The 60470-nt window shown below is 40.5% G+C and overlaps 1 protein-coding gene across 1 annotated transcript; it reads left to right on the top strand.

The window, feature by feature from the left end:
* The first annotated feature begins 15723 nt into the window (after positions 1-15723).
* TGS1 (trimethylguanosine synthase 1) lies at positions 15724-41094 on the top strand. Its single transcript, XM_018080186.2, has 13 exons — positions 15724-15789; positions 16540-16604; positions 18369-18541; positions 20433-21285; positions 22716-22833; positions 23767-23853; positions 26171-26342; positions 27695-28049; positions 28917-29090; positions 30033-30176; positions 31439-31655; positions 32739-32817; positions 40809-41094. The coding sequence occupies exons 3-13, from the start codon at positions 18482-18484 to the stop codon at positions 40923-40925; spliced, it is 2376 nt and encodes a 791-aa protein (XP_017935675.2). The 5' UTR covers positions 15724-15789; positions 16540-16604; positions 18369-18481; the 3' UTR covers positions 40926-41094.
* The last annotated feature ends 19376 nt before the right edge of the window (positions 41095-60470 follow it).

Raw genomic sequence — 60470 nt, 5'->3', positions numbered from 1 at the left:
TGATCCCTTCCCAGCAACTTTTCCACTCATACCTGCTACTATTTGCCAGTGGTGTGTTCTACTCTCTCTCTCCCTGTTTTCTCTTCTTCAGTCTGTTTTACTCCTGCTAAAACCCTTGTAAGACTTAATTAGTATCTAAATTAGTATCTAAAAGAACTGTGAACCTAGTTATGCTAAGTACCACATAAACACAAAAAGGTCTGCACCTGATGCAGACAGTGAGTGGAAGAAATTATCGGAGAAAGCAGCAGGGGAAGTAATAACAGAAATAGACATTTTAGTAGGGCAAATTACACATTATATATTGTTTCTACCTAAGAGAGACCATAAGGCAATGTTAAAGTATGGTGGACTTTTCACCTCTGGCAGACTTTAGGCTGGTTTATATAGCACAGCATAACAAAATAAAGTTAGACCCAATTGCCAAGAAAGAATACAACCAGTTATGCATATCTGTTATGCCTATCTACTGCCTCTACTCTTAATGCAGTTTCATCTTAGTAGTAAAATTATAAGGGAAGGGCTTATCTTTAAGGTACAGCTCTCTGATCCTGTGTTTATCCTGGTACTCCCACCTGGAGGTGCAATGAGACCTTCACTCCTCACCCTATTATCTTGAAGTTTAGGCAATATATTATCTTGAAGTTTAGGCAATATATTATCTTGAAGTTTAGGCAATATTTATCCCTAAGAGACCAGCCTCCTGTATACGTTTCTTAACAACTTAGAATGCATAAATTTCAAGTATTAGGATTCCTATATGTCAATTAAATTTTGAAATGTTATTAGGGAGGTACTTTTCTTTCCTGCAACATTTGTACTCTTTTATTCTATTCCCTGTATTAAGCGATCAATATTTTCAAAATTTTTGAACAAAGCAGTTCTAGAGAAAGTTCCTTGAATAATTCACAGAAACTGAGTAACAACATGGTTCATTTTACTAATAAATTACAACAATTGAAAGTTGTTTATGATCAGTTGCAAAGTACTTTTTGAAGGAAGTTACGTTTGAGTCATAATTCATTGGCATTATCCTTGATGGTTGTTAGCAATCATTAGCTGAATGTTTACTGGCAATCAAAAAACCAGGCAGATGATGTCACTTTGTGATGGTACAAAAATATGGTTCACCCAAGTCTTGAGTAATTTGTGTAACTCGGGTGGTAATATTTCATAAGGGCATAGTCAAGTTAGAAAGCGTATAGGGAAAGGCAACTAAAATGATGAAAAGAATGAAACATCTGTCTTTTGAGAAGACAAAAAAAACCCCTCTGAGAGTCCTTGGTTGCCAGAGGAGAAGGCAGAGAGGAATGTGTTTGGGCTTATCGTGCCATAAAGGCAGCAGGAAAGGTCAACAGAGAACTTTTCATCAACTCCCACAGCACTGGAACTAAGGCAAGATCAGTGAAACTAATAGGACATTTGTTTAAACAAAGATAATAGGACATAATTGATTACATAGCAGATAGTGGACTTCTGGAATTCACTGCCAAAGAAGCTCATAAAAGCAGAGGTTATCAATAGGTTCAAAAAGGGACTAGGCAAAGTCATGAATAACTGATCCTTAAACAGGCATGAAACACGACAGGCAGAAATGTACACTCTAACACTCCTGATACATTTCTGCATGCAGCAGAAATACACGGGAAAAAAAATGCAGAAAATGGCCAGGCTCACGTGGTCTTACTGAATAGCATCTCCTATTGCCTTTCTCAGAGCATATTGTGCTAACTGGAGTCACTGTAGTGATTGTAGTATGGTATGTCTTATGTTCTTAAGAAAAAACATTTGTTTGTGCCCTGTTCTAGAACACCTGCTAATAAATACAATTTCCCTTCCTGATATTAAAGAACATCTTTTTGTATAAGGTAATATAAATCCATTGGTCTAATTTTTTCATGATAAATATTGACTGAAATTGAGTGAAGCTATTATATAATATTATATAAGTAAATGTCCTATACTTGATAACTATATATTACAAGCATAATATACTGAATTACTTAAGATATATTCATAGAAGAATGGATAAAGAAGGGATAAAGGCTCAAACAAAAACAGGTCCTAGGGCAGAACTGTAGAAATAATGGACATGTCGGTTGTAATAATCTGAGATAAAGATGTATATGAAATTAATTATTACTACATTATCTATGTCTTATCCTGAAATAGCAATACAATCACATATCTGATAAGCAAGCTGATAAAAGAATCAAACATACAAAATACATGCAGATTAGTGGCACAGTGTCAAATATGTGCAGCGTGAACTTGGTTTGTTGCAAAAATAAAAAAGTCCCTATAATTCTACAAAAAAGTAGGATCACAGTATCTTAAACCCACAGGTTATTTCATGGAGAGGCATGGCATGGTTCTAAGCTGGCATCTGTTTACAAAGGGCAAATACATATGTCATGCTGTAAAAGAGGAGTCTGCTTTGCTCTCTTGAGGAATCACAGGGCAGAAGGCAGAATCCATGCAGCTTTGTAACAGTCCAGCCTTGGGTGTTCTACAGACTGTCTTGTATACATACAGCAGATTATAGAAAGACCCTCAGTAACTCTCGCTCTTCAGGTTTGGTCATATTCCATCATTCACCAAGAGATTTTATGAGCAGTAAATACACAGCTCAAGATTACCCAGCAATTATTTATTGGCTAACACAAAAGATGAATAGCTGGGACTACCATGCAACAAAGATAAGCACTACTATGCTCACCATCGTCTTCCAATTCTCTAATTTTCTTCTTGCTATTTTCTGTCCATCAGTTACTATAAATTACCACCTCAATAGTTATACTTTACCTGTCTTATTACTTTTCTTATCTTACATGCTATAGCTCAAGTACTGTCTCACAGCTCAAAATAATCTTCTTGAAGCTCTAAGCCACGAATATAATTCACAAAACTGGACTCTAGGTCATGGAGAGCTGAACTTGAATCCTTGGGCTGAATTGCATCCTCTGTCTGGGTCATTCCTTGAATAAGTTGTCTCTGCACTCCTCTTGCTTCTGCCATAGCTATGCTGTCCCCTTTTTCTTTGCACAGTTCTTAAAACCTGTATTTGCCTTTTCTGCTTGTACACAGCAGTATAGCATGATTTAATTACTGCATATAAAATCCATTTATTATGATGATGTAGAAGGTTATTTAAAATGGTGCACACCTTTGCTTGCAAATCTGACATCAAATGATTGTAAAAATAATTAAGTTATTCATTCTTCCAGCTGACAAGTCTGTGTCTGAACAGAGCATAAATGAAATACTGAGCAGAAAACCAGAAAATCCTTCCTGTATATTGTGCTGTGAAAGCTGACATCCGAATTTAGATTACAAATTTAGGCTCTAAACATCTTACCACAGAAGTATTTACCTAATATCCTGCTGATAAAGTGATTAGTTCTGAGTGGCAGAGTGAGGCTGTGTTAATGCAGAAATCAACCGTAATCTATAAGAACAGCATCATGGTAATAAGCAATAAGCAAAAGTCCTTCCAGTGTGGTTTCTGCATCACGCTGTTCATAAATGGTCAGGTGCTCAGAATGCAAAACTTCCAATAATAGCTTCAGGCAAGGCATCCTACGGCGTAACTCCTTACAACATGCTGAGGACACAGTAAATGAAAGAACACATTAGTCAAGATTCAGTGGGCAGTCAAGAATCAAATGTTTTCACAATTATCACTGAGTCTTGGCACTCAAATATTTAGGTCAAAATTCTGTGAAGACAAACCAAGAGCATAGCATATGGCATGCTTTGCTTGTGTAGTGTTCATTTTATTGCAGAGGCCTAAAATTTGTTGATTATGGTGCTTCTGTGACACTTGTGAAGTTATTACAAGCTAATTCAATAACAGCTTTTTCAGCAACAGTTTGTATAACTTATGAATATATGTACCATGTTATCATTTGGAATTTAAATTCACACTTCAAAATAACACCAAAATAAATGAGCACATGAAGCAAGTAAGAACACTTCAGAAGTTAGAAAACTGAGAAAATGAATCTGAAATTGTCACAGGCTGAGTACCAGAGATTATCCTAGTGATAGAATCACCCATTTTTGTGATCAAACTTTTCATTACACTTTCCAAAGAAGCTGCTTAAGAAATCTGCACCTGAGACTTTATTTCTTTCTTGATCTACGCACAACATGGTATTTGTACATACAATACAACCAAGTGCAAGGAACAACTTCCTATTAGAGGATTAAAATTCATGTTTTTCTTCTCTGGTTGTCATTATTAAAAAGAAGGATGCACTGCACATGCAAATACTCAGAGGAAGGTGACCAAAAAAATTTACACTTAATTCAAAAATGTGGAACCAAAAAAAGACTCCTAATAAAAGGGCAGTTCTAAAAGCAAAACACACACACAATTTCGACATTCTTTATTGAAAAAAATGGCAAAAAAGGCAATTTACCTATGACAGTCCTTTTGTTTGTTTTCTTGGTAGCATCATGACTGAAAGCCTTGTGAGAGATTGCACTTCCATTTTCAGCTCAAAAATTCAAGAATTTGCAGAGACTTCTGCAGCATCTTCTGAAGTTTACAAAGTCTGAACAGTTACAGACTGTCTTGTATTGTTACATTGCCTTGGATTTGGTGACATTTTAGCAACATTCCACAGATGCAGAGGCTTCTGCCAGCTAGAATAATTTTCCCAGAAGAATACCTAGTATACATTTCCCTTGGAAGGAGTTATAATAACTAGATGATACTGGACAGTCCCTTTCCTTTTGTACAAAAGAATCTATTACCAGAGAACATCTCTTCATATTTAATTCCTAATAAAAACCAATCATAAAAATCAGGAATTATTTTTATTCTTAAACAGCAAAGCTAGTTTCAAACAAGCTGTAGTCACTCATTACATATTGCTTAACAGTTTAAATAGCAGTGATTTAAAAGAACATTTCCAATGTTGTTCTTTGGAAAATGAAAGTCTATTTTCTGACCAGCTGTCATTTAAAACAAGTATCAAAATATATTTCCCTATAAACCTGAACTAATACTAATTTGGAAATTTCAAATCAAAATTACTTTAAAAACACTCTACTAACAAAGCCAAAAGGCTATTCTGAAGTTTTTCGTGACATCAGGTTACATCCCAGTGCACTGTAAGCTTTCTTTGTTTTCAACTTCTGAACACCAAGTTCAAAATGCACAGTTCTGCTGTAAGTGCTTTTTCAAAATGAATGAAGCCAAAAGTAGCCTGGGAAGGAGCCCAGAACTGCTAACAGAGATTACAACTAAGAATGCCATTAATAAATAGTAGGATTTACTGTGCTAAGGCACAGGTATGAAGAAGTGTTAGCGGAAAAAAAGAAAGTGAGAGGTAATGAAAGAACATGGCTAAGGCTTCAACAAATAAAAGGAGCTGGGGGAAATGAATCCTACTGGTAACAGATAAGCAGAAGAAACAATGATCATTTCCCTGCAGTCACTGTAGTAACACTCAATATTATACCGCTATCAGGAAAAACCTTTGAAATCCATTGGGAAAACCCTCCTGCTTGCAGATACTCACAAGCTACCAGTGCTGTGGTACAGACAGGCCTAATCTGACTGACAACAGCAAGGGAGTTGAGTGAACTCCACAGTGAAAAATCACTTACTAGGATTTTTCTTTAAGTGCCGAAAGTGAAGCACCTATATGCACAGAACTGCTTTGAAAGGAAAATTCATGAACTGCTATTTTGTGCATCTGGTGTCTTGGCTTTAGGTCTCCTCTTGTTCTGGCCTTAGCAGTACAAGACTTATTGCAAAATCTATTGAAATGTTTTAAGGATGGTGTTTCCAGAGGAGTCTGCTCATGTCTGATTTATTTTCATTTTAAAAATGAGTTTGGTGGTCTAATCTCTCATCACTTACACAGGAATCCCTGAAGATTAGCTGGATGTCACTTTCAGGCTTTTATATCAGCTATTGCTCTTCCCTGATTCATAAAGATGTCACTTGCTTTATCTGATACCATAGATTCAAATGATACCTTGCCCAGAGCATCCCATGATACTTTACATGGTGTGAAAGACCCTGCTTTCATCTCAGACCTTTCCTCTCTTTTAAAGTCCTTTTTTTTATGCATTTAAAGATGTCTGTTGTGTGTCCAGCTGCCGTGGGCACTTGGAAATGTTTTTTTCCAGAAATCCTTGTGTTTTCCAGAAATCCTCCTGCGCTCATCACTGTATCAGAGCTCTCTTGCACCCTCAAGCTGAGCCTCAGAAGAGGGGGAGAGGCCAGCTCTTGGGCAGGAGAAGCCCCCTTGGAGGCTGGTAATACCCTGCACTGAGGGTGCTTCTGTTCAGATCCTTCCAGCCTCCACTCTGGCTTCTTCCACCATCTGTCCCAAAGCTCAGGGGAGCAGCATCACATGAAGCAGTGCCAGGGAACCTAATGAGACCTCCTTGCTCAGCCTGTCTCCTTGGTGTTGGCCTGGTTTCAGCTTTAGCACAGACACATCTCTCCTGGCCCCAGGGTTCACACTATTGTCCTTCCTCTCCCAGGAGCAGACCTGCAAACCAGCATCTAATGCCACCCTGAATGGGTGTCATCAGCAGCCTTACTGTGGTCAGAAGGGCTCTAAGGAGAGGCAAAAGGGAGTAAGGTCTGGGCAGCTGGCTGTGCCCATCTTCATATCCAACTCTGGTTTGTTATCTTCCCTCTCTCTGTACTAACGGTTCTTCCTTGTCAGCACTACCCTATTGCACTTCCACTTGGTTCCTTCAGCTTCTGCTCCTAAACCAGAGGGCTGAAGAAGTGGTAAGGGGAGCTACTGAGCAATCTAGACCATCCTTTTAATGGTCCTGCAGAAAGCCATCCTTTTTTTTAAATTATTAGAAAGCCACTGCACAGGTCATTCGCAGGGATTCCTGCAAAGTACTTCTGTAGAACTTACAGGGCCATCAAAAATCACCAACCCTTGATGCTACTAGACTCACATTCAAAGTGTGAACTCAGTGACCTTCTAAGTCCCAGCCAATATTCCTTCCTCAAACATGATGCCTGCCCTGAAGACTCCAGACACTTCACATGGTGGTAGTTGTTATCTTACTGTTCACTGCTCCCTCCCAGTATTAATCCTCATATTGTAGCAACACGAAGGATAATTTCTCTACGTGTTACTTTATCATATAGGTACCTTTTGCTAAAACCACAGCTAAAAACAAGCATATTAAGAAATATAGATTCACACTAAGGTAAAAATGTTGTAGTAATAAACTTTAAAATAACATTAGTGGAAAAATAGAGGGATGAGAGTAATGACCTGCCTAATGCTGCCTCAGACTCCATTTCTAAATTCACCTTTTCTTTTCTGAAACAGACACAAAATACAGTTCAGAGTGATAAACTCATTCTGAATTGCCTGATTCTATATCTCTTGTTTGGAAAACAAGACATAAGTCTTTTGATGTTTAGCTAAACTAGACAGAAACTGCCTACACAGAAAACCCTTATAATGTTAAATAGAAAAGCAGTTCAACAAAAACCATCAAAATTTCCCTCCCTGTGACTTTACTATTACATTGCCACCTGGTAAGAACCTCATCTCATCTCCCATCCTATCTAGAAACAGCCTCAGACATGTGAGTTTCAAGGTAACAAAACTTCCTGCTGGACCTGTCCTGAATAGGGAATGTGAGTGGAAACAGCAGGTGAAGACAGGACACCCAAACTGTCTGATCTGAGAGGAGGTTACCCCAAAACAGGAAATGAACAATGGCAATGTTTGCTTACAATAAGGATCTGTTGGATTAAGCAGCCACTAGGGGATTATCGAGAGGATTTTGAGAAAATAGTCAGATTGAGAAGTATAAAAGATGGAAGGAAACTTGTGACTGTGGGGTAAAATGTGGGAGTGGGAAGGCACACAGCGTTCTGACCTCTGCCTCAGATGCTGCCAGGAGTGACTTCACTGCCATCATGCCCCATCTCCTCTCTGTCCCATGCAGAGAACAGGGCTGACAGGATGGGGTGCAGCAGCAGAAGGACCCACAGCTTGGAGCACATGGAGTGCCTTTTTGCCAGCACATGGACTAGCTGGCAGCAGGGAGCTGCACTGGTACACATAAAGACCAGTCCTGTGAGATGGGGTGCACACACCTAAGTAAACTCCTGTGGGATTAGAAATGGTGGAGATTAGGGTGATTAGAAATTTATAGGGGCTCTTTAACATCCTGCAAATGTTTTGTCCTCTGGTTTATCTGTCAGCCTGTTGATATTGATCCAGAAGGTGAAGTTCAGAGAGTGTCAGCTAATTATGTGTCATTAATAAATCAGTAAACCAATTAGATCCTGATCTGAGTTAAACCACTTCAGTGAATCAAGTCTTCCTGGCCACACTCCCTGGTGTTGAAAAAGCCATATACTACTAAAAACACAATGAGCAATTAGCATTAGTACCCCTGAATCGCACTCAGGTTACAATAGGTCTTTAACTCAGATGATTGACTAATTCATTTCCTAGCATAAATGTAGTTAGAAGATAACATGCTTCTTCTTGATGCTCTGATTATCTCAAAGACAGCTGCTGGTTGTTTTTCTGTGCATTCCTGTGCTACTCCTCTCTATATGTGGTCACCCTGTAATATGAGCCTATACTAGAGAATGGAAATTTATTTTTAAATTAAATTTCAATGGGAAGTCTGAAAAGTGTTATTTGCAGCCCAGCTGTTGAATCTGGGGAAACATCTCCCAGACGAACCATATGTCTATAATTTATTACAGTCATAGGCTATAACTAAGGAAATTAAAAATAACTGTTTGGCTAAGAGGGTGCAGAAAGAGCAGAATTAAATAAAAGTTTCCCATTCATCAAAAGCATTGAAAAGGAAAAGGTAACTAAAGCTTTTGGATCCTCAAGTATGAACTGGAAGCAAGACGCTTCAGTGATTAGTTCCAAAGAAACAATACATCCCCTAGGATTTTATTGAAAATATTAATCATGAAACACAGAAAATAAGTTTAAAACATATAATACAAATCTCTCATGAAAGAAGTACACACATAATTGTTATGAATTTAATAGAAAGAAAATAATAAAGCTACTGGTCACTTTAAGTTTTTTTCCTAAAAAGAAGCTCTAGCAAATGGCCAGCCTATTACTGCTAGAGCGTGCCCTGATTTCAAACATTAAGTCACAACCAAGGACATCCTTGTAGCTGCAGATCAGGACCTCAGCAGGAATAAGTTCAGTTTCAGAGGAAGATCCCCATATGGAAGACCTCTTTTTTTATTATGGAAGGACTAACATTAAACTGCTTTACTGCAGATAGACAAGGGCACATCCCTGATTTGCCACCCTGTTTCTTGGGAGGTTAGATCCATTACATTAGTTTTGTTACCCTGCAGTTACTTAAACCAGTAGGATCTTGTTTTGTGGCTAGTGGTGGCTGTCGAGGTGAAAAGTTAATGGTTTCTCTAAGCTCTTGCCTGTGGCCATGTCCTTTGAATTGTCTTTCTTTGACATCACTTTTTTGGCCTGAAAGCATAAAAAGTCTTGCATTATTCACGCAAAGTTACTTCTCACTCTTTAGATAAGAAACAATCTTTTCACTCAGTATGTATATGTTATTTAATATAATGTGTTTATGATTAGGGCTCTTATACAAGGCCAAAAAGTCCACAAATCCACAAGTAAAAATTAATAAGCAACAGAGAAACATAAAGTTATTATTTTCATAGCTATATTGGAAAACAAACCTGTAATATAGCACTATAAAACTTACTTATAGGAATATATACAAAAACTAACACAATTACAAGATTAATATGCTTTACAATAGAGAAGATTTAAAGTTACACCCCTTCAAACTAGTTTTTAAGATGTCCCCAAAGCGTTCACAGTTTTATTATGTGGCCTCCTCTGGCTTAAACTACATCAGCAGCACTTCCAAAGGTGCAAATGAACAGTGGCTGCTAGCAAAACAAAATATCTGGCCCATCATCTAGGGATATGCAACTGGATATGATTTAACTGCATTTACTATGGTACAATACAAAAAGTTAAACCCAAGACTACAATGGGCAGAAACAGTGTCTGATAAATGGCTAGACCAAACAGGTACTGTTCCAATTAATTATAGTTCCCACATGATTCAAAGGCGCTTTGAAGGCAGCAGGCACTGAGAGTATTCATCTGGGCTGTGAAAACATGTGGAACCAGAGACAATCAAACTCACAGCAGAAGCATTATAAAAGTTATCAGTTATCTTTGTAGTCCTTCCAGCTTTTGCCTCCAAGTGAGAGCTGGAAGATTCTTTATGTAGGAATTAAAGATGCTAGCAACAACCAGTGGGACTCCCCAGTGCTGCATCAAACCAGTTATCTATTCTGTGGCAATTTCTCCAGTCTGGTAAAATGTCACATATGCTTATTTGGCCTGGTTTATACAGAGAGAGAAACAGAAAAGATGTCACTACTGCAAAAAAAACAAAATCAAAACCAAACCACAAAAAATGCACATACACACAGACAAAACCCAAAACAAAAGTAAACAAAACAACAACAAAGAAACCCAGAGCCCTTCATCGTATAAAAATAAGAGCAAGTAAAAATCATATTCTGTCCTAGAATCACAGAATGTGGAGCTGGGGCTGAAGCACCCCTTTATTCCATGTTTCTCAATAGGTTTTCTCTTAAACACTTTTGCTTTGTTTCTGTGAAAAAGAAGTAATTACTATTTGACAGTGTTATTGTTTCATTGCAATTGCAAATACCAAACAACCATAACAGCTAAGGCAACCACAATGATTACAAGAACCTGCATCTCCCACAAATTTGTCTAATGACACAATCTGAGTACAATTACAATGTAATTAGAAGGCTGAGACTTAAGGTGTCTTTAGGAAGGCAATTAGGGGTTCAAAAATCCATGATATAGTAAGTAACACAGTAAATAACATGTCTGGATACCATGTTTGCTCTGTGTCTTTTTAAACATTCTGCAAGTCACGAATAGTATGTGAGTATTTGGTCATTTGTACATTGGCTAATCCCTTTTTAGAGGACTGGAGGGTGTCTGAAGCTTAATCCAATTGTTCCATGTACATCTGCAACTGGTGAAGTGACATTTCCTCCATCTCCTCCTCTTTATTAGAGACGATTTTCAAGTTAAAAGAAAAAAAACGTACTTAGCATGCCATAATTTTCCATACAAATTCCACAGATATGTCACCATTTGCCACCTTCTGTCCCACAGTTCATTGGAATAATGTCTTTTAAGCCATCCTTTCTATTGTAAATGGGAAGCTAAAGATGGAAAGGGTACGGAACACCAGACAGAAAAAACTCGGGTACAAAGACCATTATGGCTGGCATTTGGATCAACCAGAAGCAGGGCACATATTGTAGAAAGTCATACAGATACTTCAGCTGAATCAATTCTTCCTATATATGAATTACAGAGATTAGAGATTCTTATGTAGAGCATTCAGGTCTATATATCCCTTCCTGCTAAATGAGAATACAATGCATTGAGTTAAACACTCTCAAATATTTCTCTCAGCTTATCCACTACAGAGAGATGGTAAAATTACTTGTCTTTGGTAACATGTAACTTAGAACATTTTACTTTGTTTAAATACTTTTCTTAATCCTATAATCTGTTTGTAAACTGAGATGTTGATAAACTAATCATTTTTATTCTATTCAGACACATATCTAATCCAAAAATTTCCTCCAAGAAAACAGTGAAGGTTCTTTTCTATGGGCTCTTACATAAACGTATAATAAACCTCAGCTTGACTTATTGCTCCAGCACTCTTCATATATGGTAAGGGAGATGTGCATGTAAGGGTGGAACTCAGTACTACATGAGCAGGTAAGAGCTACTGTGAGAATATGTTCTATTTTATAAACATTGCATATATTTGCTTTTGTTTCATTTTTAACAGCTAAAGATGCTATTCTCAGCATCCCTCATCTTATCTTTATTTGATCAGTATCTGTCTTGGAATTTAGCCTTGAAAATGGATTTAAAAGGAAAGAAATAATGAAAAGCTTTAAAGCCAGCTGAGAGGCAAGGTCACATTCTGAGAAGCACAGTTAAAAGCAGCAAAGCCAGGATCACTGGGACGTGGAGATTTTCACTAAGATACATTAAAAAAAGAACAACAGGTAGGTCCAAGAAGGGCTTTGAAGCTGAGACCCAAGACTCTGTATGAGAGCAAAGAGCAGAAAAGAGGTAAGGGAAGTGAAGAAGTATTTCAGAACAGGATGTGCCAGAGGAAAGCAAGGCTAGGCAACGAAGGGCAGGTAGCCTGGGGAGCAGGGCTACAGAGACACACGTTGCTTTGGTGTCATTCATGTGGATCAAGTAAATCACTTCATGTTCTAGTAGAAAGACATGCCATCCCCATACCAACTCAGTGTGAAACAGTCCATTCTTTTCCTACAAGACAGGCTTATTTTATTTTAATCTTTTATTTTAAATTAAACATGTTATTTGCCAGTGCAACCTAAATTGAAACAAGTGTTGTTACAGGCATGTTTTTGCTAGTTTAAGTGGAACATTTTAAAATCATGTCTGCAAGAAATCACACTCCAAGTTTATTGCCCTGCCTAGGTCAGACATATCCATGCAGTTGTGGTCCAAAGAGGATATCTCTAGTATGATATAGTACAACTAGAAAAATGTCAGAAGAGAGTAATGAGGAAAGCCAGAGGTATAGACTGGCTCTCAGAGAAGGAACACTGAATATGCCAGGGCTTGGCATCTTAGAAAAGAGATTAAAAGGAATATGACTGATATCTATAAAATCCATCAGCACAGTAGCAGAGTATGGATCAATTGCTCACTTACTCTTTCAAGAAGGGAAGCAGCAATTGAAGCTGAGAGAAACCATGTTCAAAATGAAAAAGGTTACTTCTTATGCAAGAGCTGTGGGGTAAACTGGAAAGTAGCATGAGAAGAAATCCACTGTCCTACTAAACAGGCAGAAAACATAGGCCATCAGCTGCAGATGGCTGGGGAATGGGAGAGTATTAGGAGGCATTCCCACGTATGTCTAGCCTTACCTGCTGGTGCCTGCTCCTCGGGACTGAAGGATATTGGGCTGTAATATTATAAAAGAATAGCCAGCTTGTTCTTATATAATAGTATTCTCCGCATTTTACTAGAATATAAGTTTCCTTAAGAAGGGGAGTATAATAATTCTCAAGATATTTTGCAATTCACAATTCAACTTTTATGCACAGCATTTGGCTGTTGCTAAACAATTTGTGTTGAAAGATTTTCATTTTATTGGATTTTCAGTTTTGAAATATCATCCTAATTGCAGACACAGTTATACCCATACAAATGCTAGAACTGCTGCAATCTTTCCCCATATTTCTAAAGCATTTAATTACTGTAGAGATAGACATACCCAAGTCCTGACTAATGCTGGTATTTAATATTTTTGTTTATATCAGATGTAAGATGGTGTGTGATTCACGATACAATTAAGATTTTATTTGTAAGTTGATGAAATTTGCTTTTGGATGGTTCTTGTGCTACTGTAATCTGAATAGTCAATCCTTCTGCCTCCAAACTCCTCTTTGCATATTTCCTACATGAAATGTCTTAAAAATCCTGAGAACATCCTGCACCCTCATGAGGCTGTATAGCCTTATTTTACCTAAAATGTACTGATGCAAATGGAATGAGACAGCATAGCAGACAAACTGCACAGCTCATCACACACTGAATATAAGTAGTGTAAAGCCCAGTTCCCAGCTTGTCAAAAGCAAACACTTTATAGAGGGCCTAAAAGTGTGGACGATGCATTTCTTTCTCATACTCTCCCAGTGTCCAGTAGGCAGGCTAACAGATAAGAAGAGATCACAGAGTCCACAATTATTATGTGAGAAACCCTGTCCCAGTGATTGCAGGCTTTGCAATGGTCTTTAGAGAAAGGGATTTTGTGCATTTTACAGATAAGCTCTGAGTAAGTAGAGCTGTATAGTCCATTGCTCAGTGTTTTATGTAGGAAATCTCTCAAACCTTGTGCATCATCATATAAAGTCTCTGCAGTAGAGGCAAGGATAAAATATGGTTCTACAGGGCAGTATCCCGTGGTCTGCTCAACAGTGCACCTTCCCTTGTCTTCTACCAACCTCCTAAACACCCTCTAACTCTCTCAACAAGTCAGCAGGTATCAGATACAGTCTGCCTAACTCCACAATGATGTTTTCCCAGCTTATATCTTGATCTGGTGTCTGAAGCAGGTGTTCACAGGAAAGAAATCTGTGAATAAAGCCCAGTTATCTCTATCACTGTACCCTATCACACCTGTGTGATAAACTGAGAAAATTATTTGGGCTAATTAAAAGAAAATCGTGTAAGGTCAATATGACCTGGACAGAGAAAAAAAAAACAAATCGTAAAACTTAATTGGGCCCCTGTAAAGAGATAAAACAAGTTACCTCCCTTTTACCTTGTGTAAGATTTATAGTGAAAAAATTTTGTTTAGTTAGCTAGACAATAGCACCTTTCTTAAAAATTTATAACTTTATATAGATAACAAGCAAATATCTGCTGAATGTCTGACTTGACAATATATTATGGATACTTATAGATAATATTCTTGTCTAAGAAAAAAAAAATCTGTTGAATATATGACTTAATAACGTGTAATGCTTATGTATAATGAATATTCATGAATTAGTTGGAAATAAATGTAGAACAACTGTCTTCTTTGGGTGTGACAGGCATTGGGAGTTGTTGAAACCCCTCCCTGATCATCCAGCGCTGAATTTGCTTTTATCATATAATAAATTCTAATTGGAAATCAAGTGATTCTGAGTTTCTATTTATCACACCTGGCTGCTTCCCAATGCTTTCCTCCCTCCCCATCCAAACCCTGCCTCCAGACCCTCACTCCGACCTTTCCACCTCACCCTGCCTCCTCCCAGATTCCTTTGTTCACCAGGCTTTGCTTTCATTTTGACTCCGTCTGTCTGCCCTGTCCCCATTCTCTCATCATTTTAAGCCCTCCTGTTACTTCTTCACTAAGCGGGTGGTGAGGCACTAGAACAAGTTGCCCAGAGAAGTTATGGATGCCCCATCCCTGCAAGTGTTGAAGGCCAGGCCAGATGGGGCTTTGACCAACCTGGTCTAGCGGAAAGTGTCCCTGCCCACGGCAGGAGGATTGGAACCAAGTGATTTTAAGCTCCCTTGCAAACGTTCTGTGATGCTATGATTCTGCTCTGGCCACTACTCCAATATGCCTTGTTCAGGCTTTCCACTTCTGTCTCCCACTCCCGGTTTTACCAGACTTTGGCTGCTGCATCCTTTGTTGCAGGTTTTTGTGGCGATGCCCTTTCCTCCCCTCCTTTCACTCTGAACCCCAACAACACGCAAATGTTCCTGGCGGGGCGTCACTGAGAGCACAAGAAGCCGCATAACCGCGGCTGCCCTCCACCCCCACCATAGCTCTCGAAAGCCCAGCCACCCCGCAGCGGAGCAGCCTGGGGGGCCGACAGGCGGAGCGGGACACCCAGTTCGGGTTGAAGCAGCTGCTCCTGGAGCGGAGACCCTCCCCACGGCCACACGACCGCCCCCCCCGCTCAGCCGGCGGCGCTCGGGCCGCCCTCCGCCGCGGCGGGGCGGGCTCGGCGGGCTCATCGCCCCTCCGCTGCCTTCGCCGAACTGCCGGCAGGGCTTGCGGCGGCGTGCGTCTGGCTCGCGGCGTGCGGTCTGCCCGCAGGGATGCGTGCAGGACCCGGGCGGGTGCCTGGTGCGGAGCTGCTGCTGCGGGCGGGGCGGCTCGCAGCATCCTCTGCCTCTGCTCCCGCGCCTTCGTCGAGTGAGTAGCGCCGGGCGGGGGGAGGTTCCCGCCGGGGCGGTGCGGGAAGGGCCGCGCTGCTGCGGCCGTGGGGAGGGGAGGGGGGTGCGCACAAAAGGACCCCGATAGGTGATGTTTACCACAGGGTACCAGCTGGGGGTGAGCAGAAAAGGGCGAGGGGAGCCCCCCAAACGCCGGCTCCCGTGGGGGCCCTTGCCGGAGCGGCCCCGCCGGCCGCATCCCGCTCCCCCCTGGAGCCGGGGCTGGGCGTCCCCTTCTCCCCTTCCCAAACGGGCGCGGGGGTAGCATCATCCTGATGTCATCCTGAAAGGATCCCGAGCTGATCCTCCTCATCCTGAAAGGTGGAGCCGGTTTCTTAACGAGGGAAGGAGACCCTAAAGTTTAATTCCGAGGTGTTCTGCGTAGCTGCGACGTTTTCTGGGCGTCTCTCTTATGGGCTTTCCCGTCAGGCTTTAATTAAAGTGTTGCTTTTTCCGGATTGTTCTTTTTATTTGCTTTGCGTGTTTAGAGTCACAGGGCAGCCTGTGTGGGAAGGGACCTGGAAAGGTCTCCTGGTGCAGCCTTTCATGGGAATGCAAGCCTAGATGAGTTTATTAGGTACTCCGTCCAGTCATATCTTGAAACCTCCATTGATGGGGACTTTACCGGACCCCTGGGGACATTTTTTCCATTGTGTGATTGTTTTTACTGTAAAAAACCCGTTGTTTCAGTGATGACTTCCTGCATCAATGTCTGTCTTCATTTTTACAGAGATCGAAAATTATATAAACTGGGATTAAAAGGATTTTATGTCGAAGACGACAATGACAGTACAGGTAACATAATGAAATGTACTATGCAATGTGATGTGCAGTCATACTTAAAGTGAGTTATGTGTGGTTATTTAAGTTCTGAATAATAGTTTAGCACTTGCATATCTTAGCACTTGCATACCATAATCTTGATGTGGAAGTTTGTGAAGTTTGTGGAAGTTTGTGTCAAACCAGGTGTGATATTTATTCCTGTCCAGATAGACTTTACCACCTCACATAATTTTCCCCTGGTGCATGGAACAGATTACCTCACAGGTCTCTGACCTGTTCTCAGATCATAATTTCAGCTAACTCAAAAATAATCACATAATGGAGAGTCTGTAGATCCTAGATGTTTGCCTGGGAGCAGTTTTGTCCTGCTGCCTCTGTGCCAGCCTAGGACATTAGCTGTTGCTGATTAGTCTGCTGGGCCAGAAGTAGAGAAAAAACAGTAGCAATGATGGGGGAAATTATGATTTGCATGTATACAAAGGATCGTATGAGGAGGACCAGAAGAGTAAGTCTCTCCCTTGGCATGCTTATTTTGAGGAATTCTCATGGTGTATACTCTGACAAATTCAACACCACTCCCTCATTCCATCCTCACGTATGCCTACATGAACTATAATTCTTTTGGTATCTTTTTCTGTTGCTATGTTGGTAGATCCAGCAGCATATTAGCTTGATTTGAAAGGAAGTCTGAACAGAAATAAAAGCTGATAGTTAATAGCACAGATTAGATGGAGGCAGTATGAGAGGAGTGAAGAAGGAGAATGTAAACCATGTTTTTGTGCATATATATGAGTGAATTATGGTGAGAGTAATCAGCTAAAAACAGAAGGGTCTTGTGTTATATGATAATTCAGCAGTAAATATATCCTGAACAATAAAACCAAAAATGTTTCAGTATTATCAACTGTGTCAAGAGCTTTTGATTTCATAATTTCCATCAATATGCAGTTCCTGCTTCCTCAATTGTATTTATGACTTTGTATACATATGATATTGCTTAACAATTTGATAATGTGCAAGCAGTTGATCAGGTACATCTAAGATAATTTGGTTCTGTAGTTCACACATTACATTTTTGTAAAATCATGTTATCTCTGTCAGTGTGGTTTTGAAAGATTTGTAACAAAACCAAAAATTTCTTGTATTTTGAGTTTGCTGTGACATACCACAAGAACTCCATTAAAGAATTTTTGTTTCATAATCCTAGTTTTTCTGTTGTTTTCAGGGCATTATTGCATTTCGCTCTGCAAGTTATTGAGGTGAATGTTCGTGGGGGGTTGACCCCAAGCACCTTCACCCTCTACCCCAGTTCTTACTGCTGCACATCACATTATGTGGTGTGGACCATCCCTTCATACAGTTTCCATCTGCAGTCCCAGCTGTGTTCCCTCCCAGTCTCTTGCCCATCCTAGCCTACTCCCTAGCGAGGGCAGAGTGGGGAAAAGAGAAAGCTATGAGACTGTGCCAGCACTGCTCAGCAATAGCCAAAACATTGGTGTGCTGTCCACACTGTTTTACCCACAAATTCCAAACACAGCACTAGAGGCTTCTATGAAGAAAGTTAACTCCATTCCAGACAGACCCAGAGCAATGTTTTTGTTATCAAAGTTACATTTTGGTTCCTACTGATAGTTATGCAGAAATTGAGGTATTTATGAGAAGATTTTAAATGGAAAAGGAAGCATAAGAGGCAGTTTTGCTGGTTTTTGTGTGCCACAGTGTGGCACTGAGGTATCAGTACCAGGTTATATTCACAAGTAATATAACTGTTAACAGGGGAAGAAGAAGCGTCTGAGGAGGAGAACCATTGTCCCAATGTGAGATTTAAGGTGGATACTAATCATGTGCTGGACCCGGAAGAGGTTGAACTAGACTCAGAAGCTGAGCTTATGAAGAGCATGGGGTTGCCTCTTCAGTTTGGTGGGCAGTCAGCCAGGAGAGACTTTGTGGTAAATCTTTGCTTTCTTTATTTGTTCTGTTTGCGTTGTGTTTCCAGATGTAAGGCTGTGCCTCCTCACTTATTTTTGGGATGGCAGTTAATGGAAATGTATTCGAGTTGCCTTTAAGCTGCCTGCCTCGCCTCCTTGTAACAGCACACAGCACCTTGGTCTGTCCAGTTTGCAAAATCCACCTGCCAGTTTGACTAAGCAGGGTTAAGGCTGTGCTTTATGCTTCCATATCTTTATTGCTCGAGTGACTAGAGAGACCTGATTTAAAACAACGGTGGTAATGCTGGTGCTGATGTATCAGGAAACTAGAACACTCCAGTCTGAGCATGCATTTCACACTGTCTGCTTTAACTGCTTAGCTTTCGATACTAACATAAAAAACTAATTTTCAAATCCCCCTTGCAGCTGATAAAGCCAAGCTGTTCCAAAGGATGTGACTGAGGCTTTGGTGCTCTGCTTCTCACAGAGAACATTTGAGCTTTAGAAGGGGGCTAAAGTTTTCACAGATGAGAAAAAGACTGATATGAAAGAAAAAGACTATATGAAAAGCTGATATGTCTCTGATATTCTCTATGGAATTTGTAATTCAGTGTCCATTTTATGGAATACAGACCTCCCTGGCAGTGAGAGAGCACTTTTGTGCAGAGCACTACATGGTTCTGACCTGATTAATTTGTAAATAAATAGGAGAAACTTGTATGTGAGTTAAATTGATGGCATGTAAATAGACAATACAGACATCCAACTTTGAGCCCAAGGTATATGTGCAATTTTTGTTACTATGTAGTAATACAGCAAATAAGTTGAATGGGAAAATAAAATTATTTTTTTACTTGATTACTGCTAAGCATTGTGCTTTGGACTGGGTGTTTTAACATGACACTATAAGGGATGCAGATGAGAGATTCTCTGATTCTAATGTCCTTATATAATGTCCTTATGCTTTTGTGAATGCAACAAAACTAGGGATTGCAGCTGATGGGACGTTTGGAGTAATATCTGTACATTTTCAGTCTTTTGCCTGTGTGAATTCTTTAATCATAAGAAGCATCTGCGAAACAAGTGGAGTTGTATTTGATGAAACCACCAAGTTACCTTAGTGTTCCTTTCTGTAACAGGTTTCTGTTCCACTTAACAAGTGTAGTAGCCGAGTTTGTTATAATAAGTAAAATGGTTGTGTTGCACAAATGAAAGGGCCACCTGTTAAGAGAGGAGGCTGTTTTTCCCTTGTACTTCTGTTTGGATCAGTGTCTTCAAACATATCAGAGATTCAGCTGTGGGCTTTACAGAGCTTATGAGTATAAAGTGATGCTTTTTTTGTGTACAGCACCCAAAGACAGCAAGGATTTAACATTCTGTGAGGCTGAGCATTATATGTTCGCTATCGTAATAAGACACTGAACAGTGTTTGCGAGTCAGGCAGCTACGGGGTGAAAGTAAGGGTCAGCCTCCACAGCCCCCTAAAATAGGTCCTTGATGTTACTGAGATGCTGTTGAGCTCAAACCAGTGACCCCTCAATTCCTAACCAACTTCCCTTTAGGATTTTATAGTGTTTTGTGTTGATGTCTTTCCTTCTGAATCCTTGAGCTACTAATGACTTCCCTCTCAGCAGCCCTGCTTCTGTCTGTAATTTTGCCTTTTTTGTGTGTGTGTCTTTCTACAGGCTTTCTTACAGCTCTTTCTCACAACTTCCTCAGAAGTGTCAGACAAGGTTATGCAGCGGGGCCATTTCAGACCCAAAAACTCTATTGCCTTTTTGGGGAGATATCTAATAACGGTAGGGTTGCACTGAGAGGGATGGTTACAATCGAAGGAGAAATGTGCTCGGAGAGAGGATGAGGCTGTATGTACATTGTGGACTTCTAAGAGTGTTTTTCCATTTTATTTTAGGCAACAGAAAATTATAAAAAGAGAAATAATATGAAATTTATGAAAAAGAAAAAGAAGAAGAAAAAAGAATTACAGCAAAAACATAAGGATAAAAGGGGACAGGAATGCCAGGAGGAAGGTGGTGGTGGTAGTATCCAGGCCATTTCTGGTGAGCTGGCCCCAGCTACAGAGCAATGTGAGATGAGCAGCAAACCTCAGATTGTAGTTGAAGAGAACTGTGAAATTTCAGAAAGCCTTGCAAATGAGGCTTTATCCGGTGAACTTCAGGAAAAATGGGAGAAGTACTGGAGCGAGTATGGAGAGGGCCTTCTTTGGCAAAGTTGGTTGCAGAAGCATCAAGAGGTCTCATCATCTGAAGCCATCACAGCCTCTGAGCCTTGGAATAGTCTGGACACCAAGGGAGAATGGGAGCAGCATTATAATGAACTGTACTGGTATTATTGGGAACAGTTTCAGTACTGGACAAGTCAAGGATGGACTATTGAGAGCTCACATGGGGACGAGGTGGAAGTTAATGGGGTTACGCAGGAGACTGGTCCTTCGGGAGAAATGAACTCGGTTAGCCAAGGGCCTGAATGCAGTGAAGTGCTGAGCTTGGAGCTGTCTCCCTCTAACACCAGAAGTGATGAAACACTCCCTTCAAGTGCTGAGCTCCACAGTGAAATCATCTCTGGAATTTGTAATTTAAATCTGAATTTAAACGAAGTGGAGCAGAGCAGCGCAGCTCTAACAGTAGCCCACCAAAGTCATCAAGAGCACAGTTTGTCTGACATTGGAAGTCAGAAGGAGCCCTGTGATGGAGGAACCAGGAAAAGGAGCGCATCTTGTGAAAATAAAAGTGTTAACCAGTCAGGTAATACAAAATCAGCTAAAATCGATTCTATCAGAATTTTTATCTAGGTGGTTATATATCAGAAACAAGGTCACATCTGTATTATGCCATTTTAAAAAAGTCGATCAAGCATGTTGTGGAATGATTGTATACTTGATTCCTTTTTCTTCCTCTGCTTTTCTGGATGATTTCTCTCATCTCTAACCTGTATATTGAATGTGTTCTTCAACCAGAAGTGATTTTAACAGAACATGTACTTCATAAATCTTCAAATGTACTACAGAAAGTGGTGAGAGAGCACTGTTAGTGCACATTTATTTATCTCAGTATTGCAGCTGTGTCATGCAGCTGATATGTCTCTTCTTACTGATAGTCTAAAACGACTGAAAACTCAGGCTGATGTTCTTATGAATCTGACACATTTTAAGAACAACTTGCTGAGAAAAAAAAATAGTTCTGCAGTTCCAGGGTTGGTGTTTGTTTTGGTTTTTTGCCTTCTATCTAAAAATGCCATACTTGAAAATAGACTTTTCTTTTCTTGTTCTTTGTTACTGTGGACAGATGTCTTCCAGAGATCCTTTCCAGAATGGAGTTATCAATTAAGCAATGAGCTGCAGTCATCTTTAAACCCTAAATTCATACATTCATAACTAGTGCTAACATGTTATGTGCTAACATGTGCCAGGTAGTAGTGTAGTACTGTGGTGAAAACCAGTGGCTGCTCCTTACACTGCTTCTGTGAGGGATGTAAAAGATGGGGCTCCACATCTTTTTTGCCAGTCAATTAGTTCAGCATGCAGAGAGAGAACCATCTCGTTTGCTTGCCAGTTCTTGCCAGCGTTCATTGTAAACAGCAGTGTCACATCTTTCCTGACTATTAGATGTTTTCTTCTGTGAAGAGGGGGGATAAAACACGAATTGTCAGCAGCTCAGGACTTCAATTTGGTGGGAAACCTCTGAGTCTGCTGCTAGTGACTTTCTAAGGGACGAAGAAACAGGTGTGGTCCCACCTTAATCCTACAGTAGATTTGAAATGGGAAAGATGAAAGGAAAATCTCCTTTACAACAAGAAATGAGAGGAGTGTTTAAATCTTCTGCTATTAAGAGTACCTTTGCCTAGCTAATGGGATGGAAACCAAATTTCTCATAAAGGAAGAAACTGTTTCAAATTTTTTACCTTGTAGGCGTTGTATTTTTCTTGCAGAGCTGACATAATTTCAAGTTGGTCCTATGCAAGATTTTTAACTCTACAGTGTAACTAATACCAGAAGCTTTTTTGGTATGTTGTCCCTCAGACAAAGACAGGTAAAGAGATGTGTGTTTAGCACTTGTGCCTTATTTGTCAGATTCAGGTATGTATGACAGCCTAACTGTAGCTGCGGATGTACTATGGGGACAGGAAGATAAGGAATTGATTTATGCAGAAGGAAATATGATATATCTTTTTTTAGGTTCACAGGAGTCATGTAGCTTGAATTCAAATGAAAAAGAGCAGTTGCTGCTTCATGACCAAGATGAAGATGAGGACGAAGAGCCTCCTGAATACAGACATGTCAAAGTCAAGAGAAGGCAAGTCATGAAATTTAGATGAGCTTTTCTTCTCCAGAAGCCCAGGTCCAGAAGCCTCCTGAATTTATAGTAACTATATCTTTGATTGAGGATGTGAGTTAAAACGTCAGTACAAAATGGCATAGTCTTCCATCACTCCTCTATCACTTTGCCTCGCAACAAGCAGTGGATGTTTCTTCTGTTGCTTTATGAAAACAGTGTATCGCCTCAATGACTGTGCAAGGTGACAGTACTGTTCTTGTGTCACTGAAGGATACAAGATTGTTAAAATACACAGGAGAACTTGCTAGGTCTAATTAGTGTAGACAATACAAGAACAATAGTAAATAATTTGTATTTTTTAACTGTATTTTATGCTGCCTATTAAATGTTCAGAGCTATAGCAGTCATAAAATAGCTAATCTCTGTCTTGTCACTGTCTTTTTCTTTCTTCTCTAAAAATCTATAGCCTCAAAGATGATGAGATGGCTCTTCCTCTCTAATAAATTTGCAAACTCAAAGGTGGAGGAATGGATGGAATTGTTAGCTGCTAATCATGTAGCTTTGGTTTTGTTCTAGTATTTTCCAGTTAATAATATAGTTAATTTAATAAATGATGAAGGCACTTTGGAAATAGAGTGAACAAATGCTATCTTCATCAGTTCCATGTAGGTCTTAATATTAAATATTTTAAGAGGTCATTCAGAATAGTTGGGATATTATAATGCCAATAAAAGGACATATGAGCCTAGAATTGGGTAAAAAAAACCAAAAACTCATGCACATAAATATACTAGTGTTGTCTGCTTTGTTTGGTTTCAGCAGTGTGTGGAGGAGCTTAGTGAAGCCCACATTTAAATGTTTTCAATACATGAGACTTTTAGTGGTATATCTGCAAAGTAAAAGTGGGTTTTTTTACAGTAAGTAACTTTGTCATCCGTGTTTTCTTCCTAGTCATGAACTGGATGTGGATGAGAACCCAGTGGAAGATCCTGAAGAAACTTGCTCTGTGTTGGGTTTCAAGTGTGGAACAGGACAAAAGTAATTACTTATGAGAAACTCAAGGTTTCTTCATATCAAGTCAACTCTCTTGTTATTATTGAAATAGACCATCCATTTCCCTTTTGTTAAACTTTTGAAGATAATTCCCAAAGTTTGTCTCTGCTCTAAATAAAACTGTCATCCTTTGGCTAGAGAGAGAGAGATGCAAAGTTACAGAGACTAGTTAAAGTGCTTTGAAGCAGAAGTGTAACTCATACTTTCAGTCATGTAAATGTTAAATGGCTGGTCAGCTACTTAAATTAGAATTTAAAGGCTCTGACAATGAATGGTCCTCTCAATTTGGAGTCCTGTGAACTTAGATAATAATTCATATCTGTATTATATTAGAATAAGGTTGCTTTATACTAGTAAAATGTTGCTGTATTAATAAAGTGTTGCCAGGGTGTTGACCAGAGAAATTTCATTTTTGGTGGTATGACCTAAAATTACACTGGTCAGTGCTGTAGGAGGAACATCATAGGGCACAGGTCTTAGCAATTCTGCAAAATGCAGTTGTTTATTACATACCTGTTTCAAAGAGAAGCATGTTTTGCAGCTGACAACTTCTGTTCTACTTTATAGAAATTATTTAAGTCAACAGTCCATATTTCCTTTTTGGGGGGAAGTTGGGTTTTTTTGGTAGATTATTTTCTTATTGCATTTGCCAGAAGACAAAAGTAGCTGTTTCAGAAGTTCTCTACAGCCACCAAAAAGATCTTTTATTCTGCTAATCAAGATCTTTTTTCATTTCCCATTCTTCAGACTGGTCTGGGAAATTGCTTCTATCTGGAGTTATAAACTGTCGTGGTTTGAGATAGCCCCAAAATCCAATTCCCTAGCTCCATCCCCCCTCCCACATCTCAACCTAATGTGAGATGGGTTTTTCCAGACAAAACACACCAGACTCAAAGTGGGGGAAAGTTAATATATTACAATGACTGTACAAATAAATACCATATCACATTATACACACGATCACAAACTATCTCTACCATGACATATAGTATTTACAGTGGATCAGATCTCTTCTCCCCTCCAAATAAAAGTCCAGGAGGGAAAGAAGGACAGATCCCTTCCAGTCTCTGAACAGCAGCATCTTCTGAGGCAGCAGTCTGTCTGTCTTCTCCACATGCAGCAGCTGATAGCTGGATTTCTGCCAGCATCCACGAGGGAGGTATTCAAGCCTCTCTCGGCCCCATCGCCTCCAACCGAGGGGTCTTCCGTGGGCTTCGTAACCCCAGACAAGGTTGTATCACCACGTCATATCACGAAGACACAGGGGGGTCTTCGTGACGGTCTGGTATCTCCAGGAGACTCAGCTCCTTGCAGGGCCTCTGTGCCCTGTCTCTCAGGCTGCCACCGTGGCAGCAGTGCAAGGGGGGGGAAGAGCCAAGGTCAACTCCCCCCGCATTCCTCTGGCCGTCCCGGTCCAGCTCCGGGACGCTCTGAGCTTCTCAGCTCCTCTCTCTCTCCGGTGCTGCATGTCTAAAACTCTTCTCCTTAATAGGAGTCCATCTCCCTCTTCTCCAAGAGGGTCTCAAAGGAGTTTTGGGGGGCTGGTACAGTCTTACCCCCAGAACTCTGTCTCTCAGGCTGCTGGCTCTCTTTTTCCCGGCTCTCCTTCCAGGAGTCCTTTCTCTGGTGCTGCATGTTGCTTCTGCTGCTCCTTCAGTTCAAGTTCTTATCTCTGGCTCTCTGCCACCGTTTCTCTGGTCAGTGCCGGCTGCTGCTCTGTGCCCATGGAGAAAACATCTCCCGGCATAACTACAGGCACCTAGCCCAGCTTTATGCTGTTCCAGGTCCCTGCAGCCCTCAGCCAGGGGCTGGGAGGCCCCAGGGGGCCCAAGGGGCTCAGAGCCCCTTCCTCGTGGCTCACAACATGGCCACCTCTCTTCAACAACCAAAACTACAACTCATCTCTTCCGGTGAGCTTGTGATATGTTTACATTTTTGCAGGAGCGCCCATTGGGCAGAACTTCAAAACTTCCAGGGGTTTCCACCCCTTGGGGTCTACCACTTTTCTAGCCTCTGGGGGAAAACAAAATCCAAACCACGACATAAACGTATTAAAAAAAATTAAAAATCTAAACTGAATTTCGTTAAATGTTTTTCAAATAAAAATATTTTAAAGTTTTCTTGAAGGTACATTGTTTTGCAGCGGCATCCATGACATATATTTTAAATGGAGCAAATGTCTTATAAAGAAATAATTTAGTCTAAATTGTCTTTTTGTAGACATCAACATTCATGTTAAAGCTTCCAGACTGGAAATTACCCAACTAAATACTTGTCTATCTGTCTATTTATTTACTTTCAGGTATGGTGGAATTCCAGATTTCACCCACAGAAGTGTGCAGTACTTGGAGAAAAAAGCAAAACTCAAGTCCAAATACTTGGACATGCGTAAACCAAGGAAGAGCAAAAACACACACATCTTCTTTACAGAGGAATCTGAAATGACATGCAAAAAAAGCAAAACTTTGAAGAAGGTAGTTTTAATTGTCAGCATTGTTGTAATTCATATACTTATCTGCTCCTTAGCTCTTGTTGAATTATGAAAATGAAAAACAAATTAATTGCCCACAGCAGATGGCATTTTTAAGTGTTAGTCCACTGCTCTTCTTTTTTTTTTTTTTCTTTTTTTCTCCTCCTCCTCCCTGCTCATCACCCATATGAAGAGTATTTAGATCAGGGTGGTTATAGAAAGGCTTTGGTGGACCCTGAGGGCAATCTGTCAAGAGGAACATGAGCTTAAATGGCCAAGTTATGTGAAAGTAATTCCTAAAATATGGGTGCATTGTACCTTTAGAGGTGTGTGTGGGTTTCTGTAGTTACTAAAAGTATCTCTGGTTTTAAATTACATGTGAGGCCAGTTGTTAGTGCTGGCATTTCAGCAGTGACAGAAAATGTTTATGTAGATTAGTGTATTTCATGTTCTTAGTAATTTGTATCAACAGTTTTGCTTATACCTCTACCTGCATTTATTTTCATCTGTAACTTTATGCTTTTTTTAAAAAAAAACTCAGAAATTAATAACAAGTAGAAACACTTGTTCACTGTACATTTTACTTAATTGAATCTCTTTGAAAATCTGAGGGAACAGATTTTAATGTTACTTTGCCTTCTTCTGGGATGCTTGGCATTCCCTGACACCCAAGTGTAAAACACTGTTACCCGGTGGTGACAACACATGTTGTATTGAACTCCAGTCCCATTGCTATAATTTTTGATTAATTTTTGGTCTTGTACCTGGGGCCAGTATAGTTCAAGGGCAGCTTTAATTATGTGAAGAGAAAAAAAGTTAAAAATTCCTCAGACTTTCAGGTAAGGAACTGCTCTGGGTCGAGAGCCACTCAGAGCAACTGTAATGTGAAAGGGAGCATCTGTGTGTGCCTTTGAATTTGGAGTAGCATCTGCACATTGGTTAGGAGGTAATGTCGAGCTCTCTGCTGTGCAGCAGAACCCTTTACCACATGCACCATTCGTTACATCTTGGAGATCAGGCAACTAATGTATGAAGGTAGTTTTACCTGTTTATGCTAAAAAACTCTTCCCTGAGAGGCAGAGTACATCTCTGAATGCAGATTGGAGAAAGATAGTCAATTAAAAAGTAGTAGATTTGGTCGCCTGTGCTGTAGCAAGTCTAACTATTTATGTTTCAGGAAAAAAAAGGGGCATGTTTAAGGACTTCTTGAATGTTTTGACTCTGGATGTTTTACTGTTTCCACAATACACATGGTAGAGAGTGCCTGCAATGGCAGGTGCTTTTGAACTGTGAGACTTAAACTGTGCTCTAGGTAAGCAGTACCATCTGATTATCTGTGATATTTGACAATTGCAGGTGGAAATGTTCCTGAAGCGGGTTAGTAAACCCGAGGAGGAAGCTACATCCCAGACAGCCGTCCCTCAGAGTAAATCGGAGGCATTGTCTGAGAGCAGCAGCGACTCAGAGGGTCAGGAAGGCCTTACTGCCACACAGACTGTGATGCTGAATGCTGAAAACCAAAAGCCACCATCTTCCAGTGCAGCCTGCACAGAACCTGTAGGGAGTAACCTTGAGGAGGATGCACAGGAAGCTGCAGAGAGTAACTCCAATGAGCAGGGTGCAGCGGGGCCAGAGTGTGGTGGTGGGCGGCAGCTTGTCCCTCTGGATATTCCCGATTACCTCCAGGCAAACACAGAGGACGTCAACCAAGGTACATCAGTTACCTACAAACTGGTGAAATGAATTGGCAGTGGACTTAATGCTGCCTTCCCAAGTTAGTGTTGTGTCACTTATTTATTTTGTTTATTTAAAGAGACTCATTAGGTCCAAGGGGCAATGAGCATGACTGAGAGCCGTGCTAGTCAAAGTAGCTTATTCCTGGAGTGCCAGAATCCCAGGTCTTGTCTTTAATGTTGACATTAAAGATAAACAGTAATTTTTGATGTTCAACATGGTCTAGCAGGTTTCTAATTCATGTCTTGTTCCCCTCTGCAAGGATGAGGGTGATTGACTTCAGGTCAATCACAGACCATCAAGTTTTGGGTTCTCAAATGCACAATGCTGAGCTCTGTGGAGCATGTGTTGTTAAAATTATTTTCTAGAGGGAAAAAAATCAATATTATGAACTTTTCTATTTAACACTAAACAAAGGAAAAGGGGATTATTCAGGTTTTTATACATAGGTAATCCTTCCTACAGTAATTCAATTATGTTAGATTCCTACTGTAAAACTCTTGTCTAGATTGGTTCTTATTCTTTACTGATATAAGGGCATTAAATTGGTCTCTGATCAACTTGTTTGCTCGCTACATAGAGTTTATTGCCATCAGTTGAAGATTAAGGCTCTTATATGATGGGTCTATTCTTTTGATTTTTAGGACTGTGACTGATCCCTTGAAATACAGGATGCTCTTTTTTAACTTAAAACCACTAATCTGCATAAGCTGGTGAACAGTAATAAAGGACATTTAGCAGTATTTTTAAACAGGAGCATCTTATATCTTAACTCTCCCCTACCTACCAATTACATTCCTCACCTACAAGAACAGTAACTGTTAACTTTTGCAGTGTCTTCCAGCTGTAGATGAAAAAATCACCACAAAGAAGAAGGAGAAGAAAAGAAGAAGAAGGAAAAAAATTGCACTGAGATCTATACCTGCTGAGATTGCTGCTGATCCAGAGCTGCTCAAGTACTGGGCACAACGCTACCGGCTGTTCTCTCGGTTTGACGAGGGAATTAAACTGGACAGAGGTGTGTTTAGTACCAAGTGTGCTGACTTTGTGGTATAACATGTATCCAAACCAATGGCCCTTCTTGCAGTTTATTACTGATTTTCTTAAAGGAGGAACATTACTGAATGTGTGTTCGCACCTCTGGATAAATTCCACACCCCCCAGCAGGCAGGTGAACAGAAGTCTTGGACTTTGGAAGTGCTTCCAGTGCGGGACACCTCTATCTGCATTAGTCCTGATGTTTGCTGAGGATCATACTGGACTCAAATTATACTTGATCGTGACTTTTTCAGAAACTTAATAACATTTTTCTATTTCTATATTTTATAAAATAGTTTTGTGAAGCTTCCAAATATGCTGATGGATCCACTTTTGTTATTTTGTTCTGACTTTCAGCAGTCACTTTCAAAATGACTTTTTTCCATTTTTTACATAGAAACCACTTGAAATCATAAATTTATAGGTAAAAGAGGAATTAGGATTAACGTTCTTTTTGTTTGTTGGGTTTGTAAGCCTTTCATTTCTAATGCTCTCCCTCATAAACATGCAGATTATTTGGCAGACCAGGCATCGTGGTGAAGAAAATAACATGTCAGATAAGAGAGAATATTTCTGGTTTTGTTTGCTACAGAGCATAATCCTGATGCATAAAGTTTTTCAGAGCTGTGTCTGTGGACTTGTCCTTGATAAGACAGAATCCTCAGCACCAAGTTCAACAAAGCACTTACTGAGATCAAGGCATATCTCTTTGCTTCACTGAGGCTTTGTTTGCTTAGCAAATCGCTGGACTGACCGGAGTTTATCATCTTCAAAGCCTGTATTTCCTGGTCGAATGCACTAAGCCAAAATTCTTGGGATTAATGCTAAACCTTCAGTTGTATGTGGGGGTTGGTTGGTTGTTTTTAAATTAGGTGACCTTGAAATAAGAGGCAAAAATACATTTCTTCCCTTTCCTTTGCAGAGGGTTGGTTTTCTGTTACTCCTGAGAAAATAGCTGAGCATATTGCAGTCCGTGTTAGTCAGTCATTCAACTGCGATATCATAGTGGATGCGTTCTGTGGGGTTGGAGGAAACTCTATTCAGTTTGCATTGACCTCAAAAAGAGGTAAGTAGGTGTTGTATATGGCATTATTTTGTTTCTTCAGTCTTTTTCCCTAAAAAGTTTGGGTATGTGCTTTGTTGGCAGATTTTTTTTCAGTGCTTCTCTAGCAACAACTTTTTTGCTTCATATGACTCACAATATGACCTTTCTGTTTTCAAAAAGGGCCTATAAAACTGCTTTTTGATTTTAAGTCAGAGTTGGATTTGTGTTTTACTAGTCAACGTTATTTTTACGTGGCATAGTATCTAGTCTGTCGGATATTTTGAAGATTGCTGGCAAAAGTGGACTTCTGTCAAAGCTGCTACTTTTCCCAATTGTTACTCCAAGTCTGTTTGTACTCAAAAGCAGGTTATGTGTGAATAGTACTTAAAACAGTTGAATGGAATCACCTACAGGTGCAGTAGAACCAAATACAGAAAAGTGGTGATAACTTAGTATTAAGCTAATGCCAACTAATGGAATTGTAGTGAAACATTGAGAGTACTTTCTGTAAAAACATTTCCTACTTGATACTCGTCTGCTCATCAAACACTCTGGTAAATTACAAGTTCATCTAACTCTTCTGAGCAAGACAAGTGGTAGTTTCTACTGCATTTAATTTGGTAGGTAGTAATCCATTCTATAAGTATTTTCTAAATTTTGCTTAGCTTTTTGTTTTTCCTGGCTAAATTTTTATATTTATTATTATGCCCTTTTATCACCTCCTTTGTGCTGCGTTAGGTGTGGGTTTTTTAAACTCAATTTTCAATGTGATCACCTACAAATAAATGTTTCTTTTTAACAAAGGAGAAGAGTAAGTTTCTAATTGACACCATTTAAGTTGTCAGGCTCCTGCCAAAATTGAAGCAAGGAGGACTTCCTCTCTTAGGTGGAGAGCCTTACCCACTATTGAGCCGAGATGTGGGGTTGTCACAGCAGCAGATGTTTGAGTGCCAAAAGGTAAAGCTTCCCAGATTTGCAACAGCAGCTGAGCCTTCCCAGTCTTGGCTACGTGGCTTCCCTTGCTGGTTTGGAAATGCAGCTGTTCTGCTCTTGGTAGGTCCTTCCTCTCTGAGGTGCTGTAGCTTCATGTCTGCCACAACCTATAAAAGTGAAGTAGCCACTCACCTCACAGCAGTAGATTATAGATGTGACCTGTATCTGATGGCTACAGAAGGACACCTTCCTTCCCCAACATCCTGACCGTGGTTGGGTGGCTCTGGCTGTGTGGGTTGGGTGGCACAGTCCACAGTGACCCGCACGTTTGCTCTCTCTCTCCCTTGCAGTGATCGCTGTCGACATCGATCCCGAGAAGCTCAGCCTGGCGCGCAGCAACGCCGAGGTGTACGGTGTGGCGGATCAGATCGAGTTCGTGTGCGGGGACTTCATGGTGCTGGCTGCCGACCTGCAGGCAGATGTGGTGTTCCTCAGCCCGCCCTGGGGGGGACCTGATTATGCCACTGCCGAAATCTTTGATATCCAGACCATGATTTGCCCAGATGGATATCCTTTCCAAGTTATGCGCTGTCGTGATTGTCAGTCATTTACAGGTGGTTTTCTCTTTTTCTTCTCCTCCCTCTCTTGACATGGGGTTTGCACATCCAGTTGCCTGGAATGATACGGTCAGCAGCTGAACTCCCAGAAGTGCCACATTTGTTTAATTCTCTTCCCCCAGCCACAGCTATGTGGCTTTGACCACCTAAATTTAAATATTTTTATTTAAAAAATAATAGTTATGAATTATTCTTAAAAGTAAAAAATCCATTTGAGGATTGAGTAGCTTCTTAATTTAAAGCATTAATTCAGCAGTTTTAACTCCTTTATCTAATTTTATTAAAATACCCTGAAGTAATCAAATAGCCATGTGGTGTATATATATATAGATAGATAATAATTAGTTATGTGAGCTATGACTTTGTCATTAATTCCACTTTTTGACTGATTTATAAAGGGAATATCTTATTTAAAATATCTTACTAAAACTGTTCTCAATCATAGCACCAGCCTGTGACTTGGGAAATCACAGAAGACTGCAAGCAAAATATTAACCCTTTTAATTAATATATAAAATTCCATGTTAACTTATTAACAGTGCTATTGAACATTCATCTGGGAAGGTATTAGCATAATAGTTTCATCAAATATGAAGTATGGGGAGTCTTTTGTCCCAGAATAATCTCATTTGTTTCCTGTTTTGCTAAAATGTAGCTATGTTTATAAGCATAAGAAAGTCTTTGTATTCATGTATGAGAGATGCCACAAAATGGATTAGAAAACAAATGTAAATCAAATGTATTACCTACAAAAAACATTGAGATTTCTCAAATACTTCTCTGTAGTTCAGTTAAATTTTCTTAAAGTGAGTGTTGGGGCCTTTTTTCTGCTTTCCAGGGCACTAGTGGTAAAATAGAATTTCTGCATTTAGACAATAGTAATTTCTGCATTTCAGAAGAGATTCCTACTCACCCACTCAGAAGACTAACTACAATTTAATTGCATAATGAATTTGAGTCCTACTTTAAAAATTAATGAATATAAAGCAATTTTTTCTTCCTCATTCTTGTTTTTTCCTTTACTGGCTTCTACATTTGAAATTTTCAGGCTCTCCAAGAAGATCACCAACAACATTGTGTATTTTCTACCTCGGAATGCTGATCTTGATCAGGTATGTTACTGGATAAGGGCTTGGTAATCAACAAAATGCTCAGCTGGCATAAAACATAGGTATTATAAGCACAAATGTAAGACTTTTCAACTGAATGTGGAGAGTTAGGGTTTTTTAACTTTGACCCTCATGTTAAATGATTTCTGTGTTAGCAGTACTTTTGATATGTTTAGAAATGGGAGTAGCAGATTATTTCTATGATTTTGGCACTGTCCCATCTTAAAGCAACAGATGGGAGGTTCATACAAAAGATCCAAAGTCAGTAGCCAGACGGATACATAATTATAAAAGAAAAAAGATACATTTTAAAAGATACATTTTAAAAATATACATTTTAACTCTTACTATCTGATAAGTTGCTAAGCCTTTGATGTCTTTCAGTTTCTGAAGGAGTTGCAGTTGTGTATCCTGCAGTCACTGCTATCACTGATGAGTAGATCAGACACGAATGCTGTGCCACCAGAGGTGGTACTGATGCTGTCTACACAGGTGTGTGGTTCCATGTGGGCTGCTTGCATTGCAGTGATTCGTGATACACACCATTTGTTGCACTGGTGCAGGGGAGTTTGTATTAGAGATTTTTGTTAGAATTTTTTTTTTAAGCAGTTAGGTGACTAACAATTCCCCCGAGTGTCTGGTTTAGTTTCCTCTGTGTATTTTCTACGCTAATTAGGTCTTGAAGCTTTTTGCAAAGAAGGGATCGGTGAGATGATCTCACCTGCAACGTGCCACAGAACTTCCCAGCATTACTTCTTGCTTTTCCAAGGGCTCTGTCTGACTTAGAGCAAGCAAGGTGTCAGGCCGGATGGTGGCTTGCAGAATCGTTGGTGGCAAACAGCTGGCTTGAGAAACAGGCTGAAATTCACATGACTTGAGTATTAGCACACTCTGATCCCACGCTATGAACAGCACCATTGGTATGGCAGGTGATGATGATTCATTTCCTTTTTGCACTTCAGGCAGGTGAAATGTCAAAGTGGCTTATTGAATCTTTGAACAGGGACCTTAATTTTAGGCATAGTTTCTCTAATTTCAACTTCCAAGCACTGCGTTTTACGAAATATTTCATTCCCATGATGAAGAATGACTTTAGCAGTTTTCTGCTCTGCTTATGAGCATTTTTTACTGGGTTTATAAACGGGCAAAGGCATCTGCATTTCAGTTACATTCCCACAAAAGCATCCAAGAGTGCTCCCTGCAGGCTACATCTGTTTCTGTGGAAGAGCTCAGCACCTCCATGTGGTTGGGTCAGGTGTCTTGCCACCTCTACATCTTGGTGTGATTGGCTCTCAGTGGTGTTGATGTACATCCATGGCTTTGCCTTTACACAGATGGCTGAAGAGTAGCAGCTGTTGCTCAAAACCATGGCTTAGTTGTTAAAAGTACATGACTGGAGATCTGAATTGAGTTCAGTTCAATGTTCCAGGCTGTGGGCTACTCTCAGGAAGAGAAATCGACTCCTCAGGCCTTTCTCTAGAGATTATGTCAATATGAGATTATGTCAATATGAACAGTTGATGATCTCAGAGCAAGGAAAGAATGTCAGTCTAGCCCCTGTTTAGGGAAATGTTTTAATCCTGTGTGGACAAACTTGTGTCAAACATGACTAATACCAAACGTGACCTTAGTGGATATGCTTTTCCATAGGACACTGGTTATGGGTTTGGCTGCCAACATCTCTGGCTGTATTTAAGAATGAAACTTCTGGATTTACTGCCACTACACTTCCACAGCCGTGAATCTCCAGAAAAAAACCTTTATTGTTGAAGTTCCTTAATACAGGCAGTTTTCTTCTCAGTTTGCTCATGGTTTTGCCCACGGTTCTTATCTGTCTTACTTTTCTCATGGACCAGATAGGGTGGCTTCTGCTGCAACAACTGCCTTGGCAAGGACCTGTGGGCACCACTGCAGGGGTGTAGCAATGTAGCTTGGGGTGTGAACGTACTCCATAAACTCCAGGGGCCTATAAAAGCTTGATGGGGTAAACTTTAAACTTAATGAAGTAAACTTTTGCTGAAGACTAACACCCAAAAACTGAATAACGGATACAATGATATTTGCTGAACAGATTATCTGCTGCCTTAGATTTGAATGGAAGCTTAAAAACCTAAGTTTGATTTCTGATAACATTGCTCAGGCATGTAGGATTTGCCTCCTCTGTGTCTTCAGAAATTAATTTAGTATGCTCCTAGACATATGTAAGGCTTTCAGAGATCACCTAGCTTTTTCTTTTTATGAAAGATAGCTGTTAGATAGCTAAAGGAGAGCAGGGATCCTGCTCTGGTGAGAAAGCAGGTGGTAACTGACCTTGACTTAGCTATGTTGAAGAACTCTGTGTTCATTGCTTTATTAGTAGACAAGAGATCCAGCCTTGTTCCACACGATTTTATTGCAAAAACAGTGCTTATTATGTCTGCAGGCAATGCCTTTTCTGTGTAGAGTTAGTGTTGCAGAGAGACATGGGGTTCTTTGAATTTCCTCATAAAAAAAATCACTGAGATCGAACGAAGAGAATTGAATTTTTGTACTTCTGCCTCAAGAGGGAGCAGCGAACCAGTGGAATATGGTCGGTGCATTTACAAGAAATGTAAAACATTTCCCTGAATTGCATCAAATTTCCTTGATTACAAACATGTACTTGTTAGAAAAATTGTAATGTTTGCAGGTCCATTTTTAGCTTGAATCAGTCTTTAACAGTATGCTTTCTTGTTAAGGAATAATCAGGAATTATATATATGTGCATGCACATACATTAAAAAATACTGTTTTATTAATGCCTATGATGTAGCTCACGTGATACCCTTATTGATACCCATCTCTCTGCAGCATCTTTCCCTCAGTCTTTTCTTTCTATAAGTTTTTTTTACACCCTTAAAAAAAAAAAAAAGAGAGAAAAAGGGAACGTTGTAACAGAGACTTCCATGAGTGCCTTAAGAAGCATGCTTGTTGAGACAGGATGATTAAATATAGTTTATGAAGTGTTTAGCAAGCTGTGCTCTGCCTCATTGTGCAGAGTGAAAAATGTATACTCACCTCAGAGACATGGATTCATCTCAGGTCGTCCAGTCTCTTTCATGGACTGTTTTCTGTACTGTATAATACTTCTATATCTTAATATTTGCAGCAAAGAACGGGGAGCCTGAGAATTGTTGGTGTAGGGCCTTCTTCCTAATGGTGGGATATATTCCTATCACCTCATTGCAGAAGGCACACTCAGTTAATGTTGATCTCTCACTGATGGCCAGAATGGAGTCAGGATGCATGATGGCTCCCCCCAATAAAGTGATGAGCCTAAAATGTTGGTGACCTGGTATGTTGTGCTACAGATGTCCACATCAGCATCTTTACCAACCTAGCCATGACTGAGAGACAGAGTACTGAAGAATCAGGAGATTATTAATTATCCTGACTGTGGATCATTAGTGGCTCAGATACTGTATTGTGCCTTATTGATTATATAAAACTTCACCATGCTTTGAAGACAGGCAACTTTGTGAAAGTTAGGCATACTTACTGTTGTTGCAGATTTTTCTGCCCTAAATGTTTGTGTCTCAGACCTGTCTTATATTCCAAATACTGCTAGAATATAGGAATGGCTTTTTTTTTCTTGTCTAGTGTATGAAATGATTCCCTGAGCCTGGAATTAAGTAAAGTGCTCTTGACCTTGATAGTCCTACAAAAAATCCACATGCTGGTATTTTCCTTTTTTTCTTGTCTTTGTTCCCACCTCATCTTCATCAATCATTCTGAGAAAATCTGGAGTTAGACACTGAAATCTTGTTCCGTCTGCAAGTCTAGTACCTGGATGGGAAAATGTTTGCTGTGTTTCTGTTTTTGCTAGTCCTCTTGTTAAAAGTGACTACTCAATGAAGGGAGTGTAAAGATGGGTAAAGCTCATTTATTTATTTTAATTCTCTCTGGTGTCCTTCAGAGAACAGAAGATCATACCAGAGAGACCAGTTTAATAAATGAACATATGGTAACCCCTGTGAATTAAGAAATTTGATGGGAGGCTGGGTAGTAAGACTATTACTGGCCCTGTTCATTTAGCTATGAGTTTAGACTGAAGACCTTGCCAAATGAGACCCACCAAGCAATGGCATCTTTATTTAGGAGTAAACAGAACAATGAGCAAAGCTGGGAGTGAGAGGCCAGGAGATGAACTCAGATTAATCTGATCATGTTTTTAAGATGCTTGGATATTAGGGGAGTTAGCAGGTAAAGGACAGTGGGTTGATGTGTTTTGCAGGCTGATCATTTCTAAGTGAACGTAATTGCATACACCTCAGCTGTGACTATCATGTTAATAATGACAGCTTTTAAGCAGCCCGCTTAAAACTCACATCTGTTCTCTGTCCTTGGTAAGAGGTAAAGCCAGAAGTTACCCACAGCATATACTGAGCCAGAGTGACACTTCTGGACTTCAATCTTCCTAAAGCTCATAGTGCTTAAATACTGAACTGTGGTTTGCCTACTCTAAGTTAACAATAAATAAATAAATAGATAAATAAATAAACGTCTGGCCTGTCAAAAGGTGGCAGCATCACTGTAACAGTGGCATAATTCACCTGCAGACCTGTACAATATGAAAAATACTGCCTGAAAGCATTTTATTTTCTTATGTTCAGTGTAAAGAATACCATTGCCTTTTTTTAAGTGATTTGGGTTTTTTTTTCCCCTAGCCTTTAGGTTGTTTGCAGGGGGAGGGGAATCCTCTTTTTACTAGACCTGTAAAATTAATTGAGCCACAGTGTCCATGTGTGAAGCCAAAAAGCTTCACACTTTTTGGCTTCACAAGCTTTTGCCTGTCAAGCCAAAAAGCTTGTATTTCTTATCCGTCAGAAAAGTTTTTAGGAGGGGAGAAAAAAATAAGGATAACCTTTTTGTCCAGTTACCTTAGGAGTAAGGTGGCTAGAACAGATAGGAATTCACTCTACTAAAGGAATTTCAGTATAATTAAAAAAAAAAAAGAAGCAAAACGAAAACTGTGAGACCAACAGGTAAACCTTCAAATTCAAAAGTACAGAAGAAGAATATAAAGCAGGTTTGCACCTCAAGCAGCTTGTGCTCCTGAAATAATCTTCTATGTTCATTTCCCTTTTCATATTTCTTTCCCGATGTCTCCTATTTTAAACGTCAGACCAAACCTGCTGGCTGCTTTTTTAATGCTCCATGGCTGTGTCTGTAGCTGTGGACTTTTTCTGTCAGTAGTCACTGAACTGAAGGATGAAGCATCCAGGTGAGAGGGATGCAAGGAGGCGATGACTGAAGCTGCATCCTTTTCCTCTACCTGGGGAGGCGTGTGGCACGTGCAGAATTATCTAGCACAGCAAAGGAGGCAATATCTGTCCACTTGCATACATGGGTTTGGACCAAAGAACAAACCAGGATAAGGAGAGTTGCCAGCAGGAAATCATTGTATTTGCACAGGAAAATGCAAAATAAAGAAACTTTGGAATAGTCCAGTTTTAAAAAAAAATTAAAAAGCCTTTTTTTAATTACCATTCACTGCAAAACCAGGAGATGTGTGTCAGTATCTCTAAAAATAGGTGAGCACCTTTGTTTTTCTCAAAGCATCGTTCCTCAATCTGCTGTTATTTTTAGAGGGTGTCCCTCTGCCAAACTGGCAGCTTTCTGAAGCTTGGTGTGTGGCAGCTTTCCCTCACACCGTCAGGGTTGACTAAGCCCTTCTGAGGAAAACTTGGCAACTCCCACGTAATCAAATTTGCAACCACCAGCAATTTACAAATAAACATCATTGCAGAGGATTTGCATTTGTCTCTTCTGAATATTGGGTTGGGTCGAAGAGCGTACTTTGCCAGATCTGTCACTGTGGAGCCTGCGCCCATGTGCTCATTTAAATTTTTGTCACCTTTGGGTTTGTCAAATCCTCCTAGTCGTTGTTTGAAATAGTCTTAGTTATCCTGGATTTAGCACTTAGAGACTAGACACGGCATATGTACATTCTCGGCTGCCCTTTGGTGGACGTGACCCCTCAGTGTAGGAGCAACGTTTGTCTGCATGGTGATGAAGCATCTTGTTTTACTTGGTCTTCTAAGAGAAATATGTAGTAAACACTGGTCTTTAATATCAATGCATTAGTCATACTTAGATATGCAAGTGACACAAACTGTGCCCTGCAAACAGGAGTGCATAACCCCAAGACAGTCATTTCAATATTATATTAAGTTGACTAATCCAAGTAATATTTTAGAATACTTAAATGACACTAGCTATAAAGTGCAAAGCCTCTTAATGCTATTTGGAAGGGACAATCCAACTTTTGTTTGTAATAAATTAAAAGTATAATCTTAACATCTTCCTAAAATAAAGATACGGATCACCGCAGAATGTTAACTGCTTTTAGGATTTCAAGTACGAGCAGATAAGTTGTAAAATTAACATTCCTGATCACTTGCCAATTTCAGATTCTTGTGCTATTTATAAGTCAGCCAGCCTCTGCTTTTTTACTTAAGTGGCAGGTTCCTCTCTGACAAGAACATGGAGGGTTTTTTCCTATCACTATTAAATTGAAGGATGAAGAAACCTCTCACTTCTGTTTTTGTCTACAGAAACAAAAAAATGAAAAGGGGGAAAATAAAACCAAAACAGAAAAGTAAATGCTTGATCTAGATAAGTGTGGCAATTTTCTGGGCAAGTCAATAAAGGTTCAGAGTATAATTTAAATTTATCTGTTATTTTCTCCTGATAGGTTGATTTTTTACTTACAGTAAAATAGAGGAAGTTCAGCATGTTTATATTTAAACCTGCACAATGGAGTCAAGTCTCAAGGGAGTTTAGAAGTGTTAATAACACAGCCTGAACTTTAAGTTTCAGCTGCTAACATCTTGGTTTAAAGATCAGTTAAAATCCACTGCAGGCTTCTAGACCTTGATCACTTTGTCTGCCGGGGAAGTTTCCCTGCAGAGGGAAACTGCAGGAATAATTTTCCTGCAGCAACCTGGGAAAACAGAACTGGCTGTGGAGCAGGGACCCCCACTACAGGACAGGTCCTTGGGGTCCAAGATGGAGGGAAAAAAAAAAAAAGCAGTCAATGTTCAGTTTTGGTGGTTTTCCTTCTGACTGCGGTCTGTCCTGATGAGGAATTGGTAGCCTGTAGGCTGACACTCCTGAGAGGGATTGTACTAGGTATCATGAGAAGGAACAGGAGAGGGGAGAGTATTGCATGCTCCAGTCCAAAATGCAAAGTCTGCTGTCTGTCTGGAATCATAAAGCATTAAAGGTGTGCACCAGGCTTGGTCAACAGAGCGTGAATGGTGAAATTCTCACTCCAGTGATTGTAAACATGAAGCTGGGACCAGCACTGCCTTGATGGGCTTTCCCTGCCTGCAGATACATTGCTGCCCCCAGCCTTACCTTCCGCACTGCCTGCAACTCCAATCAATGCACACAACAGCTCTTTTTTTGGTTGCAATAGCAACAACAAAAAACAGTAGCTGTTTTTTGTGAGTTTCTCTGCCTGTTTGGGAGTTGGTTTTGTTTGGGTTGTTCCCCTCTATCCTCCCACTCTTCAGTGCAACCTTTATGCTTCCTAATTCTAATTCCTAAAATTGGTTTTACTCTTCCTCCAAAATTTGGGATTTGAAGTCTTTTAGAGCACAGTTTACAGCTTGCTTTTTGCCACAGCTGGGCCTCTCAAGTGCCAAGTACCCTGTAAACCAGAATTTAGGATCTCTTTCTCAGCACAGCATGTAAAATTATGAGTATTTATCTTTGGTTCTGAAATCCTCTTATTTTCATGATTTGGGTGAGGAGGGTTTTTCAATCACAAGAAAGCCACAAACCACTTCTGTGAGTTAAAGGAGGCGTAGAAGGAGGATCAGAGGCATTAGGTGCCAAGGAAAATTTCCCACCAGTATTAACAGAGCAGAGATGAGTTTTAGGTGATTCTTTCATGTGAATAAAAGGTTTGGGGTTTTGCCTCTTTTCCCATGCATTGATTGCTTTACTTCTCATTCTTTGTTTTTCAGGTGGCTTCCTTAGCAGGCCCAGGAGGGAAAGTTGAAATAGAACAAAATTTTCTCAATAACAAACTGAAGACGATAACAGCTTATTTTGGTGATCTAATAAGACATGACATCTCCTGAACTCAGTGTGGATTCTTCCAAGCCCAACCGCCCTGACTACTGCTTTGCTTAAGCTTTTATACAGCTGGCTGGTCAGAAATGACTTAAAGCCATTTTCCTCTTTAATTTCTGTTTACAGAAGTTTCTTCTGTTTATTGCTACTGTCAATAAATGTTTTATAATAATTTTGACAAATTTGTCAATGTAGAGAAGCTGTGAATTTTTGAAAAAAAATCTTTATAAAATGCAGTTTTGCAAGGTTTGAGCCCTACCCATGGAAGGGGCACTCATAATTTCTTTGCAACTCTCACAGGTGCTGCTTCTGTGCTTACTCTGGTTTTAAGCATCCAGAGGGTCAAGAAGAAAAGCCTGAAAGCTGCCAGGTGTTTCAGGAGCTGTTGTCTGTGCTTGAGAGGCATAAGTGCCTGAACATCAGGTGGAACTAGATGGTCAGGTACACCATGAGAGGTTAACCCCAGTCCACCTCTCTGGCTCCATGCTCATTGGGAAACCTTTTTAGGTTTTCTTTGTAGGATGAGGGTTCACACATTACTTCCAGTGAGCGCTCTGGATTGTTGCAGCACAAGGAGAGAGCTTGTTTGTGTCTGGAGGCAAAGCTCTACTCTCTGGGTTTTACCATTTTATTAAATTTTATTTTTTATCTCCTTGACAGTCCTTCTTCATTGCAAAGATATTTTGAAGAAACCTGACTGGAAGTTTGTACCAGTAAACAGAGGGGTATGTGTCCCCCTGTTTTTGAGGAATTTTGGATCCTCACACAGGCTTCAGGGAGGCAGAGGGAACCCAGCTCTTCCTGATGAGGCCTCCCTGCTCCCACGTGGTTTGGAGGGGAAGAGTGGCTTTTGGCCACTTCTCCAAGCAGAAAAGGAGGCAGGCAAGAAGTGCCTAGGGCATGGATATAGCATTCTCACTGAAATGCTTGTACAGTAAGTCCCCAGTCTCAATGTTGAGCTTGTTTCTGACATAAGAGTGTAGGAATAATAATTTTTAAGACAGGTTAGTGCTGCTTCTTCTCTGCTTGGAGTGCAGCAGGATGCTGAAGGCAGCAGAGACTAAGCACTAAACCATGCATTAGTGCTATCAAAGAAAAGCATAGCATAACTGTAGAATAACCAAATAAAGAAGATCTATTTTCCCCCTTAAGGAATGAAACCCAACTCTTCAAATCATTCAAGAGAACAAAGTGTTTGTGTGCATATGGGATGTTAAAAAACATGCAGCCTTGCTGCACGTGGTGCAAGTTCACAGTGCAGTAAAATAGCACTTGGGAAATAATTTTTTTCAAACTCTACCATCCGTCTGGTACCTGACAAGTGCTAAACTGTTAATGACTGTTACATCCATGCTTTATGTAATGTATTTTAGTTTACTTTGAAGATAATTGGGCTAATTTGCATCACTGCATTTTGCCAGAGTGATACAGTGAGGAGGAAGTGTTGTGATAGTGCTGGACTCTGTATCGATATTTAAAGGGAATTATTAAGGAAATAGTATTTCTTAGTTTGCTATTAGATGGTAAGGGAAGTTGGCGAGAGTGCTAGTATTACAGGAGCTCCAAATCTACTGTGGCAGTGGCATATGAATGTAATGATGCTGTTAAATTTTCACTACAAGCCACAAACGAAAATGCAAGAAAGTCATGAGGCCAAATGAAGATTAGATTAATTTATACTGTGTATGTCACAGTACTCTGTACACTGAAATTTTACTGTATTTGACTTATTGCTGCTTATAGAAATACCCTTGTCTTATTGTTTGGTCCTCTTTCCCTCCCTGAAGTTAAGGGGATGCTTTAGAGGCATTTTGAGATCTTGCTGATGCTACTTCTATAAAAGGAAGCTTTGAGGGGGAAAGGCCCCTGAATTTACATTTACTTTCCAAAAAGTAGTTCAGTGCCCAGTATACAAAATGTGGAAGCTGAAGTATAAAAGGTACATCATTTACTGTTTTAATATTTACTTCCAGGATCGAGAACTTCCTGGTAAAAAGGAACAATTTCTCAAAGGTCTCTGCTGAGCTTTGCAAGCACATGAAGCATCAAAAGCAGAAGAGTATCTTTGTTCGTAACTGTTCCTGTCTCTAACCAAGAAGTAAAAAAGTTCTTTTTTTTTTTAATACAACTTGAAGTTGGAATACACTCTGCTGGGTTGTGATAAGTGTTTGCCCTCATATTTCCACTTGCACAGAACTGGTGAAGTTCCCCAGGGCTTTGAATCTATCAATCTGTTAAGCCTAAAATACATATATGACTATTTTTACTTTTTTTTAGTAAATTCAACCAACAAGCACTTCATGGAGGACAGCCTAAATTATGATATGAGTTTTTATAAAATTTTATTTTGCTTTTTATTTCAGAAAAAATTAACATGGGCTGAGACGCTGTTAAATTTCTGGACAGCTCATAGCCAATGCTTGAATACCCTTTTGGGATTTAAGCAGTATTTTGTAAATGGTGCATTGGGCAGCAAAGAAATTATATTGCTACTGTAAATATTCATAGAGGTTTGGTCTTTTACCCATTTTAAGCTACAGAATAAGCTATAGAAAAATGCAGACTTTTGGTTTGGAAGTTAACTGATATTTGGACTAAATGCAATAAATACATACAGTGTTACACTTTCCAGTGTGCTCTTGAACACATCTCTTTTGGTTTATCTTAATTAAATCCAGAATTAAACCAAGCCAATCAGTTTCTTTTTCTGGTGCATGGTATGAGGAGATGCAACGGAACAAGGAGTAAGTACATTACAAGGCTGAAGCTTAATTTTAGGTTCAGGGGGACCAGAGCAGAGCATCATCAGGGCTGAGCAACTGTCTATTCATGGTAGGACAGTTAGCATTGTGCCCTTCTCTGAAGGAGGCCCCATTAGTGTTAAGGTAAAAAATTAACTGTTCCATGAAGTTTTCATTTACACATTTTAGAAAATCTTCCCCAAGTGTAACGTTTCTGAAATAACATCTGGGTCTGTATGTGCAGCTCAGGGGTTATATAAACAAATTAATGTTACGCTACAGTGACCATGGTAATATTTAGCAGAGGGAAACCCCTTAAATAGCAGAAGGGAAAAACTACTTGCAGTAGCTCATTGAACGAATCACAGTAGAAAATTGAGTCATTTTCACTTGGTTTACTCTCAGCTTTCATATGCCTCATGGTCACTGTTTGTTTTAGCTGTCCTTCCCTCATACATAGTGTAACTCTTGGGGATGGTCCCGTGTGGGACTAAGAGTTGGACTTTGTGATCCTTGTAGGTCCCTTCCAACTCAGCATATTCCGTGATAAATCTTCCCACCTCCAAATACGAAGGAAGGAGGGTAATCCTGTCATGTAGTATGAACTGATTTACCATTGCTAGTATAGCCTTTCCAATGCAGGTATCTTAGTATTTCTGTCACTGGAATATCTTTGTGTGGTCTAGAGTACTTACAAAAAGTTGATTTTCAGCATAAGGAAGTTTTAGATTTCCTTATGAAGACAGAAGAAAGATCTTTGCAAGTGTATGTTGCAACAGCAAGAGATTAAGTGCTCTAAAACCAGTCTTGAAATCAATTCAGACCCTGTTCTGTTTCAGTTGTCAGATGACGAAGCTGTCAAGCAGTCCAGCCTGCTGGATCAGGGCAGAGTATTATCGATATGCACACTCCAGCAAAATACTCTTAAGAGTGATGCTGTGTTGATTCAGTTAAGTGAAGTCCCCCAAACGCCCAAATTTATTCATACAAAAAAAAAATAAATAAATAAAAAAGCAATTCATTACTTGGAGGCTGCAGAAGTTACCGCTAGCTGAGAGGAAGCAATAGGAATGGCTAAAGCCAGCTGAAGTGACTGAATGTAGAGAGGCTGGATATTCACCCGAGCAGTGAAAATCCTAGCTGCAACCATACAGAGAGGTTGCTGAAGTAGAGGCTGAGTCTGCAAACAGGCTTGTCCACCCCAGAGTTTGGTTTTCGCCTCTACTCAGCGTGGTCCTGTGGTCTCTCTTACCAATGCCTGAGGCTTTGGCAGTGCCTGTTGATACTGTGAGCAGGGCTGTTGCCCAGGGTGGAGGTGGGGCAAGCAGCAACCCATCAGGGAGCTCTGACAGCACTGGGCTCTGCTCAAGAGTTTCCTCAACCAGGGGAATTCCCAGTCAAGCTGTGCACACAGCTCTGTGAAACACTCCCTGCAAAGTAAGGGTCAGCCCCGGATTTCTCCATATAAAGACCCAAGGATCAGTGTCTTTTTAGCACGTGGTCACACCAGGTGCATCTCTGGGTGTCAGGGAGTGTGGTTTTGCCATCAACCCCTTGTGGACCCTTCTTCAAGGCTCATGCAAATGTATTTTGTGAGCTCCTCCTTTCCGCATTTTGAGGTTTTGGCCTGCCACCTTGCAAAGTTCCAAAACCAGAGCAAATTTCAAGGTGCTTCCCAGCAGCACAGGCTTCACTGAAAACCTAAAATGTCCCTCTGGGTTTCTGGGTTCTGGGTTCTCAGACCGCTGAGGAAAAAAAAGTGCTGTTGGTGGCAGTCTGGGTATGATGACAGCGCGATCCTTCCTGTCTCCCTCTGTGCCTCAACTCATTACCTTACTTTTTCTCAAGACTGCTCTGCAACCTTCTTGTGAAACCCCTGTGGTTTATTAGAGGAGTGTAATGGCAGCACCAGAGCTTTTAGCACTGCATAAACATGAGTACAGAGGCTCACAGTGTGCCTTTGGTGTTTTGGGAGCAATGAAGTGCCTTTCCCTAATGTTCTATCCTAAAAATAGGATGTCCAAAGAATGGACATCAGAGAGGATATTCCTCTGCACAGTTATCACAGGTTGATGCAGGTTGAATAAACACATTTATCATATTAGTGCACTACTACCTGGACCTCTGGGAGTTCTTTCACATTGTCACAGTGTCAGACACAGTGATGGTAACACTGGCAAGAGCTTTTGTGAAAGGCGGTATTATGATCTGACAGCAAAACCTGTCCTAAGTATTCATTAAATTGTTCCAGGCACTGGGACAGCCTATGATTATGTCAAACAAGGGAGCAAATTGTACACTTTGCTTTCCTGGTATGTGCGAACTTAATCTGAAAATCTGCCTAGAAAGGTTAAACACAGCCAGCTTTGTTTAGGAGAACTCCAAACTGGCAGAGCCCATCACCTCAGAGGGTCACTTGTGGGGGGCTACCTGTGCCAAATGCTTGTGCTGGTGCAAGAATGATTTCTGTGGGTGCAGGCTGCAGCTGAACTTCTCCAAGGGGTTCTCTCAGGGGTCTGAACATTTGGGTGTTCCCAGCAGATGCAATGCTATTTGTAGCTCAGGCTCTGACCTGTACGTCTGGAAAGCTCCAAAGCAGAAGCTGGAGTTCCCCAGGAAGCAGCTGTGTGGGGAACTCTGGGCTGTGGCTCCTGCTACAGGAGAAACCATGTTCTAGGAAGCGCTTTTAGTGATGGATGGGCTTTGACACCGAAAAGCCCAGTTCTCCCAGGAAAAGTGAATGTTGTGGGGGTTCTTCATCTTATAGAGAAATTACCCACCAGGGTATTCATTAACTCTGCCAAGAGAAGGTGCTGTTAGGAGTCAGATTTGAGAACAACTCTTCCGGTCATGTAATGTAGAGTGGGACACCAACAAGAAGGGGTCCTGATTGCCCAAGGCTGAGCTGAGTACTGGGAGCAGGACAGAGCATGGGGCCAGCAGAGCCGTGTTCAGTCTGCACAGCTGAATGCCGTAGTGCCTGGATTGTGGTTTCTGCAAGACACACTGCCTGTGTTCACTTTTGCTTCTTGCTGCCAAGTTTTGTGACTTCACTGTCAGTCTTTTGATTTTTTTTCTGCAGCTTGTAAAGAGCATTCTCTGAAAAAAAACCTCCAACCTTTATCTAAAAATAAATCTGTAGTCCTTGCAGCTAAAAAAAAAACAAACCCAAACAAAAATAGCTGACACAAAAACAAGACCTGAATGCATTATAATAGTTCAGAAATCAGATAAGAATGTCTGAAATGTAAGTAATTTGCAATTACTTTGTAGGTAGGTTCACCTCATATTTTGCCCTGAGGCACAGAGATAGAGGCTGACATGATTTTTCAGGAGTTTGGATTGACCATGCTGCTTGTCCCTGCTGCTGCTCTGATTTATCAGCTTTGTTTAAAGATCAAAGCATTTAGTATAAATAAGTTGAAGTAGGAAAGTCTGACTTCTTGCACGTTTATTTTCTCTATTAATGTGAAGAATGACAATCTGTCCAGTTAGCTAAAAAATAGCTATGCCGGTACACAAGATGCAAAACACCCTGGAAGATTCATGATCTCTACTGAGCCCAGAGGAGGAACCAGCAGTGAGCAGCTGTTTGACAGCTATGAACCGTGAGGGAAGTGAACCTGAGTATCTGGCCAGCTCAGAGCATGTTGACAGACATGATAAGCAACAGGGATTAGGGACATGAGAAAACTGCCAAGAGTAGAAATTCCAAGGAGCAGTGGGTCCCAGCCTGGAAGTCACCTGTTTGGGTGGCAATTAAAAAGAGCCAGAATTTATAGATCACATTTTATATGTATCTGGTCCTGCAGAAAGTTCATGAGTCTTAAGAGAGAAAGGAGCAGCAGCTTGTCTTGCCCAGGCTAGTGCAGGTGCTTGAGGGTATGTCTGGGAGCCAGCCTGGATTACTGCATAATTTTTGCTGGTGCTAAAAGATGCTGCTGCCTTTCAGTGCTGCAGAACCATCATCAGCAAAGAGGAATAGCAAAAATCCATGGCAATTTGCAATAACTTAGATAAAGCAGGATTAAGAAAGATCAAATTTCTGCTGGAGTCCATGTTGTGTTAAGCAAACACTGCCCCTTCCTTTCCTCTCTTCATCTGCAATGAGTTTTGTATTGCTTTTGGGCCATGCAGGGATCTTTACTTTTCATTTACTCAAGAAAAACAATCAGACAACCTTGGTGACAGGTGTCAAGTCGTGTTTTTGAGACCACACGCTGAGCAGCAATGCTAGGATCCCCACCAGCACTATCAATTTCCACAGCTTATTGCAGAGGAAGTAAACACACAAGTTGCTCCATGCTGGCCACAGCGGGACTCTCAATCCCTGTAGCACACCACGCAAACTGCATTTTCAAGAAAAATACCACAGATGTTTCAACTGGTAGGTCTGGGAGCCATGCTGGGAGTAAAGAATAACTGGCCAATGTGACCCGAACAGGCAGCAGGGTGATACCAGGTACCTTCTTCACAGCATCTGAAATTCTTCAAGCTCCCCATGGGTCTCTGAAGAAAACCAGGGGAAGGAGGCAGTGCAACCAGTGGTCAACCCCCATCTAGGCAGGGTGGCACCTGCACTGTCCTTTCCTGGTTAGATCTTCATTAAAAACAGGTCAAAATGAGTCAGTGTCCTAAGGCAGTGACACCTACTGGGGTGTGATAACTGTTAGCTTTCTGATCTTAAGAAAAAATAACAATGCTGCAGTTTGCTGCTTACACTATAAAATGTATTTGCTAAGACCATTGGGGGTTAATTATTGGGTTAATACAAAGAGCTGTGAGTACACAATATGAGTAAGAGTATACAGTAGAACCTCTGAAGTCATGACTTCTAGCTGATGCCTGGTTACTCCAGGTGAATGTTTACTTGGTACCACAGGTGGCATGAACCCCAAATCCCTTTCTTGTAGCTGAAGAGAGATTCCCAGTCTTCTTTCTGTCATTCCTACCAGGGCAACCCAGATTCCAATCCCAAAATCAGTATCAAAACATGCTGGAGAAGTTACTACAGCTAAGTCAGCATAATCAAGTCATGCAACACCCTGAGAAGGGAGCTACAGAGGAACAACCAGAGCAGAGGTCCATGCAACACACATCACTGTGATTTTATCACAGACTAACTCTCACTCAGTCCTGTGGGTCACATGTGCATTGGGGGTTGGAGTGTTCCGATTAAGTTTCCTCTGGCAGGAATCCAGATTGCACACTCCAGGCGATGTGAGCCACAACAAAGGGAGCAGCCACAAAATTAATTCTAAAAATGTGTCCATGATCCAAATTAAATTACCAGCCTGGAAATACCTAGAGATAACTAGTGCCTTACCCAGTGCCTTAATTCAGCACCTTGTGGGTGACTAAACCCCATCCAGCTCAGCATCCCAACACTCTCTAACTGGGAGAACTGGAGGACCACTGATAAAAAAGAGAGAATCACTGCTAGCATCTGTCCTTCTCCATATTTCTGTGTGTGTCTGTCTCTACAGACAGCAACTGAATGCTTATACTTTTCAAAATAATTTCAATCTGCTTGCACTTAAAATTTGTTTCATTTTGAGGTGAGTGATGTCAGGCTGGCTGGCTAACGACCAGTATCTCAGTCTCTAGGGAACAGCAGTCCCAGATGGGACTGTGCAAGCAGGGCCCACCAGCTGCCAGCAAGGTCCCTGTGGATGCAGAGCCTGCATCCAAGCCATGAAGGCTAGTTTGAAGGAGCAAAAGGCAGCCAGGAACTGGAGTAGCACTGGCATAGCCCAGGAAATGGAACACCCAGATCCTGGCTTCCTCTCCAAAATTATAATTCTTTCCTTTCCATGGCATTCTCTAAGGACTAAAACTATGTGTCATCTCATGTGAGAGCTGCAGATATGCTACCCACCCTTACAGGTATTGGCTCAGAGATTAATTTACAAATAAATATTATTCTGTTAATTATGTGTCTACCATGGGTTTTCTTAAAATACCAGATGCTGCTATGTAAACACCACAGTTATCTAGATAGGTTATCTCACACCCTGCCTCCACCTCTTTCCCATTTCTCTCCATCATGTGATGCCCCAAATGCACACAGCTGCTGGCCATCCTTATGCCCATAGGTTCTTGGGACAGCACGGCCTCAGAGCTGCAATGCAGAAGTGGATCTGCTGGGTGTAACTCAGAAAAGAAATGATGCAACTCTTAGAAACTAATGAAGTAGTAGCAAGTAGGGCAAGATTGTTTTGAAATGAGAATTAATTATTATTGCATACTAAGCTGGTTATGCATCCAGGTTGAGATGTACAGAGTGGATGGGCTACACTATAGCTGGGAGAAGTGAGGCACACAGCCAGCCCCATACAATGTGTGTGTTTGTGTGGCTGGTGGCAAGAAAATCCGTCACCCTCTTTGGAGAGTACTGTAAATGTGAGCAGAGTCTGCCAGATGGCAGACATCCGGAAAGACACAAGGAGGGAGCAAAGTGTAACTGCATTGTGCATGGCAGTAAGCACACTGGGGCTGTCCACACATGGAAATTTGCAAATCCCAGCCCTTGGGTGAGCTCATGGGAAAACGCTGGCAAAGTCAGACCTCAACTCCCCAGACTCCTCTGAGAAACTGAAAAACCAGGACAAGATCCAGATCAATCTCATCTTCTAAGGCTGCACAAATCTGGAAGCAATGGCAAGCCTGGATGTGGCTGAGCTACTCTTGGTGCAGGGTGCACAGAGGGACTTTAGAAAGACAAACTGACTGACAGCTCATTAGCTCCGGGACTAATTAGAGTCTGGATTATAGTCTACAGACATATTCTCTGTTTATAAACCTGTCTATGGAGTAGACAGAATAATATTTCAAAATCAGAAAGTACAAGGAATGCAAATAATGTTCCTTTTTCCTCCTCTGGCTTTCTTTGCTTGTCACTCTCCCTGGGCAGCCACAGGGTAAGGTATCCTAGAACTCCTGAATGCCAATGTGGAATAGGGAGGGGGAATTTTTATGTAGCTGTTTCCTTAGTTGCATCATGCTACTATTTCCAAAAATTGAATTCCATGAAATGAAGACAAGAATGGCTGGAAGAAAAGAAAGTTTGTTTCTTTTTTCCCCCTACAGAATTCTGTCTGTATTTGACTAACTTACTTCCTTCTTTGCAAAATTTTTGTCTGTTTTCCCTTTCAAGGCAGGCTGAGAAAACAGAAAGCAACATGGAACTTGTGCCTGTGTCCTCCTCCTTTGCCTCCTCTGGCTCAACTCAAGACACAGGCAGGCAAAGATGGGGAGAGGGTGCTTACCTGAGACTTCTGACTTAGGCAACTGACTGTGCAACACACTTTCTGAATCACTCCTCTATATGACAAATAGGGCTAGTCTTTTTGCTTCATGTGTCCTTTAGTTTTATTCTTATCCCAAATAAGAGAAGCCTAAGATATCTATCTCAATCCAAATGAAAACAGATAGCTTGGAATAGTTAATTTGATTTACACCAAAGGACAAACCTGTTTAGACAAACTGGTATGTGTTTTGAAGCCAGGTACTGATAAGTCTTCCTGATAAGTTCTTCTGAGTTATGCTTTACTCCAGAAACTAAAAGACCTAGCAGAAACACGATAATTTGGGTGTTGATCTGTGATATATTTTAACATTTTCTGTGCAGCAGCCCTTGAGACTACATTGGGGTGTGTATATGTGTCAAGGATCTACGGAAGGGCGTTTGTAAAGGTACAAGGCTCTTCCATGCTGCTGTGATATAATGGGTTGTTAGTGACTTGTCAGTTCATGTTTTCAATTACTGTTATTACTATTATTTTAAAACTGTGGGTGTTTCTAAAATTGCTTTATATCAGATAATAAGTATACTCATTCTTCAGTTACACTAATTAGTGTTCTGAGTTTGATTCTGCCACCTCAATGGCTCCAAGAGCTGGGACTGGTTACCACACACACAAAGCTCTTAGCTCTTTTCCATAAATAAATTACAACCTCACAGTTTTAACTCTTAATGTCCCAAAGATGATTATTCCTTCCTCTGGCTTTTCCATGGCTCGTTCCTGTTACTTCTTTAGAGATTCTCTCCCACCCGATGATGTATCTTGCAAAAGAATTAATCTTTTTGACCAAAAAAAAAATGCAATCCCTAAGCAATACCCATTCCATAGCATGTTGCTGCAGAGCACATTTATTTGAAGTGTCCCTAGTGAACAGCTTCCATATTAGCCTCTCCTAGGCTGCTCTTATGTTTCCTCCCAGTTTTGCACGTATTCCCCAGCCCTGCAAGGGTACACTTCTGACCATTGCCAGGCTACAGCCTGGAGTAGCCTGAAAATGCTGTGTGTGCCCATCTAGCTGAAAACAAAGCTGATGAGCAGTGAGTAGAGCAGAGAAAAATCTTGCTTTTAAAAGCTGCCTTAAGAAAATATCTGAATCTGGCCTAAAAAGAAACAAAGTAGAAGAGCAAGTAATCAGAGCAAAGAGAGGAGAGGATTCAATAGTGTGACACTGCTGGATGCAATGAGGCTTAAGGTAGGTTATCATACCAGAAAAAAATGCTTTCCTGAAAATCTTATGGTATTTCACTGGAGAAATCTCTAAAGGGGCATTTCAAAGGAAGAAGAAACCAAAGAAACAAAAAAAAAAATCCAGACCATAAGAAACCTTGGAAGATGGTCCACAAGGACTTGCATTAAACTGAGGAAAAGAGAAAGGGTTATCTAATAGAAGTGACTGAATTTTTTTTTAGAGCCTTCTTAGGAGTGTGTATGCATTTTATGGTCCACCTCCTGTCTGAAGAATATAATTTTCTCAGTGAAAATCAAAATATGTCTTTTTAATGATTGGGAGATATCTAGAGCCCTGAAACTGTGGCACAACCAAATCTATTTAACGAGGTGAACTGTTTTTCTCCTCACTGGCCTATACATGTATATCACTCACTTGCCTACTTACCTTCTCATCCAGAGGTTTCTTGGTCTCCTGTCGCCAGATGAAGTATCTCAGCTCATTTTCTTACAATATGAACATAAAGCAGCTGCTGGTAGATGTCAGCTATGAAGCTCACTTCACACCTTAGGTTTGCCATCAAACAAGTCCCCTCACTTTTCAGGCCCACTACAAACCTGCTCCTTTTCTCATCACTGATACCGGGTTTTCTATTTATGCAGTAGCTTGAATGGCTCACATAGCAGATGCCCATTCCATTGAACTGCCAACATGGAGAGAGATGACATGGCCATCTTGGAGCTAAGGATAGAACCAGGTCTGTTGATGGCTGCCCGGGTGTGTTGGCACACAGGACACTTCACTACAGGCACCATCCAACAGCTGTGAACCGATATGTGGCTTTACTAAAGGTGCAAAAAGAGTCAAAGTGACTCTTTGCTTAAAAATGCCAGGATTAGAAGATATTGTGTTTATTTTAAGAAAAAAATATACAAATGCTCCTATTTATAGGATATTGATTTGATTTCTAGCAGGTCTATTTGTAGCACATTTCCATCAACACTAAGAGACAGCTTCCCAACCTAACCAACCAATGGTCCACTTACTGCATTAAACCAATACATCTTCCTTACTGTGGTAATTAGTTGTATTATTAAAGCAAACAACAACCAAATCATAAAAATGAGCTCAAAACACTGCTCCTGGCTTGGCTTCTGCCAGGGGACACATTGTAGATGTGATGAACTCAGATGCTTTCCCTTGTTTTTGACGTGCTGGGGACATGTCTTGGGGTGCCAGAAATACCATAGAAGCTGTTTAACTCTTCCTTGAAGGCTGCATCCCAGAATGAACCCCTGCCTTCAGAAGAACAGTGCCAACCCATTATTCACTGCTGTTGAGGAAGATTGTAGCTCGTTAAGATGCAGTGAGTAATATGTTTGAGAATGTAATTAAAAAGTTTTTTGATCATTAATGGAAACTCTTTTAATGCAGAATAAAGCTTGATAATGTCTGTGATTGTACTTTGACCTGATGAAAGCTCTGAATGGAAACTTGTACAGTAGGTAATATTTATTCTGGCAGTGTGTCAGTAGGCAATGTCTACTGCTTTTATTGCTCTGTGGAATAAAAGTTTTGAATTTTGCTCTGTACTGAACCATTTATTGTCTTGAAATTGGCACCAGTAACACCCAGCTGGATGCCGGTATGTTTTGTGTTTGCGAACAGACTGATCCATGGGAAACAATCTAGCAGACAAATCAACCTCGTTATGAATTAAACAAAATCTTTACTTGGGTATGAGACATTTGAGCCTGAGGGAGCTATTATTTTGGAAAAGGCCCATAAAAGGACTTTTTAAGACATGGACTTTGTGAGTCTTAAGTGTGATACTCTTAGATTGCCTTTAGTTATGCCTTGCTTTGCACAACGCAGCAGACTTTTATAAAACAAGAACTTCTATGTAAATGGTGCTGCGACCCCAAGCTCTGAGTTGAAAGTCAGAACAGAGCTTGGTGTCTTGCCAAGCCAGTGAGATGCTTAAATTCTTCTTCTTCTGCCTCCTACCTTTTTTTTCTGCCTGTCCCTGGGACAGGAACTGCCACTTCCTATCTGTACCTCTATTGCAGACCACTGAAAAATTCCTTAGTATAAGCAAAGAGAGAGGTAGAAAGTTTACCCAGAAATAACTGAGTGTTCAGTACCAAAAATAAGCATAGCATGAAGAGATAATTCTGTGTGCTTAGAGCCGGTCCTATCAACTCTCACAGTCTTGTGGATGTCATGGGATCTGATGTTTTCTTAATTCCCCGGCTGATGGTAATCAAGGAACCACATGATAACCTTGATTTCATTAACACTATGAAAAAAGTCACATGTAAATTTCTTACTTTGTGGTTGTTGAGAAAATATGAAGCCAGTCTTAAATTTCAAAGGTAAATAAAATCACCTGATGGTCATTCTGACCCTTTTTTTCACTCTTTCTCTGTTAACATGCCTAATGTTTCTAAGCTTCTTCTTCTTAGACAGGGCCACACAAAACATTAGGTCATCATGAAATATCCTGTAACAGTCTTTGCATTCACTCCAAGTCAGTCATCTTTATGATTTTTTTTTCTCCTTCACTGGTCCAAAAGTGTGTGCTGACAATCAACCCACACCAGTATATGTTGGATATTCTCACAACTTACACATGGCTTGTTCTTGCTGTAGCTTTAACAAAGGCCTCATGTGGTCTTTTTCTTCCTAAAATGCTGTATACTCAGGCTAATACTCATTGGAAATAGTTTCCATTCTCACAGACTTCCCACATGACTTTGGGAAAGCCACCGTAACAGTTCCATTATTTTTTCTATATGAAATGAGGAAAATTGTATTTCTGTCCCTAATCTGTTTGGGACAGATCGTTTCTTAACACAGGTATGTACAGGGCAGTACCCAGCCAGGCTTTATAATTAATCTCTGTTTACTTTATAATCAATCTCTGTTTACTTTATATGTTCTTTGAAGCAGGGACTGGGATTCAACTTTCCCCCCTGTCAGGCTGGGCCAGAGGAGATGTGACAAAGGGAGGAAGCAGACCAAACTTCCCCACAGCTGTGCACAGGCCATGTGCCAGTGATCCACAGCCTGGACACTCAGAGGTGAGCAACCTTGCACTGGGTTCCATAAAACACAAATCAGAAGAGTTTAAGGTTGTTAATGCTGCTGTGAATTGAGGTGAGCATGACTAACCATCCATGGGCATTTTTAAATTCCAAAAAAACAATCAGGTTCAGTCTTTAATCCATGTCAAAGAATATGCCCTGAGCAGGACTTTTCCCAGTGATTGGGATGATACTGTTTGCTTTCTTGTTGCATAGCTTTCAGAGATGGGCAGGCAGGTTTTTGTCACGTGACTTTTTTCTGGACTATGACAAGCTTCAAAGGTAGACTAAGTTTCCTTATTCTTTCCTTGAATTCATATAGCTTTAAGATATTGCCTTTAGCCATGTTTCACAGTTTGAATGCTTGATATTTTCAGGAAGAAATGTGAGAAAGAAAGAAAAACATAATAGTTTCCGATCATCAAATATTTTGGGTGAGTCATTCGCCTGCATCGCCAGATAAATGCAACAGGACATCCTGTAACCGTTGGGCAGTTTCTTTAACTTCTCCTTTTTTATCCCTACAACATAAATAGTGAAGTAGGGAAGACAGTGGCGGTGGAGTCCTGTCCAGACACTCCCCTTTGCTTGGATTCTTTCCCAGTAGAGGGGGAAAGAATCAGTAGAGGGAAGTCAGTCACCTCTGGTGGTACTACCTACCTTGGTACTCGGATGTACAGATGTATTGTGGTTTGCTCCCAGTCGGCGGCAGGGAATTCAAAGGCAAAGCCTCCGGAGGGAGTTATGAGAAGCTGATGTTATTTTCCTGAGCATTTTGCCTTGTGGAGCAGTTTCTGCCATCAGAGGGAGAGCAAAGCTATGAGTCTTCACTGGAGCTTTCCTGGAAAAGACCTGGAAGGAGGATTTCCATGCCACCAGTCCCTTCTCTCACCCATAATCTTGAGGCTAATCTCCCCCAGTCATTTTTTACCTTTTGTATGCCAGTAGAATTTCTAAGAGATTTCTCTTCTTTCTTTTGGATGCTGATAAAAGGATACAGTTGATCAGAATACCAATAAGAGTGATATAACTGAAGTCAAGCAAATGCTGCTTCCAAAACAAGAAAGAAATAAATCAGAAGACCAAAATTCTGGTCATAGACTTGACATATTTAAAGGTAACAGAGACAGAAGGAAAAGTTGAAAACCTGGCAAAATAAAATATATTTTCTTCTTTCTACTCCATCTGCAAGTACAAACAAAGCTTTGAAACTTAGACCTATCAAAAGCCAATCTGATCTTACCCAAAAGCTTTGGAAAAAAAAATCTGATCTGTGGAAGATATATATCTAGTTGGAAATCTTAGAGCAAGCCTGAGAAACAGTTTGCATATGTGTGAGTATACATATATAATCACCAAAAATTAAACAGACAACTTTATGTTGACAGATCAAGTGAAAGGGAATTAGTGGAGAGATAGCAAATTAATAAAGCAAAACTTTCAGCAATAATTCTTGACAGAACTTTGGAGGTATGACTTCACATGAAATAACTGGAATCTCCTGAAACTCATCTCCATCCTCAAAATCCCTTTTCAAGACTTGTCCCTACTGTGACACTTAAAAGTGATGAAACTGGAATGGTCATGTATTACAGAGGATTTTCTTTCATTTTTCATTGTCAGTTCTTATATATTCCCTTTACTTCATGTCAGTAAATGCCTTTCTGTGTTTACAAAGCACATAGTACAGTGGTCTTCGGTTGTGGAAATGGTTTCAAGTAACCTCACTAATAAGTACCAGGAGACAATTCTGTCAATAATAAGTCTCATAACTTCATGATCTGACAGTCAAACAGGGAAGTCAATGTCCAGCTGCTATCATATGTGTTTAATTGTGGCACTCTTCTTCCCCTCTCTCCCATATGCACACAGCCTCAGCAGACAGAGCAATAAAGATGAGGTTCCTTGGTTTCATTAGTTACTTACATCAGAATTTTCTTCAGGGTGAGAAGTTCCCAGTAGTTCTTTTGAACACATCTCATCTGCACTTCTCCCACTCCCTCATTCTTTGAGTCTTTTCCTGATCTGATCACAGGTACCTTGGCAGCAGGCATTTTAGCTTTTGTATTGGCAATTTTTTTTTTCCCATTTTTCAATCACTGATTCTCCTGTCCTCTTCAAGTGGAAGATTCACAACAGGTTTTGTCAACAAAGCATCTTCCACTCCCTATCTGCTCTTCACATCAGATTCATGCCTGAAGTCAAGACTGGGAAGTCTGTGGGACAGGGACTGTCTCTAGGCTAGCATGTATGTACGTTTACTTATTCTCAAAAAGCCCCAACCTCAAACCTCAGAGTCCTGTTAGAGTAACTAATATTGGTGTGGGCGAAAAAGCTTTAGTCTATTTATTCCAGGAACCACTCTAAACACTCTTTTCTGGCCTTAACCAAAAGGCAAAGGTTACTATCCACTTCTTCATTGCCCTCCTAACCCTTGAGCTCTTCTTTCAACCAGCTTCAGGCTGTTTGACAATAGTAATACAGAGCCTTTCCTTTTCTCCCCTTTTATATTGTCTTCCTGAATAATTTGGGCTTTCCCTGCTTTTTTTCAAATACTACCTAAATCATATCTACCTCTCCTAGTCATTCTTACACTATTGTTTTCTAAAACTTTTGATTTAGTTGGTTTAGTAATATATGCTATGAAAAAATGCCACAGGAAAGAAAGTGTTGCTTTGTTCTAGGTGGTATTTTTATTTCTGTAATAACTGAGAACACTTTACAATTTATCCATTAACCTGCTTTCAGTGTTTGTTGTTGATTGTGGTATCCCTTTTCTTTTATGTTCTTATCACCTAGTCTGGTGTAATCACTGCAATCCTTTACTACTCTTTGTACTTCAGAGTACAACTAACACACCAGTTTAGAGTTGTTCTTATTTCCTTTATCTTTGATGACTGACACAGTTGAGTCAGTTCACAAAAATAGACTTTTCTGAGCAGTTAATTGAAATTAACAATTTGTTTAAATTGTCACAGAAAATAAATAGTGAGGGTGGGAAGGGAAAGAGAGTTTTTGTTATGCTGCTGTTAGATCTTTACATTGGTCATTGTGTGTATTTATTTTTGTAAAGCCTGTTTCAACATAACCTACATACTGGATAATGTCAAGAAGCATAACACTCACAGAGCATATGCAGCAGCGTGTTAAGAAGCAACGTGCTTGTTTTCACATGAGGTAATTCTCTGCCCACTGTCCGTATCTAGCCTGCTTCATCTGGCCAAAATACTTCTCTGTCAGAGGACTGCTGTATGGTTTATATGGAGGTCACCACTGTCCCTTTCCTTTAGTACAGCACAAACCATCCTCAGGGTTCATGTTGTTGTTTGCAGGCAATGCAGGAGAATGATAAGGGAACAAAGGAAACTGCCCTTTCATGGCTTGGCTTTGCCCCAGTCTCCTGGGGCTGGACAGGCTGGGTGACGGAGCCTGCAGCTGAAGGCAGTGGTGTCCAGGGAAGGGAATACGGTGTTACTTCCCAGAAGCCATGACCTGTGCCTGCAGTTGCATGAGGCTCTGGCAAATGCTGCATGACTCCTCTGCACAGGAGTTTGATCCTAGCTGATGCACTCAGCCTCGAAGGACTGTACACAGCTGCTGTCAGAGGTAGGTGTGCAGTGTGGTGGTCTTGGACAGGTGCTTCCTGACTGTCTTGGAACTGAGGCTGGATTAAACACCCCTCCTCTGCATAGCCTTCCCTTCACCCACATAGCCAGATGAACAAGAACCATAAGACTATCCTACAGACGTCTTTGTGGCTTACAAACTTCTGCTTCTGCCTCTCTTTGCCTTCATGTCTTGCCCCAGAACAGTGTGGCAGACATATTCCCACTCACAAAGGTGACACCCAGGAAAGCTGTCCTGGGATCCTGGCTGAAGCTCACCCCCATAGCTGGGGAATCTGGATCCCACCAGACCTTGTTGCATTCACACACTCCCTATCTGAGGGTCCACACAGTTTTGGGATCTCCTTGTCAGCTCCTTCCTGGTACATGCCAGCAAAGTGTGGCTGCTCAGTGGAGAAGTCCTCTACACTACCAAGTCCCTCTTTCCTCCATCTGTGTCATTCAACCTGACAGTTTCTTTGAGCAGTGGGAGTCCCATGGGACTCCTTCACAGAGATTTTTGGTGTTTCTCTTTTTAAAGAAGTGGCTCATGCCTGTTCCTGTTTATCTTCATTTGTGTTCTCCACTGTGCAGTTGAGGGGGAAGCCACAAGATCAAAAGTAAATGGGCTGCTTAGTCCTTGAAGATTTTATCTGCTGTGCCTGGGGGATCTGTCATGTCAATGACATTTTTAAGTGCTAAAATTAAATATTTTTATCATTCTAAGCAGTTTGTGTTCTGCGCTAATTCTTTTAGGAAACTTCAGTGAGCTAGGTTTCTTTGTGTGTTTACAATGAGTGAGCAGCCTTAACTTTGCTCTGCATGCCATGATAAAAAGTTAATACCGTTGTCGGTAATCAGAACTAGACTCTTGCCAAAACTGGTATTCATAACTTGCCTTCCAAGAAATAATATACTACTGACTGCTGCTACCATGCAGTTCTCAGGCATTTGCTACTTTGATTTTTGTTTATATTTGATTAAATATTAGGCTTTTTTTATACACTTTGCCTCAGTGATAAACTTGGAACAAATGTGTCTCAATATCTCTGTTATGTTTTTATGTTTTTTCATCAGGATTTTTCTATTCTTGTCATTACAGTAAATTGGATGTTAAAAGCTGTATTTCTGAATCTGGTTTTTAAATATCAAGCAGGGAAACAGCTGCGCACAGTGTAAGGAAGTGCTGTCCTATGCACTCACTGGATACAGCATCAGGATGCAGTCTGGATGGGTGGGCTCAACCTCATATGCAACAAGCTGGGTGTGACTCTTTCAACAGTTTTATTTTTGTTCAATAGACTTCTTCCAGTCACTACCTGCAGAGCAGTGAAGAGCTAAAGGAACTTCTTCCAGTTTAAAGACAATCAGGTATGGGAGAGCATGATAAAAAATAGCAGCGTGGACAGTGTTTACGTGAACGAATAGCATGATCTCACTTTGGGGCCACTGTTGCTGATGGTGACCAGGTAGAGCAGAAGGCTTGAGTGGGGTGGGTTAAAATGAAGCTTATCTGAAAACAAAGCCTTAAGAAAACAGAGATTAGCAGACCAAGATAAAACCAGAGAACAATTTATGTTGGAGTTCAACTTCTCACTAATATCAGGGCTAGCTTCAAAGTTGTATTGGGTTGATGAGGGCCCTCTCTC

The sequence above is a fragment of the Manacus vitellinus genome, unplaced genomic scaffold (assembly GCF_001715985.3).
Source record: "Manacus vitellinus isolate BGI_N305 unplaced genomic scaffold, ASM171598v3 scaffold_1_pilon, whole genome shotgun sequence".
Taxonomy (NCBI): Eukaryota; Metazoa; Chordata; class Aves; order Passeriformes; family Pipridae; genus Manacus; species Manacus vitellinus.
Note: the sequence above shows the minus strand (reverse complement) of the source record. Positions and strands in the feature narration are given on the sequence as shown.

Excerpts from the sequence above, each read along its gene's own strand:
- TGS1 (XM_018080186.2), top strand. The coding sequence starts at position 18,482 with ATGAAGAGCATGGGGTTGCCTCTTCAGTTTGGTGGGCAGTCAGCCAGG. Across the intron at positions 18,542-20,432 it reads CAGCCAGGAGAGACTTTGTG|GCAACAGAAAATTATAAAAA; the intron begins GTAAATCTTTGC and ends ATTTTATTTTAG. Across the intron at positions 29,091-30,032 it reads GGGAATTAAACTGGACAGAG|AGGGTTGGTTTTCTGTTACT; the intron begins GTGTGTTTAGTA and ends TTTCCTTTGCAG.